Source organism: Sceloporus occidentalis, unplaced genomic scaffold (assembly GCF_023333645.1).
Source record: "Sceloporus occidentalis isolate IW3139 unplaced genomic scaffold, rSceOcc1.0.p SCAF_2, whole genome shotgun sequence".
Taxonomy (NCBI): Eukaryota; Metazoa; Chordata; class Lepidosauria; order Squamata; family Phrynosomatidae; genus Sceloporus; species Sceloporus occidentalis.
Window position 1 is genome coordinate 76,826,517 of NW_028316982.1, and position 72,089 is coordinate 76,898,605.

General features: G+C 38.5%; 1 protein-coding gene across 1 annotated transcript; it reads left to right on the top strand.

The window, feature by feature from the left end:
* The first annotated feature begins 5,114 nt into the window (after window positions 1-5,114).
* Window positions 5,115-58,765, top strand: WDR11 (WD repeat domain 11). The gene is made up of 29 exons (XM_089510055.1): window positions 5,115-5,265; window positions 7,220-7,331; window positions 8,107-8,260; window positions 15,071-15,244; window positions 17,233-17,419; window positions 21,210-21,375; window positions 25,461-25,575; window positions 26,467-26,662; window positions 28,055-28,158; window positions 28,522-28,698; window positions 30,719-30,803; window positions 36,458-36,564; window positions 37,503-37,578; window positions 38,681-38,789; window positions 39,240-39,364; window positions 41,274-41,421; window positions 43,193-43,299; window positions 44,397-44,511; window positions 45,925-46,096; window positions 47,545-47,653; window positions 49,288-49,350; window positions 50,643-50,708; window positions 51,573-51,744; window positions 52,945-53,040; window positions 53,288-53,453; window positions 54,596-54,693; window positions 55,561-55,706; window positions 56,767-56,846; window positions 57,199-58,765. Exons 1-29 carry the CDS (start codon window positions 5,180-5,182, stop codon window positions 57,354-57,356), a joined length of 3,669 nt encoding a protein of 1,222 aa, XP_089366181.1. The 5' UTR covers window positions 5,115-5,179; the 3' UTR covers window positions 57,357-58,765.
* Window positions 58,766-72,089: the final 13,324 nt, after the last annotated feature.

The window sequence follows — 72,089 nt, forward strand, 5'->3', positions numbered from 1 at the left end:
GCCCCGGCCTCGCCCCAGGCCTCAGAAAGGCCTTGGAGCCGCCGCGGCGGCGGAGGTGGCCGCGGTGGGCGGGGCCATCCCGGTTTGGGTGCCAAACCGGACCGGGATGGCACCGCCCAAACCGGGATTGTCCCGCCGGGGGGCGGGATATGGCAACCCTACGCGAGGGGCCTAGCTGGCCAGCTGGACTCTCTAGAGAGGCCGCTGTGCAAGGAGTCCTCCAGCAACCTCCTTCAGCAGCAGCAGATGCAGCTCACAGGTTGGTACAGATGTATTTTTCATTGTATCTGTTGTTGTGTACCTTCTGTCTAGTGTCAAAATCGCCTTGATTTTTTTTGTAAATAATGATTTATATTTTTTAAAAAAATTATTACTGTTTCTGTCTTTTAGTTGGTTGCATCCTCCATTTTTCTTGAATGTCCTACATTTTTGGGCAAAGTTTGTCCTACATTTTTTCTACGTTTTGTCCCGGTTTGGTGGTAGCAAATTATGGCAACCCTACTTAGAACTATCTTTTTAACCCTTGGTCCTCCCACTGATAATAAATGTCTTTATTTTTAAGTGTTTTTGACTATTCTTGGTAGATTGTTTTGATGTTCTGTATAAATCATTTCACGTCACTCCTACTGTGCCACTTCTCAAGGCTTCTTGTTACACGGTATATGTATGTGTGTACACACACACACACACACACACACACACACACACTATATATATATATATATATATATATATATATATATAAATCTTACTGCAGTTGTTACAAACTGACTTTGTTCAAGTTCCTTCACTGACTTATTTCCCACAGAACACACTCTAATATCACTGGACTTCATTTGTCTTTTTCAAACCTTTCCTCCCTGACATAGGAATCTGAATCCTATGAAGGCTTGTCCACTAGGGTTGAGATGGCTTAACAAAAAGGGATTATAATATTTTGTCTTTCTTTCCTGCTTGCTTTTTCTTCCTTTATCAGCCACCTATCTAAAAGAAATATGGGCAGATAGCACTCCAGTTCAGTCAGGGTTAATCAACTGTCTTCTGTTGTAAAATATGAAATAAAGAACTAGCCCAGACAGACACCCCCCCACTCTACTACAACATGTCTCACTCTTATCTTTTTCTCCTTTAGATTAGTTTAGAAAGGATCAGGCTATTTCTATCCAAGAAAGTATCTCTTCAGTACACGTTCCTCATGTTAAACATTATAAACATATTTTTCTGCCTCTAATTTGGCTCTTTCAAACTCACCATCCTAAGGCAAGCACCTCCGTTGTGACTGGAGTAAAGGCTCTAACAGACCTTTCACTCCAATAATAATCTCTACAAATCTTTCCCTCTAACACAATATGTATTTTTCATGAACACTGCCTGCTAACTGAAAAAACATATCTGTTTTGAAACTGTGCTAAAAATTACAGCAAGATGGAAACTTCAATATAAGTAATCTTGGAACCATGACAAATGACAGAACACAAAAAAAATTACATAAAAATGAAATTTCGGTTCCTTTTAAAAAATAGCTTGCCTGAAGCCACAATATGAAACATATAGTTTCAAAATTGCAAGGGAAAAAATCAACTAGATACTAGAATACAAGGGTTCTTAAAATAAATAAATAAATAAATAAATAAATAAATAAATAGGCACAGCATTATCATTTCTACTGTTTTAGCTTTAAAACTCTCCTATTTCAGATTTTTCTTCTTCCATGTTCTCAGTCATCCTTTAGCATTCTCTAGACACAAAATTTCTTCTGCTAAGGGTGGTGGCAGGAGGCAAAGCCCTCATCTCCTCTCTATTATTTCTCACAAGCATGGTCCCAGTATTTAGAGCTGTGTACTGTCAGCACATTCTATGGAATTTGTACAACGTTTTAGTAACTTCTACTTTACAATTAAATCAGTGACTGATTCCACTCTGTTTAAGAGTAGCAAATAGTTGTAGTTCTTTACCATTTAATCCACAGTCTCTCAACTATCTGAAAGATTTCTTTGGCAAAAATCCCTCTGATCCAGTGCTTTAATTGCAGTGGAACTAATGAACAGTAGTATTCCATTATAATTTGTGACAGCTATTTTTTGCTATGAAGAATATGGAATAGGGAGGGGTGGGGTCAGACAAGGCTGCAGTCTATCTTCCTATTTGTTCAACTTGTATGCAGAAAATATAATGTGCAGAGCAGGTTTAGATATGGAGGAAAGAGGAGTGAAGAACAGAGGAGGGCACATCAACAATATCCAGATAACACCATACTCCTACAGAAAACAACAAAGACTTGAAACAATTACTGAAGAAAGTCAAATGGGAAAGTGAAAGTGTTGAACATTAAGAAACAAATAATGACCACAGAAGATTTACATAAATTTAAAATAGATGACCAAGTAATTGAAATAGTTAAAAGACTTCCACTATCTTGGATCAATCATTAATCATAACAGAGATTGCAGTCAAGAAATGTGGCAATGATAAACCTCTTCTGAATACATTTTGCAAAAATAAAATAAAATAAAATCCCATAATAGATGTCACCATAATTCAAAAACCACTTGAAGGCACATGATAACAACAAAACTAACAAATAAATAAAGTATATTAGGTCAGTGCTGTTGACAGGCTCTTGGGTTTTTTTTTTTTTAATGTTTCCACAGTTTAGAACAAAGGTAGGGGGACTTTTGGACCTTCAGATGTTTTTGAGCCAAAGATTCCCCAGTCCTGATATACACTATAATGAGATTTATTATTTTTTTTAAATGTTATTAAGTCACAGCTTGACACCTCTTTGGGCAATCCTTGCCTCCTCACCCTATCACCCTATAGTAGGCTACCCTCTGCTATAAAGAAGCAAATTAATAGATGCAAGTAGGGCTACTCCCACATTGCAGAATTAATACTATTTGATACTGCTTTAATTATCCTGTCTTCATCCTATGGGATCCTGGGATTTGTAGTTTGAGAGAAGGCTAAATATCTCTGAAAACTACAACTCCCAGACTTCCATAGCTCTGAGCCATGACATTTAAAGTGGGATAAACTACATTAATTTCCTTAGGGTGCATCTACACTGTAGAAATAATGCAGTTTGACACTGAAGTGTAGTTGCTCCATCCTATGGAATTCTGGGATTTGTAGGTTTGCAAAGTCTTTTTCCTTCTCTGCCAAAGAGCGCAGGTTCCTTTCAAAACTACAAATATCTGAATTCTGTAGAATGGAGCCATGGCAATTACAGTGGTGTCACATGGCATTATTTTTGCAGTGTTGATGCACCTAAAGACTCCCAGCCTCGATATAAGGAATCATGTGGGTTTTGACACATCTTCATAGCAATTCTCGCCTCCCTACCATATAAAAAAGTTAATAGATGCAAATAAGCATGTCTTTACGGATAAAAGGAGTCACTAAAGCAAGGTACCTTTTGAAGCTTTTGCAGTTTTTTAAAATTATTATTTATTTTATTCATTTATATTCCACTTTTCTCCCACTAACAGAACTCAAGGTGGCTAACAACATTTTAAAAACAATACAGACTAAAAACACTACAAAAGTTAAATGAAAATATGAAAGACACAATTGAACAATCATATATTAAAATAATTGAGAATGTCAACATGCTATAAAAACAATGCAAATTAAAAGATGAGCTACAGATCCTTAAAACATTTCAGCACTACACAGCATGGACAGCCCAGCCTCAACAATGTTAGTTGCTGCTGGTACTAAACATGCTCAGCTGTGTGTCTGTGTGCACATCCTCCTTTTCCAAGACCTGTCATCCATTTTCATCTTCTATCCAGGAGGAATTATAAATGTCCTCCATTTTGGGCATCACTAGGAAGCCATGAATTTATTTTTGTATGAGTGTTTTGACTTTTTCTTTGATCATGTCGTACATTTCTCTTAAATATCCTACATTTTGTGGTTTCTTCATCATGACCAGACATCTATCTTTTCCAGGACCTGTCCTCCCTTTCCATCTTCTGCACAAGAGGAATTCCAAAATATCCTCCATTCTGAGCCTGACTTTAGATGAGTGCTTTTAGCTTTTATTTGGTCAGGTCCTAAACTTTGTTTGAAGGTCCTACATTTTATGGTGTCTTCAAGGTGACCAGACATCCACCTTCTCCAGGACATTTCCAGCTTCTGTCCAGGAGGAATTCCATAATGTCCTCCATTTTCGACATGACTAAGGAGTATGAATTTATATTTAGATGAGTGCTTTTAGCTTTTGCTTTGGTCAGGGCCTCCATTTTTCTTGAATGTCCTGCATTTTGTGGTGGCCTGCACCTCCTTTGAGATGAGGACCAGTGGTCACTCTGTGACTAAGAAGCATGAATTTACACTGATATGAGTGTTTTCAAACTTTTTCTTTGGCCAGGTCCTCCATTTTGTCTCGAAGGCCCTACATTCTTGCTGCCCTTGTCCTCTGTTGAGGTGAGGACATTGGAGGACACGATCACCCTGTGACTACGAAGCATGAATTTATACTTATATGAAGTTATATTAATATTTATAATATTAATAATAATACTTATTTATGTATACCCTGCTCTTCAGCCAAGGCTATCAGAGTGGCTTACAATTTGTTAATTAGACGTTTCCCTGCCCTCAGGCTTACAATCTATCTATCTATCTATCTATCTATAACTTTTTTCTTTAGTCAGGTCCTCCATTTTCCTTGAAATTCGTACGTCTTTAGAAACGTTTCATTTTTATTGATTTTATTGTTTGTATGTAAATCTACAGTGTTATATAAATAAAGTATTATAATAATAATAATAGCAATTTGTAAGCCGCTCTGATAGCCTTTTGGCTGAAGAGCGGGGTAATAATAATAATAATAATAATAATAATAATCTTGTGGGGTCTTGTCCTCCTTTGAGGTGAGGGCATGATCTGGCTACTCTTTGTGTGTAACACTGAAACAGGGGAAAGGCTGAAGCCAACAGCTCAAGGCTTCACCTTCCACAGTTTCCCTCAGGGCTCAGCAGACTAGTCCCTCCTCCCTTTCTTTCTTAATTGTGAGGGAACAATTCTTTCGGGGCCGGAACTAATCTTCGCAGCCTGCGCGGAGAGCCGGACCACTTGGGGGCATGGATTGGGGACGGACCGTAAGCGGAAACCGCTTCCTTCTCTGGTTTTCGGTTCCTAGTCCTCTGCTCTGGGCATTAGCCTAGCAGCCATGCAGCCCTATATGGTCAACATCAAACTCTCGGCCCGGACCCTCACTGGGGCTCTCAACCCCCAGAATAAGGGAGCGGCGGATTGGTAAGGAATTGGGCCGAGGAGGGTGGAGGAGAGAGAGAGAGAGTGAGAGTGCCGCCCGTGGGCGCTGCTGGAGCTCCGTGTTGCTGCTGTTGTTGTTGCTTCTTTGCCTTCATTTCAGACCCTATCATTGGGTTATCTTGGAAAGAATTGTACAAGCGGGGGGTAGTGGTGGTGGGCTTCCATCCTATACCTATAACACACACACACAGACACACACATCATAACCATGTAGTTTCCCCGAAATGCCTGTTAAATAGACTGTTATATGAGGCTGAGAGAGTGTGACTGCTCCAGGTCACCCAGTGGGTTTCCATGCCCAAATGGGGATTCAGACCCATGTGTGTGTCTGTGTACACACACACACACACACACACACACACCATCATGTCACTGTAATATCTCCCTAGAATGTGGGCTACTGTTATGTTCATAAACTTGTGTTATACAGCACTTGGTGGAAGGAAGGAAGGAGCATGTATGTTGTTGTTGTTGTGTGCCTTCAAGTTGTTTCCGATTTACGGTGACCCTAGGCAAACCTATCATTGGGTCTTCTTCACAAGATTTGTTCAGGGGAGGTTTGCATCATGTACCTGTTTATGTATCAGAACCCTGCCGTTTTTTCCAGATGAATCATAGAATCGTAGAGTTGGAAGAGACCCCAAGGGCCATCCAGCCTCTGCTTAAAGACCTCCAAGGAAGGAGACTCCACTACACTCCGAGGAAGGAGTGTGTTCCTGGATAAGATAAAGTTAAGAGGCCTGTTTAAATATTTGAAGGGATGTCATATTGAGGAGGGAGCAAGCTTGTTTTCTGCTGCTCCAGAGAACAGGACCCAGAACAATGGATGCAAGCTCCAGGAAAAGAGATTCCACCTCAACATTAGGAGGAGCTTCCTGACAGTAAGGGCTGTGGTGGAGTCTTCTTCCTTGTAGGTCTTTAAACAGAGGCTGGATGGCCATCTGTCAGGGATTTTTTCTATTATTAATTTATTTCCAAGATGTATATCCTGCCTTTCTCCCGCAGTGGGATTCAAGGCGGGGATGCTTTGATTATGATTTCCTGCATGGTAGCGGGTTGGACTGGATGGCCCTTGTGGATTATTCCCACTCTATGATTCTATGAATGCGCACTGGCTTTCTGTCATGTATGATTTTATATATACTTCATCATAGCGCTGTAATATTTCCCTGGAATGTGGGCTACTGTTATGTTCATGAACATGCATTATACAGTGATTGGTGGAAGGAAGGAAGGAAGGAAGGAAGATGTTTGTTGTTGTTGTTGTTGTTCTGTGCCTTCAAGTCGTTTCCGACTTATAGCGATTCTAATCTGAACCTATCATTGAGTTTTTTTGGCAAGATTTGTTCAGGGGAGGTTTGCATCATGTACCTGTTTATACACACACACACACACCACATCGGAACCCTGTAATTTCTTCCGTATGCCTATTAAAGAACCTAGAACATGAGGCTGATGCAGTGTGACTTGCCCAAGGTCATCCAGTGGGTTTCCATGCCCAATCAGGGATGCAAGCCCTTGTCTTCCAGAGTTCTGGTACAACCTGTAAACTACTAAGCACTGCTGGATCTCTCATGTATGATACCTGCTTTTATATATATATATATATATATATATATATATATATACACACACACACACACACACACACATACTGTATGTGTGTGTGCATGTGTGAGACAGCAGAACCCTGTAGCTTCTCCCAGATGCCTGTTAAATAGACTAGATCATGAGGCCAAGAGAGTGTGACTTGCCCAAAGTTACCCAGTGGGTTTCCATGCCCAAATGGGGGTATAAACCTTGGTCCACCAGAATCCCAGTGCAACACTCAAACCACTACACCAGATATAGCACATGTAGTAAGGCTTGTCAACTTATTTTTCCTTGTTTGAGAACATCATGATGATGATGACTATTATTATTCTCATTTTTTTAGGGGCTGGCAAGGACTGATTGCATATGGATGTCATTCTCTCATTCTGGTGATTGATCCTAAAACTGCTCAGACTTTACAAGTTCTGGAGAGGCACAAGGCTAATGTTGTCAAGGTAATGTTTTAAAAATGAAGTTGAACATTTGGAGGTTTGTGTAATGTTTTATTCGTAATACAGTAATGTTTTATTTCATTTGCTGTGAAACTGAAATAAGTTACAATGACCATACAAGAACAATCCCTGCAGCAAAAAGTAAATGGGAAAAAAAGGGTGGTGGTAGTCGGGGGGAAGACCCAGGTTTATAATGTTGAGATTGTTAATTCATTTTACAGTTTCGACATGAGACTTGGGTGTGGGGGGATACTGCCATGTTTCTGCTCAAGGTTCCAGTTAGCTTCTCCGTCATAGAAGGACATTCTATTCCCAGCCTCCTTTCCTACTAATATTTAGTATTCTGTGCCTTCAGAGCATACTCAGTTCCCATTGGCATTTATTAGGTACTTTGATAAACCACAGTGTTCATGTGAGCATGCTGTTATCCTTGTTTCTCAGTGATTCAGTTTTAGCTCAGTTTCTATCAACACTCATCACTTAAGCTCATTATCTGTCTTACTATTATAAAGGGATAATACAGTGTAGATTTCTGAGTAGTTAATTGCTTATTATCATACAAGAAATTTGGTGTAGTTTTATATGTTTTTCCCATGAAACTTTTTTACTTGTTTTGCTTGTCCCTTCTCATGCTACTTATGAGAAGCTTAGTCTTGTTATCTATCTATCTATCTATCTATCTATCTATCTATCTATCTTATTATCTGTCAGAAAAAAATTAAAAATGATTTGTGTTCATTCTGTTACAAATGACTGTGGTTGTTCCTTCCATGTTTAGGTTAAATGGGCTAAGGAGAACTACCATCACAACATTGGATCGCCTTATTCTTTGCGCCTGGCTTCTGCTGATGTCACTGGAAAGATCATTGTTTGGGATGTAGCCACAGGAGCTGCTCGCTGTGAAATCCAAGAGCACACAAAACCCATCCAAGGTAAGAAAACACTTATTTTCATATCACATCATGTTGCTGTTATAAATGTACTTACTAGTTAAAAGAAACAATTGTAAGTAAAATATCCTTTGAATCCTTTTTATGTTCAAACAATTCCTGTTTGTTTATTTTTCCTCCCAATCAAAACACATTCAGACTAGTATCCTGGGAAGGAATTAATGTCTAAATAATTACATGTTATATAGACATAAATCCTTTTTGGATGAGCCATGGAGGGCTATTCTGTTGCTCTTGTGCTCCATTAAACCCCTACCCTCCACCCCCACTGCCAGGCAACAAGCCTTCTGCCATCTCATGCATCTCATGTTCAGGGGGAGAGAATGAGGAGACTGTTCAGACCATGAAGATCCACCTGCTGTGGGATCCCGGGGAAAGGAACAAATGGGCGCATGCTGTTTGAAAGCCTCCCCTCTCTTTCCCCAAAAGTAAGCAACAGCAGCAGGGCCCCTTCAGGAGTTTGACAGCTGTTGGATGGTAGAAGTCTGAAGAAATGAAGGATGAGAAACCAGGCGCTTCACATCAGCCTAGTATTTCAGAACAACAGGCCACTTCGAAGGTGCCTGGCACTTCAAAGGGGCCCAACAACTCAAAAAATAAGGAGTTTGGTTTACCACACTGCATGCATGTGCAGAGATGGAGTCTCAACCTTAGTGTGTCTTCAATGTTTTTAATGTTTAACTTGCTTTGTCCAGAGACTTTAAAAAGGCTTAAGAATGTAAAAAATATCAATATATAGTAGTCATAGTTGAAATAAATGGGACTTTTAGTCTTGAAATTTTCTGAAATATTTATACGAAAGATAATTAAAATATTTTCTAACCATTTTCTTTACAGCAGATCATACCAATCTTTAAGGTTGCAATCTTACACACACTTAATCTTGGACTTCATTTACATTTCTGTCTGAGTAAATATATATATATATTGGGTTGTGCAATGTGCATATCGCAAATTGTTTCATGTGTTGTGAAACTATTTAGAAATGAAGTCTTGACTTTGGGGAACCCCGACTAATCAGTAAAATTCTTGCCCAAGGAAATTACTGTCTCCTTATACCAGTTTCTGAGTGTAACTGTCTCCAACCCACTTTTCTGTGGTCTCAGACCTTCACACCCCCTTACTGTATTAATGACACTGTGAAAGTATTGTAATAAAACACCCTTCAATGTCTCCTGGGGGCCAGTGTTGCCCCTTAGTCTCTAATAGTTGTCCCCCCTAATCAACACACTTGAATGCGTTTAATTCTTTGTCCTGATTCTCCAGTCTTTTTATATTAATCCTCTAGGGAAATGGCTACAAAACTTGCAGAGCTGGGCATTTAATGAATTTGTGGTACTGTTGCATATAACAAACAGCATCCTATTGTTCAGGGCATTCCTAAGCTTGTTAGCTGTTTAGTCTCTGGAGAATTTCACTTAGTTGCTAGGCAACAGTGAATTATTTCAGTAGCTTTATGTCTCTTGGTGATGAGGTTTGTAAATCAGCAGAAAGGGTGAAAAGTTGGACATCAGTAACCAATCACAATGGCAAGTTTTTCCCCTGGAGGAAAGGGAAATGGCGGCGAGGGGTGGGTGAGTGGGTTCCCCATATGAAAAATTGTTTTGGAGAATCAGCACTTCTCTTGAAGTGTCAACAAAGAGCAATGCTAATCATATATTCTGATGCAAGCGAAATAGAAGATAAAGAATATTGTATGGATTGCCATCCTAAAAACAGCCAGTAATTATTAATAGTATTACATCCTTTCATATAGTAGTGACCTGAATTACAAGTATATGTTACTTTATATAATTATGCAGCCAGCATGTTTGGGATGATCTCATGATATTTATATACTGGCAGGACAAAATAGACTTTTGGGCTCTTTTTGTTTTTAAATATTTAAAACGTACATCTGCAGTGGGGCTCTTGTGGCTCCTTAATGACAGAAATAGTTTAGCCTCTTCAAAACCGAAATGCATTATTACACAGAATTATTCATCACTGTGTATTGTAAGTTATGTTTTGTGGCTATATCATTTTCATTTCATCATAAGAAGCAGTGAAGTCAAATACAGTGGTGCCTCGGGTTACGAAAGTAATTCGTTCCGCGGCCGCTTTCGTAACCTGAAAAGCCTTCGTAAGCCGAATTGCCATAGGCGCTAATGGGGAAAAGCCGCGATTCCGTGCGAAAAAGCCGAAAAAAGCACCAAAAGTTTTTTCGTAACCCGAAAAAACATTCGTAACCCGGAACAATAATTCCCTATGGGATTTTTTCGTATCCCGAAAATTTCGTAACCTGGGTATTTCGTATCCCGAGGTAACACTGTACTACAATGTTTGCACTGAAAGAAGAAAATGTCCAAATCACCTTGGTTCATGTGAAGTTTTATGAGATAACTAGACAAGTTCACATATGCCTGTAAACTTCTTGTGTGTTTTGGAGAAATGAAAAGGGAGAAGGAAACACAGAGAGGTAAGAGTGCAGCGGTTTCTGTAAAGAATGTGGAACTAATTGCTTTGGTGTTCATTCGATTTTTATTGCATCTGAGAGCATCAGTGATACCTATGGTAATATGGAAATTTTATTATAAGATTAAGAGAGCCAGTGTAGTGTCAGGGTTTGGTTGTTGGCTGAAGGCCAGGGTTCTAATCTCCGCTTGGCCATGAAACCCACTTTGTGACCTTGGGCAAGTCCCACTTTCTCCGTTTCAGAGGAAGGCAGTGGCAAATTCCCTCTAAATGAATCATTCCAAGAAAGCCCCATGATAGGTTTGCCTTAGGGTTGCCTTATGTTGGAAATGACTTGAAGGTATGCCACGAGAAGTGCTTTTTCAGTCTGCTGTCCTGAACAATTAAGTTGACACCATCACTCACTAATAGATCACCTGCAAAATGTGTGATTTTCTATCACTCCAAGTGTCTCCCTAGGTCTGATGGTAGCAGTTGCCCAGTTGTTATGTCCATCATTAAAAATCAATAATATATATGTGGATTTTCTTCAAGTGGAGGATGATGGCACCTTGAGCAAAGAAGAAAATACTATTTTCTACATCTGTCTTTTTTTTTTTAAACAGCTTGCATGTTAATGTTCTGTAATGTGTCCCAGCTCTCTATTGCTTTTCTCGTTCTCGCTGTAGCAAGCTGTTCATCCCCTGTTGTTTTTAGTGCTACCCACATCCCTCATTATCATTATGGTTATAGATGTGTTTTATTCCTGAAATAAAATTCATAGTATCGTGGTGAAATGAAATTTCCAGCTTGGGCTTCAATGAATAATTGATAGTTTAGTTGCCAAGTTGTTTCGTAAAACTTTTCATAACCCAGAATGACCCACACATTTTCTCTTTTCACTGCAAAACATTACTGAAGTAACTTTGCACTTGTCTTGATTGCTTCATATGATAAAGTGGAGATGATACACTCACAAACATAACTTCAAATACATAGTGATGAATAATTCTATGTAATAAGGTGTTTCAATCCTGGACATGCTAAACTATTTCTGTCATTTAACACAGATTCTTATTGAGTAGGTTATTTGAACTACCCACGTATTTAAACAAATCTTGTTTGCATTCATGAAAGACTGGAAAGATCAAAAATGGAGATGCTGTACTTCCATTTCAATAATTGAAGTTCTTTTTAGCATTAATTTTTCTCAACCCTGTTAAGCACAAAGGGGGGGATGTAGGCTGTACTTTCTCAGTGGAAAGAGAGAGGCTTCAAGTGGTTAGCCAAAATAACTGTTGGCTGTAACATTTTTTGTTGATTCCTAGACATATCTTTACTCAGATTCCAAGACACTGCCAATAATTATTTTTATTGTTGAATTTGTATCCTGCCTTTCTCCCAAGATTGCTTGATTTGATGTAATTTTAAAATCATTTCTCCTAGTTTCTTGTATAAATAAGGATGATAAAGATTAGACTTGCTGTCTATCTTTAAGTTTGTTTGTTTTTTAAATATTAAGTTGCATAGTATAGAATTTCTTGGCTGTTCAGGATTTAAACAGATCTAGATCTAGATCAGAATACAAAGTACCAAAAGAGAAAGATCTTTGTGTACAGTGGTACTCCTAAGGACTTTTGTTTCAACTGTATGTTCCTTTACTGCCCTACAGACTACTTAAAAACTTCATGGACCTTTGTGCATCATATTTCGCACAATTCAAGGAACTGTTAGAGTATGTTGTCTATCTGTTTTCAGTACTTATTTCCAGATTCCACCCTCCCTTCTTTCTTGACTCTCTTTGTTGTTGTCAACATTGGCCAAATAAAGCGGCGTCAAACCACTTTGAAATCTAACTGTTTAGATTCACTGAGTGGATAGTGAAATGGAGCCACACTCCATGGCTAGCAATTGCAGCAAAAAGACTTAAGTAAAAAAATGTGTACCATCGCACCGGCATATAAACAGCACATCACCAGCATATAAGCAGCACGTGTGAGAGTGTAAAAAACACAGCAGGCACCAATAATGCAGTGGATGTAATTGCAGCATACACAAACTACAGTCCAACAGGGGCTCATGGGGAGAAGAGGGAGAAAGGGGGCATGTATGAGGTGGTGGTGGTGGGGGGCTCCATGATTGTTCTTTGCCAATGTGTCACTGAGCACAATGATATACTGTACCGGTAGTGCATCAGATGCAACTGTGTGTTTGGACACACCACTGGTCATGCGGGGTGTCCAATAGGATAGTAGCTGGACAGGAAAAGGGAGGTAACTGGTGGTGTTCGTGTGATGGTACACATGCATTGTGGGGGAGGAAAAAAAGATAATACTCAAGAACCATGGCTCAGTGCAGCATGGTACAGACTGCATGTGGGTGTTCAGCCCGCCTTGGGAATGGGCAGTGCGGACAGCAGGGTTTTGACCCATTTTCAAAAAACTCAAGATCAGTAGACTTTTTCCAACCTGTCTGTTCTGGCCTTGAGTCTCTCTCCCCCTTGAAAAAGTGTAAATGTAATTTCCACTGACACTTGAACAATTATGTGGACATCTTCAGTAATGGTCCTTGCTGATTTCAAACTCACTTGACATTAAGCTCTGCTCATGCAGAAAATATTGCAGCTCCTTCAGCCAGCTGTGTTGGTAGAGTTTGGCAGCAATGGAAGCAAGACTACATTGTATTTTATAAACTTTCAGGCCTATTTGTTTGCCTCAGGAAAGAGGTATGGACTGAGTCCTGTTTAGGCAACCTTTGGAGTACTGGTTGTTCAGAGGTTTGTTCTTTAAGGACGAAACAAAAAACAGGAAATACTGATTTTATTCTGTATTCAGCTATCCCGTGAAGGAAAGGAATGTCTAAGCCATTCATTTTGAAAAAGTTTTTCAAGCAATGTCAGGATTTTTTAAAAATTAACAAAGTAAGTAAAATTTAATAAGTGAATAGACTGTGTCAAGTGCAAACCATGTACGTTGTACCTAATACATGCAAACTATTTGTAGTTTATTTGGATAATAATTTCACTGGGAAGGACTGATATTTTCCCACTTTTCACCTTTGCTATCCATTTCATTGCTCTGTTATTCAACAAAACTGACATATCCATCCATGCTCTAGTATCTAACATTCTTTGTACAAAAACATTTTATATGTTAGATCTGGTGACACCCAAGGCCTCTATACAAAAATGATAATAACAGTTTGGAAATGTTGACCAGAGATTTTCTGAAAATTTCTGAAAATGTACATTACAAAATACTGTGGATTTTGTTCTTTGTATTTTTCTATATGTATATTTATATATATTTTCCTTGCTTTAGACATTAGGTTTATGTTTTGTACTCTAGCTTATGTTTACTGCATATTATTTTTTGTATCTAATGCTCTTGTTGTAATCCGCTTTGATTCCATGAGGAAAAGGCAGAATAGAAATAAATCATCGGCGGGTTACAGACCGCCCATTTGGGGCGGGCTGCACCCGCCCCTTTCCCAGGTGTATCGGGGCCTCAGTTGCCAGAACGGCAGCCGCCGAGGCCCCGATCCGCCGCTTTTCAGGCTGCGGGGAAGCGGCAAAACACCGCTTCCCCGCAGCCTGAAAAGGGGTGTCCTTGGGGCTTCAAGCCCCAAGGACACTCCGCGGCGGCGGGGAGGAGGAGAAAGGGGCCGCTTGGCCCCTTTCTCCCTTGCTTCGCTGGGCGCAGCCGTCTGAATTAAATAACTTGAGGTAAGTCAGTTCTGAAGCAGCCTTTATTCCAAATTCAGATCTAATTATATAAGCTGAAGAGACTCTTGATATTCCCAGCATCAAATGATAAACAAACCCAGTTCTGAACCCCTTCTTATTTTCTTATTTTACATATGATTGGTGAAATCCTAGGTTTCTGCATTATGTTAATACTGGCAGTATATTTGCTTTATAAAGATTTATAATTTGATGTAATGAAACTAGGGAACTATAATTCAGAAAATACACTTGAAGTTTCAGCACAGACAATTCTTTTTAGCTTGTTTTTATCTAAGGTGTTGGATTTTAAATGTATTTAAACAAGTATTTCTTTGTGCTAACATTTTCCAATGTGCCATTTTCTCCTGCTTTTTGTTCTTAGAAATACAGTCGCCCCTCCGTTTTTGCGAGGGATCTGTTCTGGACCCCCCTGCAAAAATGAAAATTTGCCTATATTCAAGTTCCATCGACTTGAATGGCACCAGGCCCACATTTTGTCCCGCTCTTTTTGCCGTCTGCAAACAGGCGAGGGACACAGACTTCAATTCTGAGAAAACGGTAGGGCAATTGTATATAGCAAATGAAAGGGATTGCTGTTCTTCACTTTGAGACTGTTCTCTCCTTTTCTTTGACAGACATGCAGTGGTTATGGAGTCAGGATGCTTCTCGAGATCTGCTGCTTGCAGTTCACCCACCAAATTACATTGTGTTATGGAATGCAGATACTGGCACCAAACTCTGGAAGAAAAGTTATGCAGAAAACATCCTTTCTTTTTCATTTGATCCTTTCGATCCTTCAAATTTAGCATGTAAGTTCTGCATTAGGAAAGTGCTTGTTACCATTGATTTCCAGAGTAAATGGATTCCAGAGTAAATACTGCTGTGATATGAAAGTTTGCTGTTGGATCATAACTTCCAAAAGCCAGAAAATGCAATAAGAGAAAGAACAGTATAGGTTGATCTAATTAACCTTGGTTTGTGACATTTATAGGAAGCTTGGGATGTGAGCAGGGGGAATTTGAATGTGAAGTGGGCAAATGAGATTGGTTATGGTAGAAGTCATTAATTAAAACAACAGATAACCAAATGTACTGTGAAGCAAGTTCAAAGTTTAAGAGAATGGATGTGCATACATATTACGATATTTAGGCAGCCTCCTTATGCCTCGGGCTGGTTTCCTTTCTAGTCTACTGAACATGGACTATGATAGTAGCATAGTGAAGAAAAGATAGGGTGATGTGCAGGCGGCATTTACATATCATAATAAACCATAGCTTGGTACGAAGGTTGCCAGGTTCTCAAGGTCATTGGGGCTGTGGAAGCCCCCAATCATTTGCCCCCTTTCCACCTCCACCCCCATGAAAAAACTTGCCTTGTTAAACAACTAAAACTTGTTAAACAAACTGGTTGCAACCTCCCCCCCAAAAAAACAACAACAACAACAACCCCTCTCAGGAACCCAGTTGGGGATTTTGAATCTCCCACCAGGTTTTAGACCTAAGAAGACCTTTAACAAAATAAATTTAAAAAAAAAACATGTTGTTTCTGGAGGGCTCAAAATCGGGCTGTTTTAGGTTCTGTGACCTATAGGTCGCATTTTCCCTTTTGCTAGTGTACTGTGACATGAACATATAGAAATGATTCACAGCATGTTTCAAGTTTGTACATTTCCTTTCTGCTTCACCTTCATTGCTGGGAGAAAGAGTTCAGAATCTTTTGCTCAACCACAAATGTTTGTGGAGTTTTGACCCAGAAATGTTGTTATGCCTAACTTAGGGTAGTTTAAACAAGCCAGTTTCATTATGATTTGAAGTTGACTTGTTTTAAACTAGGGCTACTGTTAACTTATTTGCTACCTCAGATAACATGACAAATGGTGAAGTGCTTAAAAATAGTGGAAGCTTTCAGATTCCTTTCAGCTTCATGAAGGGATGTGAATCAAGCTCATTTTAATGAGGGCTCATTTCTGTTATGCTAAGTGTGACATAGAAACACAGCCACAGCCTTATCCAAACCCACAGGCTAACCCTACAATGATCACAGAGCAGTGTGGAAAGATTTCCTAGCAGTGTGTCAGCGTGTTTTCTTGGTTCGAACGTGGGAAATTTTTGTCTAGATTACAAAAATACAAATGATTAATTTAGTTAATTAGAACATTTCTAATCGTCTCAACCTGGCCACTCAAATATAATCTTCTTCCTGATTAACAGGAATGTGGCTCCTGCTCTCATTGATTTAAAAATGAAAATTAAAAATGACTTAAAAATGAGAATATAGTTTACATGTTACAGGTGCAAATGAATAAGGAGTTGTATGCAAACAGCATTTTTATTCAAAAAGAATTCCCACTGGGAACTTGCTTTCAAGTAGGCTGTGTAGGACTGCAGCCTAAAGAAAATAAAGGCATTCAACATTATATTTTCTTCTAAGTTACATAGGTAAGAATTGCTAGAAGTTATACTGCATTTTGAGAGATCTTCTTTTATATTTGACCGTGTGCAGGCAGTGTATTGAGCTAATATTAGAAATATAAACTTTTCTTCCTGCAACCATCTACCATACTTTAAAGTGTGTGTGTACACATATTAAAGCTGGCTTCTGAGGTCTCTATTAAATAAAAATGGCCATATGCTGGTGGCATTTTTGTCTCCCCCAAGAACTTTTAACAGTTTCTCAGTTGTTTCAGCATTCATAAAATTGTTACTACTTCTAACTGCAAGGGTACCTTAGGAATGAATTGATATGACCAAATTACTCTGCATATTCATAACAAAATAATTGTCTTTTCTTCATACAGTGCTTACAAGTGAGGGAATAGTGTTCATTTCAGACTTCTCGCCTTCCAAGGCTCCTGTCAGTTCAGGGAAAAAGGTTTACATTTCCAGTCCCCATTCTAGTCCTGTTCATAACAAAGTGGCAGCTGCAACAGGAGCTAAAAAGGCCTTAGACAAAGTTAAAATTCTCATCACTAATGAAAAACCAAGGTAAGTATAAAGGGCATATTTTCTGTTGTGCTCACAAAACCTGTTCTATAAGGACGAGCCTATAAAAAGTATATTTGTAAGTGGAGTTCTCAGATCTCACAGTCTGATACCTCTTTAGTATTCAGGGTAAAGAGAGAAGCTGTATTTGTTAAACTGTGCTGTTGGCCTCCCACTTTTGCAAGGTACTGCAGGGCAGCTGCTGTAGACTTTCCAGGAGATCTGCCTGTCCACTTCCTCCCGCTTGGGACATTTTGGGAATAAGTGGTCAGAGCAGGGAAAGTTGCCTGAGCATTTGTTGATTCCGGAATTGCTGAATTTAGTACTAAAATATACTTGCTTTGTAACTTTTCTTATCTTATTGTTAACTTTCCAAGTTGAATTCCCTACTTTCTCACACCACCCTAAATGAAGCTGGACTACAATTTCATTTCTTGTTCCAAAGCACATGTGGGCTACAGCAGTGCAAAAAGCATGGTGCAAATAATGTCTTTCTTCTTCACCTCTGCTTAGGCACTTTTTTCTCTCTCTTTCATTTCTTGGTCTTGCTTCTCATTCTTTCCTGTCTTTTTCACTCTACTTGCCCAAGTCTTGGCTGAACAATTTCTACTTCCCTTTTTTCCCCCTGCACACATACTCTTCTTTCTTCTCTCCTTCCACTGACTCTTGCCTACATTCATCATCTCTCTTCTTCCCTAATATCTACTTAGTTCTTAATCTCCTTGTTTCTCTCTTTCCTCCCTCCAGTCTTGTCTCCTTTCAGCAAAACCCCCAGTTCCTCCCCTTGCCCTGAGAACCAAAGAGGTTCTAGGCCCTGTCCCCACATCTTCCCCCCCCCCCCACTTCTTTACCTTCCACAGTTCTGAGTCATTTGGCTTCTTCCCCATCCCTTTGTTTCTCACTCTCATCCTCTGTTCTATTCTTCATAACTAAACTCATTATAATTTTGCTCCTTTTCCCCACCTCTGCCTCCCCACCTCTAAAACCATCTTTGTCTCCACCCCTTAAAACCATGGCTGGGATATGTTAAAGTTGTAAGTCCAATTCAACTCATTTGGGTTTGCTTCTGAATAGACATGCATAGATAGAACTATCTATGCATGTCTGTTCATTGAAGTAGAAATTGTTTTATCATCATTGCAATAATCTCTCCCTCCCCAAAACATTTGATGATTATTAGTAGCATTATTAAGATAATTATTTTGGAAGTAAGAGAGAATTCCACAACCTGACTTTTTTTTTTTTTTTTTTTTTTTAAAGATGTGGACCATGAATTAGAGCAGAATTTTAAAAAATTACTTATGGCTTGGAAAAATGTCTTTTGGTGGACTACCAAATGCATAAAATAAATGTTTGCAAAAGTGTTAAAAAGAGGTCTAGGAAAGATTTACATATTTTCTGTTTAGAGCAGAACATGGAAAGCTTTCATTGATTCTTATAGAGCAGTTCTTGCAAAGTTAGGTGTTTTTCCCTTTAGAGCTTGGAAGATATTATTTCCAACCAAATAAATATTTTCCTAAATTGCATTTTAATGTATCGAATATGCTTTAAGCCACTGTGATTTATACTTAACGCATCAAGCTTAATGGCATCAGTAAGGCTTGTCTCATGACATCATTGGGGCACTTTGTGTGTCATCACTAGGAAGCACGCTGTGTGTTATCATCAGGGGCCATCCCCAGGTATCAGTTTTGAGCCCTGAAATCCTAGCTTTTGTGATACTCCAGACTTGACAATTTAAGGCATGTTGGTCCATTTGACTATTGTTTAGCAAAGGGGCAGCGAAGGTTTGACCCTCCAGATGTTTTGAACTTTAATTCCTACAAAGCCTAACCAGCATGACTAGGGTAAGGGTGTTCTTCAGCCTTGGTGTAACAGTTTATAACAAGTCAAGAATATGGTAAAGTTAGAATGATATGAGACTTTGGATTGCTCTCACTACTGTAGCACCGAAAGTAGGTCATCCAATTACTGTAAAACTGTAAAATGTGAGGCATTCAGAATGAGGCCTTTTGCAAACCCCATCTGAAGAAACTTGCCAAGAAACCCCCATTATAGGTTCGTCTGAGGGTTGCCATACATTGCAAACAGATCCATTTATTAGGGGATGGAGTGCTACTTGGGACTACTTTTCTCCTAGCCAATATAGCTGCTTCTGGAGCAAATAATGGTATTCTGCAAACAAATCAGTTGGGTTTGTGCATAGATTCAAATTATGTAATAAAAAAAGTATGGTTTGGCATGGGTTGGAATAGCTCCCAAAGAATTTGAACAAAGGGCCAAAACAGATTGGCAAAAAACACCGGCTTCGGGGTGGCATGTGGGCATGGCATACACATGGCACACAGTCAGACGTCTCCCCCAAGCCAGTGTCATGCCACTCCACTGACCACACAGCAGGGCGGCATCATGGCATTTCTGCAGTGCTACATTTACACGCCCTGCGCTACAGAAACACTGAAAAGCCACCACCCTAGCAGAAAGGGTGCCTTTTTTCCACCCCAAAAAGGAGCAGCATTTTGCTGCTCCTTTTGGGGTCTTAAAAATGCTGAATTGGGGCCGCAGCATGCAGTTGCTTCAGCCTCAATCTGGCACTCAAAGGGGCGGCATCATGCTGCCCTTTTAAAGCCATCTGTTTCAGCCTAAAGTTAAGCAACTGTCAGTTAAGCACATACTGTATCCTCCACCATGTGAGTAAAACACTAGCCACTCAGACCCCTAGAAACATCTGCTGACACATCAGTTCCATTTAGACTACTTAAGGAATAATCTATTCACTCCATCCCCATGCAAACAAACTATTTCACTGTGGAGGGAAGGTTATAGCCCTGTGGCTATCTTCCTTGGACTATCCTTCCACTGCTTCAAGAAATGATGTACTTGTGATGAATTTGTTTTTCTTTTGCCATTAACAGTAATTTATTCCAGCCTATGGAATTTAGCATTCTATTCTCTACACTGCATTCCCACATTAAAACACATGGAAAAGAGTCCACAATCTTGGGTTGTTTGCAAGTCCAGGTAGTCCACATGCCCACATACAAACTTGACAGAAAAGTGCAAAAATTTTATTGATCTCTGGAGAGAGTATTTCTCTATAATGTACATACTTCCAAAGACATTCTCTGACATAATTCCCACTTTACATGTTTTGCTGTGTTGTAAGTATAAATGCATACAGTCATCCCTTTGTATCTGCAGGGGATCATTCTGGACTCCTCTGCCCTGCCGCGGCGGATAACAAAAAATGCAGGACCTCATGTCCCATTGTTTCCTGTGGCTGTGCGATGTATGTGAGGCCACTGGTATAGCCGTATGCACATGCCCCCATTAAAAACAACAGGGTGAATGGCAAGCCTGCGGATAAGAAGAGCCCCAGTGTACTTTAATAATATAATTATAGTTGTTTTCACTAATCAACCAATTCTTTAAGTGATTAAATAAAAGCCACAATTCCTGTGCTGGGCATGATACAGGCATACACAATTTGGGATCCAAAAGAATTCTAGTTATTTTTTATAGAGCTAAATCTAACGTTTAGTTCCTGTTAGACTTAATTAGATTTAATGCATTATCTAGTATGGTTGGGACTAACAGATGAATTTAGCCCCTAGAAACAAACGTTACAGCTCTGCAGTTGTTCAGGATATGGCAAGATGTTGTTTCAGAAGTATAAGTGATACAGGTTGCCTTGGTAAGTGCTTCTCAAAGATGTTTAATTGTCTGATTTGCAAAAAAGCTGATTCACTTACAGTTAAAGTATTGTAATAAGACTTATTTGTGATGTGTTTAGTGCTGAATCAGTAACGTTGAATGACTGCCTTCAGCTATCCTACCTGCCTTCCAAACGAAACTACATGTTGTTACTCTACCCAAGAGAAATCTTGATTCTTGACCTTGAAGTAAACCAGACAGTAGGCGTCATAGCAATTGAGAGAACAGGAGTGCCATTTCTACAGGTAATAAAAACCCCTTTCAAATGTGCATGCTTTAGTTTTCACTGAGCCCGTACAGACAGGCCAAAATAAAGCTGCTTCGTGTCACTTTGGAGGTATGCTGTTTAAATGATGCATGCGTCCTATGAGGCCAGAAACTGCGCCAAAGCTGATCTCCAGTCCCTAAGACTGGAGAGTGGCTTTGGCGCAGTTTCTGGCCTCATAGGACGCATGCATCATTTAAACAGCATACCTCCAAAGTGACACGAAGCAGCTTTATTTTGGCCTATCTGTACAGGCTCACTGTTATCTTTAAAATTCCTTTTTACTCTATATTTGTCCAACTGAGTTGATGAGATATTTAACATCAAAGAGAAAGCAACTTAATTTGGAGTCTAAATCCTGGAAATTCATGATTACTAAGTTGTTTTTGATTGAATGATAACGTATACTTGCCGATAGAGATGTGAAGACCTGGGGGGGGGGGACTAGAAAAATCTGGGGGGGAAACAGTATTTTTTCCTGTTTTTCTTTTCCTAAAGTTTTTTTTTCTTCCAAAAATTGGAAAAAGTGAAAAAAGGAAGAAATTGATTATGGAATGTTTTATTTTAGCATGATGAATAAAATCTTTAAGACAAGGTGTTCATATATTCTCCAAATCTTTTCTAAAAAATATATATACAGTATTAGATTATTCCAATTTCTCTGCACTGAATGAGGACAAGCAAGTCCTAGGTTACAAACTAAACTCACCAATACGAGAGCAAGATGCATTTCTTTCTTTAGGGGGCACTGAAAGAATCTGGTCTGTGTTTGGAAACACAGTAAATCAAGAAATAAACTGGCATGTGAAAGGAGAAGGTTATTTCATTCTGGTTAAACTTTCAGTTTTTAGAAGTCCATGATAACTGTGATGATGACAAATCATAGAATCATAGAATCGTAGAGTTGGAAGAGACCACTAGGGCCATCCAGTCCAACCCCCTGCCATGCAGGAAATCCAAATCAAAGCATCCCTGACAGATGGCCATCCAGCCTCTGTTTAAAGACCTCCAAGGAAGGAGACTCTATCACCTTCCGAGGAAGTGCATTCCACTGCCGAACAGCCCTTACTGTCAGGAAGTTCCTCCTAATGTTCAGGTGGAATCTCTTTTCCTGGAGCTTGCATCCATTGTTCCGGGTCCTGTTCTCTGGAGCAGCAGAAAACAAGCTTGCTCCCTCCTCAATATGACATCCTTTCAAATATTTAAACAGGGCTATCATATCACCTCTTAACCTTCTTTTCTCCAGGCTAAACATCCCCAGCTCCCTAAGTCGTTCCTCATAGGGCATGGTCTCCAGACCCTTCACCATTTTTGTCGCCCTCCTTTGGACACGCTCCAGTTTCTCAATGTCCTTTTTGAATTGTGGCGCCCAGAACTGGACACAATATTCTAGGTGGGGCCTGACCAAAGCAGAATACAGTGGCACTATTACATAACATAACAAAGAAAGAAGCAGAGACTGAAATTGGTACTGAATACCAGAGCTGCATCCACACTGCACAAATAATCCAGTTTGACACCACTTTAACTGCTATGGCTCAGTATTATTATTATTATTATTATTATTATTTATAGTTTATTTTTATAATGCTGTAAATGTTTATTTTTATAGTGCTGTAAACGTACACAGCGCTGTACATAGAAATGATCAAATCAATAAAAATGAAACCTGCCAATGGTGTACAATCTACAAAATACATATAAAACAATAGGTAATAAAATAAGATAAAATTGGTGCTATGGAATTCTAGCAATTGTAGTTTTATGAAACATTTAGCTTTCTCTGCCAAAGGGTTCTGGTGCCACAACAAGCTACAGTTCCCAGAATTCTGTAGCATTGAGCCATGACAGTTAAACTGGTATCAGATTGGAATATTTCTGCAGTGCAGATGCACCCCAGAGCTCGAAAAACGAGTCTGGTTAACTTTCCCCTCCTCAAATCTGTTTATGGGAATGGGTGCTATATGTCTATTTGATACTGTGGAGAGGAAATATAATTTTCTTCGTTACTAATGTTGATGACTTCTTCTGGTATTTATTTATTTATTGTCTGCTCCACATAAATTATTATTCCATTTGTTACAACTAAAAAAATAAAAGTAAATTCCAATTGTAATAATTGTTTGAATACACTTTATTTTAATATACCAATTGTGATAATTTTATGCCAAATCAAATTATAGTCATATTTTATGTTCCTAAAGTAACAGCGTGACTTTCAATCTGTAAAAAGTGCTAATGTTACATTTTATTCAATTTTTCCAATCATTTCCATTTTTTTCCTGATCCCTGCCTCCTGGAAAAAACAGATCCCCCCTCCCATGGCTTCATCGTTTCCAGAAATTTTACATCTTTACTTGCAGAACTAGCTTTTTTTCATAAAGCATCTTCTAAAGTTTTGTCATGCCTAGGTTTCTTTTGTGTCCAAACAGATGGGACAAAAGAAGCTGCTTTGGGCCACTTTGGAGATGTTCTGTTTAAATGATGCAGGAGTCGTAAGAGGCTGGAAGCCATGCTGAAGCCATGCTCCAGTCCTTAGAACTGGAGTGTGGCTTTGGCGTAGCTTCTGGCCTCCTAGGATACATGCATTGTTTAAACAGCACACCTCCAAAGTGGCCCGAAGCCGCTTCATTTGGCCTGTCTGTTTGGGCCCTAACTCTACTTTCCTTATGGAATACAGATTTTTTTTTGTTGATAGACTGTATGTATTCATTAATAATTCAAATCAACAGTTGTGAGTCACTGGAAAATTGACATCAAATGTTCGGAGTTAAAAATGTGTACTAAAAATAAACTAACCTTGCAAGAATGTTATGACTGCTTGCCCAAGGACGGTTGCCTCCTCAGTGTTTTGCCAGAATAAATTTTGACAACTTTATGTGCTTAAGTTGTTGTGGGCATCTAGGTCTCATCATGTGGAACTGTGTGAAGTTCAAAAAATATATGAAAGAAAGCAAATAATATGAATGCTTGTCGAGTCTTTATTATAGCTTGAGCATGGTGATATTTTTGTGGTTAACATGTTGTGAAAAGCAATAAACAAGATGAAAGAAAATTAGAGCCCAGCTTGGCCAAAACTATTTAATGCATCTCTCTAAAGTCTGCTGGAAATTACATCTTATTTTGTGGCATTATAAAAATTACTGTAGTGGAAACAATCCTGTGGTGAAAGGAAATCCCGTTTTTATGGTTGTTTAGATGTTTCCTTCAGAAGTGACACAAGGTTTTTTTTTGGCATGAGGGTTTATCTGAACTTGTTTGAACTTCTGGAATCATTCATCTGTGTGAACTAGAGAGAGTAATAAAGCCAAGGATCACAGGTTTTTATAAATGTCTGAGTATAAAGTGTGCTCAGTCATGTAGATAGACTGAGAAATGGTGGAATTTTGAAGGCAGTAATCAACATTTTTTTTTAAAAAGCCTACCAAAGTCACCTTCATGGAACGCTTTTAAAACTTTTGAGGTAAGAGTTCCATGAAGATGACTCTGGTAGGATTTTTTAAGACTTATAAAACTTCTAAAAAAATGTTTACCCCTTGACTTACTCTACTGATTGATCTCCAAGATTCTAAATAGTGGTATAGAACTAGCAGTTTATTAAGTGAGGGATGTCCTGGAACAGAGGGAAATTCAGGAAGCAGATCCATGATGTGCAGTTGTTTTGTACACTTTAAACTTATGATATGTTGGAAGCATTTTAAAGCTACTGCTGTCAGAATTGCATACTCTGTCAGATGTATTGCAGTCTCCCACAGTGAGACTAATATGCAGGCCACCCTGTGACACGTAGAAGCATGTGAAAAGCGGGTTTGAAACTCTATGTGTATTTAATTTTTTAAAAAGTTGTACTCTGCAACTTTTACTGAAAATGCCGTATTCTGCTCTATTAATTTAGGTGAGTTTCATCCTGCTCTGTATCAAGTCATGGCTCAATACAAGAACATTTAAAGCCATTTTTGAGACAGCCATAACAGCTTTCTAATGAAATCCATGTTGGTTTGTTAATGCTGACTACTTCAGAACATGAAGAATACTAACTTTCCATTCTTGTCTCTCTTTGTCAAGGTAATTCCTTGTTTTCAGCGTGATGGGTTGTTCTGCCTTCATGAAAATGGCTGCATAACTTTGAGAATTCGTAGACCTGCCAATAGTTTAAGTGTTACACCAAATGAAGATCCAGGTAACCATGCCTATCATATCTAGGAAACTAGATATTTATTTTTGTTCCAACTTGGTTTTTTGATAGACAAATTAAAATAGATATACAGATTTTAATTTGTCTGTTGGTAACCCAAGTTAGAATAAAAATAAACACCTCTGTATTGTTAAAGATTGAATACATTTAGTTTCACAATGCAGAGAATTTCATCTCAGTACAGTGTTCTAAATTCTGAGTAAGTAAAGAGATTGAATAAAATAGACTTGGATTTGGAAGATTTAAGCTGTAGATGTTGTGGTAAATATCACTATACATTTATATTACTCTTTTGTATAATGAGCTAGGGCTGGAACAGACTGGCCACAAAAGCTGACTTCCAGGAGGCTTGGGGACACAGTGTTTTGACACCACATGTCCCCAAGATGCCCCTAAGCCACCCAGCCAACCACATGGGGGCAGCTTCAAGATGCTCCAGGAACATGCCATTTTGACGCCACAGTTTTGACTTCCAGCCAGAGTACCTGGACATTCCGCTGGGACCGCCTAAAGCTGCCCAAATAGGAGTGGATCTTTTCTGCTCCTGTTTAGGCCAGCGTTGGAGGCGGGCACCTTCAGGACCATGGCATGTGTTTGCTGTGGTCCCAAGGCGTCTTTGGTGTGGGCAGTTTCTTGCCAGTTCTGGGCCTTAGTCTTGTTAGGCTCATTTATTAATGGTGTGATATAGCCTAGCTGTTTCTTTTTCAAAAATCTTCCAATGTATCTTATGTGTATTAATATTAAATAAAAATATTATCAGTTCATCTCATATTGAGGATGTAACAGTCAGTGCTAGCAGAACTGATGCAAGAGCATGGCAGCTGCATTGACTTGACAGCTTTTGGTTTCTGAGACCTTGTACTTTGACATTCGCAGACCCTGACCACATTCAGGAGCTGGTTTATGACTTACGAAGTCAATGTGATGCCATCAGGGTTACCAAGACTGTTCGCCCATTCAATATGGTGTGCTGTCCAGTGAATGAAAATTCTGCAGCTCTTATAGTCAGTGATGGCAGAGTAATGATATGGGAACTGAAGTCTACCATTTCAGGCCGAAGTCTTCATGCTAGGTAACTTGACAAATATGTTTGCTGTTGCTTAATGCTCACACACAGGGAACATGTGAAGGTGGTTGTACCGTTGTGTTTTTAATACTGAGACAAAATCATGGCCTGTTTGGCTCATACAGCCAGAGCAACTGAAAATTAGTAAAAAAACAAACAAACAAAACAATTGTCTCAAATATGATGTGAACTTGAAAGTGTAACTAATGGTAGTATATCCCACCTTTACATAGGACATATATTAGAGTGGGAATATGAGCCTATGGGCTACCTGTTTTTCTACGAGGACCAAGACCTGTTTTTCCAACACTGGGACCAACCACTACCACTGACAGAAAAATACTGGCTGAAATCCTACATCACAATATATACTGTATAATTTTATGAATCTATAACTACATTGCAGAAATGCCGCGAAGCCCTGTGAGAGAATTGTGAAGATGCACATCCGGGTACTGGCAAGAATGTTCCAATGCTCATTAGACACTTCTTATAAGCATTGGGCACTTCTGATGCACATCTTGTGCACCTGTTGTGATCCAACACTTCCTAGTTGGTGTCTAGTAGCATGTTAAGAAATATGCATCTAGACACCGGGCCATGACACACCAGCCACTCCTTTACACTGTAACATCACAGCAACCCCTTGGTGAATATGAAAGTTGAGAAACTATTCAATTCCATTTTGTGCACACATAACACCATTTACAAGGACACAAGTTCCAAGCAGAATGCAAGTCACTGCTTTTGGATCTATCCATGAAGAGTCACATCTTAGAATTCCCCAGAAGCAGCAGTTCTCTCTTGAGAGAAGGCATGTAACCTTGGTTTGCTAGCAACATCTTTTTAAAATTGTTTTCTTTTTTCAAAAACCTGGAGGAAAATTTGTCTGTTGAAGTGCTGTGTTAGTGTACTTTTCCCATGAAACACAGTGAACTTCCAAAGGATCATAATCAGTAGGTACAGGAGTAAAATTACCAATCTGTAAGCCACTTTGAAAGCTTTTCTGAAAAGCAGGGTATAAAACACAGTAAATAAATAATAAATGAATAAATTGATTTATCAGGGTGGGGCAAGTTTTATCTTCATCACAGCTGTACCTCTAATGTGCTCTGCTTTATTTCTGCTGTAGAGAGGAATGGCATTCATTGCATTCACTTTTATAAGAGAAGATAAAAGGGTTCATTCAGATATATTGCTAGCATGTGGATGAAGCCCACTCCCTGTCTCTTTTGGCATAAAGTACTGAGACTCAACTTTTCTTCTGCTTTCTTTCTTCTCGTGTTTGCAGGGACACAACCTTTCTTCTACATTACTCATTTTGAATTCTGTTTGTAGCTCATACTAAGTGTAGAGGAATGTTGCATGCTGAAACCTTACTGTTTTTGTTCTGAACAGCAATTCAAGCGCATCACCTTTGTATTCACCCATCTCATTCTGTGGAATTCCTGTTGCAGCATCTCAAAATAAGCTTCCAGAACTGTCATTAGATAATATGATAGGTAAGCATGAGTGTGGATTTTCCAAGTGCTTAAAGAAAGTAATGCAGCTGATGCAGAGTTGGCTCAAAATATGCATATTCCGTATTAAATAAATAGGACATAAAATTCAAACAGTGTTGGTGGATCTTTTTCCTGTTTATTTTTGTTCATTTTGTTGAAGTCTAATTTATGAAAACAGGATACCTCCTATCCAGCTCTCACTGAATTGAATTAGATTTGTTCTTAAATAATCTTGATTAAGAGTAGATCTCTTGCAACAAAAAGAAATCAATTCATTTTCAATGCATTAATAATCTTTATTTGAAATATGCCAATTTAAAATCTTTAATCTGTTATTCTGCTTTTTATTTTTCAATAAAACAGGAGAAGGCACACTTTCTACAGAAGAGCAGTTACGAAGTTTATCTTTGCAGGAAGTACATCTAAAGTTCCTGTTAACAGGACTTCTTTCAGGACTTCCTTTGCCTCCATTTGCTATCCGCATGTGTCCGCCTCTTACTACAAAAAACATAAAGCAGTATGAGCCCCTCCTTGCTGTTGGTAAGTGTATTAAATGGGGTAATTCAGCATATTGACTCTTTGCAATGAGTATATGTGGTGAATTTTATTCAGTTTTGCAATAAATCTTTTTCATTAGGAAAATTATAGGTGCTGTTAGGTAAAACATGCCAATTGCAGTCCCAATGTACCTAAAATGTTCTTAAGGCAGATGACCTTTGAAAAGTCACACTCTCTCAGCCTCAGAGTATGGCAGTGGCAAATCCCCTCTGAAGAAACTTGCCATGAAACCCCATTGTAGGGTCATTATAAGCTGGAAACAACTTGAAGGTACACAACAGCAAATGCATGGAGGGCTTTTGAGAGATTCAGAGCTCTCCGCCTAACAAAGAGGTTTGTGGCTTCACAAAGGATTGAGACTTCCTAGATCTCATAAGAAGTACCTTTTGTGTGTTGCTAATGGAATTTACATTTCCTGGATTTATCAATACTTTGCTCCCCAATACCATATGGCCTGCCTGTATACATCTCTCTTCATATTCAGAACAACACCAAGATCTTGGAAAAATGCAGGCCTGTAATGAACACTGTCATTTTGTTCTCCTATATTATTTTTTACACCTTTGCCTTATGCATTTTGGTTGGTCCCATAAAGGTATCACTGTTTTGTGGATTTGGGATATATATATATATATATATATATATATATATATATATATATTGTATATTGTTTGTACCCCATTCTAAATTAAAGGTTTTGTGTGAGTAACAACACATTTGTCAACATTATCTTTACTATCACAAAATAGTTCTTTTATATTTTATTAAAATACAAAATGCAGTGAATTGTATATCTGACCTACTTCTTATAGGAATCAAAATGCTGTATGCTTAGTTTCTTGTCGCGGCGTTTTACAGTCTGATTATTTATTCATTCTACTGATTAAAAGTAGTATTGGGGGGAAATAAAAATATTTTTAAATCTCAAAAATCCAAGTGAATAAAATTTAATAAAGCAGCAATATCAGGTACTTTCAGATAAGAAGTCTACAAATCATGATAAGCAACAGTGCAAATGCTAAGAAGCTCTGCAGAGTGAAACAACCATATTTGAAGACAACATAATTAGTATCAGTGATGAAGAGGATGGTGTTTAAGAGGACAGTGAGGAAAAAAACAGTGTTTGCCTGGCATGAAAAGGAAAGTGAACGATAGACAGTCGACCTCTGACATTCTGTATCTGAGAGACTGCTGCTGAGAAGTTGTACCTCCTGTACGAATTGGAACCCTGTATTCGTTAATAAAACCAGGTGTAGTTAGCCATAGGGAACCAAAATACACAGATATTGCTTGGATTAGTCGATCAGGATTCTGTCTTAATGGGTAAAGTTGATCTTTATGATTTCTTCTCTTACTGATCCTTGGTGCACTCACAAGAATATCTTCTCTATGCCAGACATTTGACTCATTTAAAATGATTAGACTCACTCCAGCCTAGTAGAGAACCTAACAAAGTACTGCAAGAATTTTTACTAGCCTATGAGAAGTGTAGAAGCCTACCTTCTCATACTTGTTGTGAAGGAGGACAGCATAATCCAAGAGGGAAAAGTCTCCTTCAGAGCTATACATCCTCAAGCACACTTAGAGAAGTGTAACAGCCCATCCCTCCTCTTTTCACTTCTTCCATTTCCCACATGGCTTGGAATAAGGGGATCTTTTTTCTTCATGGCTAATTTACAAATTATGGTAGAAGAGGAGACCAGGTTAGCCTATGTGAGCTGCAGACATCTGATTTAATTCCCTGTTGGCTATAGCTTGCAAGTGAGCCTTTAAATGAAAGTATTGCTTATCTAAAATATATTCCTAATGGACTGCATGTAGAGGAAACTTGCTATATAATATGATTACTGTCCAATTAATTACTTGAGTGTGTATTAACAAAGCAAACTTTTTGAGGGGAAAATAAAAAGAGTGCAGCAAAGCCAATTTTGTTTCCCAAAACTGAATTAAAAATGTTAATATGAGTCTATAAATTTTACCAATATAAAATTGCTCTTTGTAGGAACAAGCAATGGCTCAGTCTTGGTATATAACCTCACAAGTGGACTTCTCCATAAAGAGTTGAGCATTCATTCCTGTGAAGTCAAGTGAGTTACTTTTATGTTTGTTTTTTTCCTTTAGAGGGAAGAAAATTAAGATGTTATGTACACTATAAGAAATGCAAACAAGTGGTTTAATCATTAGTGGTATACTGAAAAATTGTTCAGTACGGTAATCTTGCTTTGCAAATAGAGTGACAGTTCTGTGAAAACACCTGATTCATTTCAAAACTGTTTTGCATTGGTAACTAATGTATGCACTGATGAATGCAGAACATAAGCCTTTGTTTTTTGTAGACTACTGCAGTGTAGGGAATTCTTCCTAATGAGACTTTGATTATATCAATATTTATATGGGGCAGAAAACAAAATAATGACCATGGAAGAGCTATAAGAATTCATTCTAGATAACGAGAAAATTGAAATAGTCAAAGAATTCCTATACCTTGGATCAAATATTGATTAGCACGGTGACTGCAGTCAAGGAATTAGAAAAAGATTAGGATTGAGAAGAGTAGCTATGAAAGAACTGGACAAGATCCTAAAGTGTGCAGATATAACTCTGAACATCAAAGTGAGGATTGTCCAAACCATTGTATTCTCCATCTCCATGTATGGATGTGAGAGTTGGATAGCGAAAAAAGCCGATAGAAAGAAAATAAGTTCATATAAGATGTGGTGCTGGAGAAGAGTGCTAAGGATACTATGGATAGTGAAGAAGATAAATCTAAAACAGATCAAGTCCAAACTCTCCCTGGAAGCCAGGATGACTAAATTAAGGCTGTCATAAGTTGGCCATGTCATAAGAAGGCATGAATCATTGGAAAAGATAATGATGCTAGGAAAGGTAGGGGGAAGTAGAAAGAGAGGAAGACCACATGCCTCAACATTAGGCTCAGTCTGAGCCTGCAGGACCTGACTGGAGCAGTGGCGGACAGCAGGTCTTGGAGATGTCTCAGCCACAGAGTCGCCATGGGCTGTGGTCAACTCGAGGGCAGTCAATGACAACAACAATATGTGAGAGGTAGCTCCATGATTCTTCCTTCTCACAATTCGTGATTTAAATAAAAAAAAAAACCTAGCAAAAAAACAACCCAGAATAATCCTGTGAGTCTAGAATAAGAGAGCAGCCATCAGGCCTGAGAAGGAGACAGACTGCTTAATCTTTCTCTCTGGGGAATATATAGGGTTTGCTATTGTTTTGGGAGGAGTTCAGAAATGCGGAAAGGGTAACAGTCCTTCATATCCTGTTGAAAGTCCTCTGCTCCTGTTTTCAATTACCTGGGCACTTATCTGAAGGAGAGAGTAAACAGCAGTGGGAAGAGAGTATTTTAATTGTTAAATCACCCTTAAAGTTACCTTGGTCAAAATCCTTCATCCATAAAATTGCCGCTTGGTAAAAGGCATTCCATCAGGCTGCCACAGAATAAGAGAAGGGAATGGGGGCTGCATCCGCTACTTTCCTCAGAGCAAGATTTGTCCCTCGTCTTTAATTTGGATTTTATAAGAACTCAAGTTAATTGCTAAAAGAACTAATGTGTCGCTTAGATTATTTTGATTATTTAGATTATTTCGCCCCTTCTCTTTGGGAAATCCTTTTCCTTTGGTGTAACACTTTTAGATAGGAAGCCTGAGGGCATGCACTTGTGTTCTTATTTACCTTTGTATGCTACCCTAGAATCTTTAGAGTCAAGGGTGGGAAAAACAATTTCAGTTGAATTCCATTTCAGTGAAGTTCTAGAAAGGCACACTTGAGTGGTGGACAGAGATAAGGCAAAGAGATGCAATCCAAATACTGGCATATTTTAGCTCAATCTTATTGCCCCAATTAAATTTTAAGAGACATTTGAGCCTTTTAGAATGAAGAACAATATACAGAAGCTGGAAAACCACCAAATGTCATGTGGAAGGGAGTGTGGCCATCTTGAGAATCCCAGAGGGCCTGATTCATCCCCGTTCCTGCCTAAGGTTTTTTTTGGTGCAAGTGAATGATAAAAAGGTATTTCTGATTATATAACCAGGAATTTATAATCAGCCTTCCATATCCATGGATACAAGCATCTACAGATTGAAAATATTTCAAGAATATATAAATTTCAAGAAGCAAACCTTGATTTTGCCTTTTTATGTAAGGGGCACCAGTTTAGTGCCCCATTGTTTTTAATGGCACTTGAACATTCATGGATTTTGGTATCCATGAGAGGTCTTGGAACCAAACTCAAGGGATACCAAGGACCTACTGTAGTTATAGCCTTGCAGAGCTACTCAAAGTGTTGGTCTCTTCTCTTCTCTTGGTTTTACTCTTTACTCCTCTCTTTTTAGAATATATCGTCATCTGTCAGTATTGTGATATGTTTCAAAGGTAGCTGTGACAAATATATTTTCAGTCATCTTTGTACAGAGATATCATAATCAGCTCTAATAATGCCTTATGTCAGAAGCAAGCCTGAAAGTAATTCATGAAGAATACTCACTTTTAATAGTCAATATAATTTTATTTTTTGAAGTCTGATCTTGTAACTGCTAGTGGGACTGCATGTTTGATATTTTGAGTCTTCTGAATGCTGTCAAATTTTATATTAATATTTTAACATGTAAAGCTTAAATGGTGATGCTAATATATCACAAATGTTAATTTTAAAACCATTTAAAATGCCTTATCTCATTAAAGTTCAAACAATGTTTTATGCAATGTTATATGCATAATTTTAGACATAGACTTTCATCTTTTTTCTCTCTTTAATAATTAATACTGTTGCTTGGGCTTTTCAATTGTGCCTGTGATTTCAGAAGTATTTAAAACATTTTGAATATTTTAAATTTCAAATTAATTGAAATGTGTACTGATCTCCCAGCCAGTATGTCCAGTGGCTTGGGTACTTCTGAAGTTGTCATCTGAAAAAGCAATTTTCCAAACTCAAGGAGAGAAAGAAAGAGCAAAAATGAAAGGAGTAAGAGAGTGACGTGAAATGTAAAGATGTGTGTGTGTGTGTGTGTGTGAAGAAAGAGGGGGTATTTTCCCTTTAAACTTCTCCCAACTTTCATAACCCTAACTTTTCATGGGGCCTTCCCCTATAAATCCATTGTTTCTTCCATAGCTATGTTACTGAACCCTTATGCCAATGTGGTTTCCCTAGATGTATTGGTGGATCAAAGGTTCAAAAGTCATTTCTTTGTTCCCCCAAATATATCTCTTAAATCTTATCACTAAAAAGTCAACAACAACAACGTATTTTATTTCCTGTCCACCTCCTCCCAAGGCTCAAAGCAGGGCACAACACAAGCCAAAACACACAAAATCATCCAAACACTGTAAAAACACTGTTAAACACACACAAACACAAAACACATTAAAATAATCCATCATAAATTAACATATCCTAATTTCAAATTCACTGTTTAAAATTAACTGGATAGGCATACTGGAAGAGATTGATATTTAATACAGTGCACCCACGTCATACGCGGGCGCATTATACGCTGCTTCCAGCAGTGCCAGAAGAAGCAGCGCCATGCACCAGTAGAAACAATGATGTGTGCACCCATGGTCCATGCATACCGCTGCACCGCCGCAAGCATGAGCCCATTACTTGTAATGGGGTTCAAGCATACATGCAATTTCATTTACACGGGGGGGGGGGGTCCGGAATGGATTCCCTGCGTAAAAGAAGGGTGCACTGTACTCTTCTAAATTCAGACAAACTATGTAGCTGTCAAATCTCTCCTAGCAGGCCATACCACACTCTAGGAGGAAAAAGTCCTTTGAGTGACAGTCTAGTTGAAGTAGATGTCATCTAGAGAATCTAAGTGTATGGGGTGGATTATAATAATAGATTCCTGTACTCCAAGTTTGTACTTGGTACTATGTAGATAAACAGTTGATCTGGGATCATAACTTTGCCCTCTGTATTTCAAGTTTGCTCATCGAAAAAGGGTATCAATGCCTGCTAGTAGCCAAGCCAAAACAATTGACCTTAATTGGTCATACTGAGTGATACGCTTAAAACAAGTTATTTTTGCCCATTATATTTAACAAGTTTGTGATAAGAGTATGAAAATTCTGTTAAAATTTATCCTACTGTTAACTGCTGTCAAGTCGACTTTGACTTATGATGACCCCTATGAATGTGAGATCTCCAAGTTATCCTGTTATCAACAGCCCTGCTCTGGTCTTGCAGATTCAGGACCATAGCTTCCTTGATTGAATCTATCCATCTGGAATGTGGTCTTTCTCTTTTCCTGCTGCCTTCTACCTTACCAAACATTATTGTCTTTTCTAGTGAGCCATACCTTCTAATAACTTGGCCAAAGTACAACAGTGTCAGTTTAATCATCTTGGCTTCTAGGGAGTGTTCAGGCTTGATTTGACCTAGGGCCCATTTATTTGTCTTTTAGAAATCCATGGTATCCACAGAACTTGTCTCAAGTATCACATCTCAGATTAGTTCATTATCTTCCTGTCCACTTTCTTCACTGTCCAGCTTTCACATCCTTACATAGGATCCATTTATTTGTCTTTTACACAGTATCTGTAGAACTCTCCTCCAGCACCACATTTCAAATGAGTTGATTTTCTGCCTATCAGCAAGCATAAGAACCTGTACCAATAACCTAATAGTAAATAAAGGAGGAAAGATTTATTTCTAAAGTGTTAAAACAAACACTGTACTAAGCTTAATTTCTTAAACTACTCTCTCTTCTTATATCAAAGTATTAAAAAATAGAATAATGGCAAATAAAATAAGAGAGGATTTAAAATGCATTACTAGGCTTTTGTGTTTATTCTCTGCATTCAACATGACGGCTTTAAAAATTGGTCTTTTGTTTTATAATTTTGACTGGGAGTCTACCAGGCTGCAGATCCATATGTTTTATCTTTCCAGTGCTTTTTATTTAGCCTGTCTGGGAAAAGCAATACATTTTCCTGTGATTCTCTCTCTAGGTGATGTTTTGTCTCACTCTCAAGGCCAGTTGGCTTGTTCACTGTGGATTCATTGCAGCTGCAAAATTCCACCATAGGTCCATTAATCAAAGTTTTCTGATTCAGAATCTTTGTTCACTGGAAAAGGCCAGCCTTTAGGCTTCAGACAACTTTTCTTTTGCATCTGGCACTCCAAAACATGCAGTGAACAGAGTCACATTTATGTTGTTCAAAGTCTTCACATAGGCAACAGTGCAAACTAAAAATAGAATTTAAAAAGCTTTTAGTGTGATCCAGCAATGTTCTTCATAGGTGGTGATGGTGTTGTTTAAAATGGCTTTCCATTCATGCGCACACACTGCACACATGATCGTATCAAAACTGTAATATTTTCTTAAGTGTTAGTGTAATATTACTTCTTATCCCACCAAAGTTAATCTTTTCCCACAATTTGTGTTGTATTTTGTGTCCATCTTCCCATATCTGTTGCATTCTAGAGCAGAGCCAGCAGGAGATTCTGGAAGGTGTATCCAATGCTTCTGGAGGGCATTTGGTTGGGGAAGACCAATCTACATTTTTGGCATTTGAGATGTCTTGAATAAAATTGATGAGGAGGAAAATATGTATGTTGAAATATACAGCATAATGTTAGTAATCCATACCTCAGTGCTTCACAGTATGTTCTGTCTGTCTCCATTCACTGCAAATTGAGTCATTTTATCCACTTCTTTAACTTGAAGTATCTCTAACAAACTGAAATAATTTGTGTGTTCTCTGACAGGGGCATTGAGTGGACCAGTTTGAGTGGTTTCCTTTCCTTTGCTACATCCACACCTAATAATCTGGGGCTAGTGAGAAATGAGCTGCAGCTGATTGATCTGCCCACAGGTAAATATATTCGTAATTCTTGATGGCAAGGTAGGTAAGAGGTAACACCTTTGTAACATTGGTTTAGAGAATCTAATCCATTGGTTTTGAGTACATTGGAATGACAGATGTGGAATAACTGAGCAGACTAACTATTATAAGTTGTTTTTTAAAAAAGAAAACTGGAATTGAAAACATTTTAGATGGTCATAGCCTGGAAAGTCAGAACAAATTTGAAGAATTTGCTCTTGTCATCAAAAGAATGAACCCCATTAAAAGTGTGTGCAGAGAACAAAGATAAATTCAGCATTAGCCTGAAAATCCAGCTTACACCGCAGTTCTTTTGGATTCTTACAGCCTTGGTTAGCTATTGTATATTGGAACAAGTTGTGTTAGCATAACACAACAAGATTATTTGTTTTAAATAAAAGGCTTTTGGGGAAAAAAGTTTAAAATCTTTTGTGGAAAAAGGAGAAAAGGAATGTGCTTAATTGGATAGTTTGGAGGCCTAGTTCTAGTATTTGGGGCATGTCCAAACTATCATAATATATTTTTGTAGACACTGAAAAGTGATCATTCAGCTTAGTGATTAGAAGATAAAATGTAATATATATAATTAAAGAAACTGGACTGTATCGAACATCAAGAGGGTGGAAGAAGTACCAAAAAATAAGTACAAGAGGTTGTGCAAATGCTTGAACTGGTTGTACCAGTTATCCTAGCAACATTTAGCCTAATGAAATTATAATGAGGTCTGGAGCAGCTTTTTCAGTGGGTTGCATAAGTAGAACCAAAATAATTGGGTTTAACACTTGTGAAAAGTTAAAAATAGCTTTTCTTCAAAGAGCAGACACTTTTCACTGGTAAAATAACAATACTGGATCAACTGCTTAGCATTTGACATGTTAAGTACCATAGCTTGGCTTTACATTTTTGTGTGTGTGTCTTTTTGATTTTAGGCAGAAGCATTGCATTTCGTGGAGAACGAGGTAGCGATGAACCAGCCATTGAAATGATCAAGGTGTCTCACTTGAAGTAAGAAAATCCAAATGGATTCTAGTAGGAGAACAGATTACTGGGTTGGATCGTATTTTTACTGTAATAGGGATGCATAGCATATAGCTCCAAGTGTCATAGAAAATGTAAAGAATTAATGTTCATAGCCCATCGGTATCTAGGAGTAAGCTATTACAGATCCAAATTCACTTACAAGTCAGTTAAGGCACACACACCCCTGCACCCAGGAGCTTCCATGATATACTGTATAAATTGCATATTTCTCATTAATTTAGTTTCATACTTTCATACACATCTTATCTTTAACTAATGTCTTCTGTAAAATAAATAAATAAACTACACTCATCCCTCCATATTTGCGGCTTTGATATTTGCGGATTTGATTAATATGTTCTCTCTAGGAATCTCTAGGTCTTCCAATGCAACTCTCTGGTCAGCTTTAACTAAAAGTTTCACTGAAAGACCTAGAGATTCCTAGAGAGAATGCTCTGCTAGGCATTTGTAGCTCCTTCAGTGCAGTTTTATGGTCAGTTTCTGTTGGATGTTGATCACAGAGTTGCACTGGAGGACCTAGAGATTCCTAGAGAGATGTCCTCTTAGATAAAAACATGGTGTTTTTGTTATTTGCAGTTTTTCCATATTCATGGGGGTCTTGTGCTCCTAACCCTAGCAAATATGGAGGGACAAGTGTATAGCTTTTCAAAAAATACACTGATTCAGATTTTTTGGGTCAATTTTTAAACCTAAATTTCTAGATTTATAAATGAATATATACAATAATTCATTGGTTCTTCCTGGGCCACACAAAGGTGTGAACCTTTCTGCATGTCTCCATATCTCTAAGCAGCATATAAGACATAATATCGCAAGCAACGCCTGTTGAAGTATAATAGGAAATGGGGTGAAATGTAAAACCATACAATACAGCATCACATTTTGTGCATTAAAGATTAAGAGAAGAGTCGTGGGAATCATCATTGTGATGTCAATGGTTGTATTAATAGCAATTCTTTGTGCAGCTTTTATTCAGGTCCATAGAAGTCACAAGACTTTAGAAAATTCTCTTGAGTGTTTCTAATGTGGGAAATGCATGGTTTTATTTTATTTCTTTTTAATTAAGACAGTATTTGGCAGTTGTATTTAAAGACAAGCCTTTGGAACTATGGGACATCAGAACTTGTACTCTTCTGAGAGAAATGTCAAAAAACTTTCCTACAATTACTGCTTTGGTGAGGAAATCTTTCAGTTTCTCTTCAGATAATAAAAATGTGTTATTGGGTGGATTTAAATATGACTGTCGTCTTGTGGAATTATTTATGCAACATAAATTCACTAGTATAGAAACCCTTCCCTTACTTTTTGTCATTTAATGTAATTGAAATAGATGAGTAGAAAACAGAATCTTATTTGTATATTATTTCATTTAAAAAATCATGCAGCTGAATCAAAATGAATTTACATTTGGCTAATGGGAGCCAGTGTGATGTAGACTGTGCCTCTGGAGATCAGGGTTCATGGAAACCCACTGGGTGACCTTGGGCAAGTTACATTCTCTCAGCTATGAAAAACCTAGTGATAGGATCACCTTAGGGTCGCTACAAGTCAGAAAAGACTTGGAAAGTACACAATAACAACAATCCTTAGACATGAATGCAACGTTATGACTTCTTTTCTTTCAGGAATGGTCACCTTCTCATAACCTTAAGAGCTTAAGAAAGAAACAGCTTGCTGCCCGTGAAGCTATGGCACGGCAAACAGTGGTGTCAGATACAGAACAGAGCAGTTTGGAATCTTCAGTGATCAGGTATCAGCACCAGTCAAAATGAGAACTCACATTAGATTCCCCCCCCCCCCCCATACACACACATACTTTCAGTGTTTTCTTGCTAGAAATTACTCTCCATTCACATTCACATTGTTAATTCATTCATATTGTGATTTAAATCAGTTGCCTTTGGGAAGGCCTTTCTACCATGAGAGCAGTGGAAAGAAGGAAACACTGTTCAGAATTGCCCAGCATTACTTTAATATGTAAGAAGTTCGGGAAAAGAGGACAGAACACAACATGCTGCATCAATAAATCTGCTGTTTAAGATAAAGGTCATTAAGGGATTTTTTTTTAAAAAATGCAACCAGTTTCTCTGAATCATGTTGATATGTGCATATTATACACTATCTGGCATATAAAGCAGTCACTGGCACCAAGGAAATCTAAATTCTCTGTCAAGAAAACACAAAATCTATGTTTGCAACAAAATGAATTTACATAATTCTATGATTCTATGAATTAATAACATGATGGGATTTGCATAAGTCAGAATAAAAGAGACAGACTTCAGATAAGACCTGTGCAACAGGGGCCCGTTACAGACCGCCTAAAAGCGGCGGTCTGCCGGCGCTGCTGGTTGCTCCACGAGGGAGCCGCAGCAGCCAAACCACGCGGCTCCCGCGTGGAGCAAAAAAGAAGCCCCAAAATGGCACTTCTTCCCATGGCGCGGTTATGACGCCGTGAGGCGCCAATCGCGCACTTGCAGCGTCATAAGCACTGCGCGACGTGCAGACACTATGCATCTGACACGTAATAATGGCGGCGCCTGTGTATATAGGGCGCCGCCATTATTACGCCCTGGTCACGTGATAGGGGTGAGGCCGGTGTGGACGCTAGGTCCCCGGCCAACCCCTATCACGTGATGGGGGCGCCTCAAGAGCCTGTGTGTAACGGGCCAGGGACATCATATTTTGCTACCTGTAATGCTGAGCTCTGACTTCAGATCACTGAAATTTCTGTCTGATGTTCTCTTTCTCTGCTTTAGCAGATGCTCATTTAGTTCTAATAGCTCTTTATCATTCTTTTAAATGCTGAGGGTAATTCTGCCTATGCCTCTGTCACAGCATTTAGGCAAACTTATACAAAAACTCCTATGCACATTTTGAATCTGCAGAACTTTGAATCAGACTCAGTAACTTTGTACTTTGCAGTAACTATGTACTTAGAGATATAATAGCTTTTAGAGGTTATTTTATTATTTCTTAGATTTTAAGCTAGAATCCATACAGTAAGTTGTGGTGAGGATGTAGCATAACTTCCACATTTATAGAAAGGCCTCTCTGCCTCTTTTCTTGACCAAAGCTAAGCACACATCTGACCAAAAAAAAGAAAAGAAAAAAAGATAAGGACTTGCAGGCAGGCAACAGCGATGTTTCAGTGTATGCATAGTATTTGTCTATTACATTTCTATCCCATCTTTCTTCCATGCACTGCAAGCCAATTTACAAAGAATTCTCAGGAAATCTGTCATTCATGCCCTTATGAGTCCCAATTGTTGTATCATCATATGTTTTCACACTGTACCCTCAGATGATGAATGAAAAACAATTGCTTTCTTCCTAAGAAACCTCCTTGGTGTATAGTCCATGTCTATGATAATTTGTTTGCTTGTCTGTGGTGCTTAAGAGAATTCATCTTTCCTATAAGATTTATATCCAAGCTATTTGACTAATATGTATTTTAAATGTTTATGTTTTTTATTCATTTCATGATATAAAGTGTATTTATATTATTTTATTGTAAGCTGCCTAGAGTCCTGTTCACAAGAGAAAGATATAAATCATATAAATAAATTAATGGTTGTATGTTGGATATATTATAAATCTATACTTAGTACCTCTTTTCATTTTGAAAAGGAAACCATTTGTTTCTTTTTCTTTCAAAGTTTGTTGCAGGAAGCTGAGAGTAAATCTGAACTAAGTCAGAATATTTCTGCTCGGGAGCACTTTGTGTTTACAGATACTGATGGGCAAGTTTATCACTTGACAGTGGAAGGAAATTCTGTCAAAGACAGTGCAAGAATTCCTCCTGATGTAAGTTCATGCTGAGTTTTGATTTTCTTTTTTAATTCACCATTAAAATGTCACCATTTTTCCCCTCTGAAAAAACTTGTGTAACAGTATAAGTAGCTGTTTCTTTTTCTTCCCCTTCACACCATTTTTCTTCTAAGGCTCTTGTGATATTGAGAGAGATGAAAAAAGCCAAGAAAATATAGGAGCATCTGATTTCTCAGTCAATATGCAATTTGAGATAGATCCTCATATATCTGGCACTTTGACTTCATTCTTTCTTTTATTCCTTTTGCCTAGTCCTGCAAAGCAGAGATCTAGCCTTTTACATGGCAGTAGATATTAGTTCAAGATAAACACAGGTATATTTTAGTTGAGGAAGCAAGTGTATTCCTGAGCTTTACATCTTCAACAGAAAATTTGACACCAGGGGCAGAAATAACATGAAAGGATAGGGGTAGTTTCCTCTGCCACAAAAAAGAAGAGCAGTTCTACATGTTTTCAGCAATTTTTTAATTCAAACTAAAAAATAACAAAGTATATTAAGACTTTTTAAAATAAACAAAAACATTTTAACCTTCTAGAGATTACTTGAAGGTTTCCTCCAGAATGCATCCAGCAATAATTTTTTTCAGTCACTAGCCTCCATTTTTATTATGATTTCCATTATGTGTTGCTGTTCACATATGCTAGGTAAGGATTTCTGGATATTTATTGTATCTATTGTAAGCAGGATTGGATAGAGTACAGTAGTAACCTGGTTTTTCCCAACTTAAGCTTTATTGCATTGTTTACTGCAGACATGCTGCAGTCATCAAAAGTCTGTTTCTCAAATCTTTGTTTACCATCCTCTCAGTGTCAAAAGTACAAACTTCCAGTTAGATAGAGGACAAGGAAGAAAAGTGTGGCTGTGTAGGCATAAAAAGACTTTATAAAAGGATTTTTATGAAGGTTTTATTTTTTCAACTGAGCCATATCTGTACTCTCTTTTGGAGCTGAACTCCCTAAATGGGATCTTGGACCCATTGTTGTGTATTTTGGAGATGGCTCTGACTTCTCATTTTTAAAAAACAGAACACTTTGTAACAACCAGTGTTTCTCCTAGAAAATCACTCTTTATGAAATAAGAGTCAAGTCTCTCACCTTTTCTAGTCATCACATGAAGAGCCAAGTGTCACAAAACAAATTGTTGGCATGATTTCATACATAGTAAATTCCATTCAGAAAGGTGGTACCAGTGGGAAATCCTGTATAACGGATCCTGTTGCATCTCTAGCATCTGTTGTCTGTGTCAATTCAAAGTTTTAGAATCTTGCCAGGGGCCAGATTCTGTATGTCTATAGGGCAGTTTTGTATTGTATCTTGAAGTCCATAGATCAGTACTAAACGTGAACTACTGTTTCCTCCTGATGGGTTTGCATTCCCAGTAGATTTACTCCAGGCATCTTTAATTTTAATTTAACATTCAATTCAATTAATTTAATTTAATTGAGACATTCTGAGTAAAGAGCATGCTGTTTTGTTCCTTGCTATAGCTATGTCTTTGAATAATCTGAAAAGGCTTTTCTTACAGTTCCTAAGAAGATACAATCCTCAGGGTCCCAAATTTAAGAGTGTGTAGCCCTTCTGCATAATGTGGGATGAAAAATTGTTGAGTGCTATGTGAAGGGGAATTGTCTGAAATTAAAAAATAAAAGGTGGTTACTTCTGAATACCAGCCTCTGTCTTTTTTTAAGGACTACCTATTTATTTTGTTTTTCTGTTGTTTTAATCTCTGGTTTTGAAATCTTTGTAGGGAAGTATGGGAAGTATTACATGCATCGCTTGGAAAGGAGATATTTTGGTCCTAGGAGATGTTGATGGAAATTTGAATTTCTGGGATTTGAAAGCCCGAGTTTCCAGGTAGTGATATGCTTAAAATTCCACTATGGCCCAGTTCAGCTGTGACTCAGGTGGTATGACTGCCAACAAGAGATCGACAAGTCACCTATATGGACTTCAGTTTGTATGGTAGATCGATTGGCATGAATCCATATTAAGATGAGAGGTGGGAAGAGAGTAAAGGAGATCTGTTTCTTTGTTTCTTGTCTACAAAATGTTACAAAAGGGAATGTTTAACAAACAAAATGAGCCACATAGTTTATGTATTAGTGCAGTGCTACTCAAATTGGTGATCTGTAGATCAGAATCATTGGCTGCAAGTCTGTCGTCAGTTGCTAGGTAATGACATGATGCATATTGGGATGAAATGCCAGTCCAACATAACAGATGGTTTGACAAGCATTCTATCAGTGTACTCTAAATTTATAAAAATCAAACTTCATGGGCAACATTTAACAAAAGGCTTACCATACACAGATGAGAGTCAGTGAGGTTTCTACTTCTTGGTGATAACCATTTCCCCTATATAATGAGAGTTGGGTATAATTAATATCATGTGCTTGAAATGATTTGGCTCCAAAAGCAGATTAATCTGGAATCATCCCTAGAGAGTGCTAGTCCTACAATCATTTTTAAAAAAAGTATTCAGAAAATACATGTTTTGGTTCTTTGTATGGTAAAGTGACACAGCAAATGCTGCACCAATTTGTTATCTAGTGGTACTTCATGAGCCAGTGTGATCTAGTGGTTTGAATGTTGGGCTAGGACTCTGGGAGACCAAGGTTTGAATCCTCGCTCAGCAGTGGAAACCCACTTGGTGACCTTGGGCACGTCACACTAGACAGAGAAAAAGGCAAACCCCCTTTGAATAAATGTTGCCAAGAAAACCCTGTGATAAGTTTGCTTTAGGGTTGCCATAATCAAATAACTTTGAGACACACAGCAAAATGATAATTCACTATATTGTGTTTAATCAGACAGAGCAAAGGTGATATTGACCAAAAACATTTCCTTCCCCCAAAGGTTTTTCCTTATCATTTTAGAGATGGTCTAAAATGTCTGTGATACCAAAACATCCAAGTCTTTAAGGAAAATGTGTACTGTTCATGGCATTTCAGGGGAATCCCAACACACCGAGGCTGGGTGAGGAAGATACGCTTTGCCCCTGGGAAAGGAAACCAAAAACTCATAGCAATGTACAATGATGGGGCTGAAGTTTGGGATACTAAGGAGGTAGATACCAATTTTATTTAACTTCTCTGAATTTGTCCTAGATAGGTTGAAATCCTACTTAATTGTGTTTATGGGTAGATTACATTGATGTTTCTCAGGAGTTCTACTTTTATACTCTTTAATATCGTTGTTGGTTGGTGCAGATATTTCCACCATTAAAGTTGTTCCCAACTAATTGTTTTTAATTATAGAGAGAGCAGGCATAAAACCTGTCTTGGAAGCTAAACATATAATCTCGTTGAAATATATAATAAGTATTAGAAGTATCTGTATTTATTAAATTGTATAGTGTTCTTGTTTTGTCTAATATTTGATCTTTGTTTAATAGATGGGCCCTGCTGAAATGCCTATGTCCTTTCTTTCTCCATAAGGAATGCCTCAATGGCTCATACATTGTAAAGTGACTAGGTTGTATGAAGTAGGGAATGTATGGCAGATGAATTCACTCTTTCAGTGTGGATTGATTTTAAATAAGTGGAATATATCAGGATTTAAATTGGCAAGATTTTTTTCCAAATAATTGCTTTAAATTAAATTTTTATTTAATCATATATTAAATTAATAATGCATTCCTATTTTTCTACTAAAAGATTCTAATTTCCAATTTTCCACTAAAAATTTCCCATTTCTTAAAGTATTTTATAAACAATTTATAAATTAGTTCAATAACTTACTATTCACTGCTTACTTCTTACCACTAGGCCTTGCATCCCTTTGGTCCACTGTATTCATGTGATACTCTCTTTTTTAACATAGTGCAAAATACTCTGATTTAGAGCTTTTCCTACAATATATAGTCATAACAGTTAGTTCTTGGACTTCAGTTTGTTTTGATGTAGCCCATACTCTCAAAAAAGTAGCAAACAGAATGTCCATGAATGCTAGGACAAAGGTCTGATAGTTACTGGGCAGATTGCATTCATTTATTTTCTTTAGCTGAAAATTACTTGAGAAGTAATTAAATTGATTCTTCATTAACACAGAGAACACTATTTTAAACTATATTTGATAGAATCATTCTATTTACAGAGAAACTGTATAGATATAATTACATGTGTATTATACAATAACAAAATTAATCTTTAAGGGAAACATAGTATTAGCAATTACAAAAACAAAAAGTCTGATTTAGGTCTTTGTATAAAATCATCAATTTTATCTGCTTTGCATTCTTTCTAAGTGAAAGACCATCAAGTAGTAATGTTTAGAGTGAATATGTATGCATGGTCCTTAAAGTAAAATAATCTCAATAGTATTTGTGATCAAGATTGATAATAGAAAACAATTACAGAATGTATGTGTTGTGAAAGTGTCTTACATGTATAATCAAGAGTAATAAATCTACACACAATGGAAGAGAAATGTTTTTTTCTCAGTTGTTATTGTCTTTCTAAAGCTGGGGTTTGCTTTAAGGTACAGATGGTAAGCAGTTTAAGAAGTGGAAGAAACGTCAACTTCCGAGTACTTGACGTTGATTGGTGTACCTCAGATAAAGTAATCTTAGCATCAGATGATGGATGTATCAGAGTGCTAGAGATGACAATGAAATCTGCATGTTTTAGAATGGATGAGCAAGAGCTGTCAGGTATGGAAAAGCAGTCTGTCTTATTCAATTGAATCATGTAGCTCTTGAAATGATAGGATGTTTCCATGTTGAAACAAGCAGAAAATGATAAATACCTAGATTTTACCCATCAGAAAAATATACATTCCACAAGGTAGGCACAAGAGTTGGAATAGATTCAAATTCTTTCTTACCGTAAAAAGCCAATGTTATGTGATGGCAATGGCAAACCCCCTCTGAAAAAAATCTTGCCATGAAAATCTTGTGAGAGGTGTGCCTCAGGGTTGCTATAAATCAGAAATGACTTAAAGGCACACAACAACAACTAATGTGCCAATAAAGTCATATTCTGCACAGAGTTTGAGCCATGAGGTTTAAGAAATGCAAGTGGCTAAAGCAAAGCCATCCTGTGAACCACTAACACCAACATTGAGGCAGAAATGGAAAGTTGTTCATAATAGTCCCAATTCCAATCATAACTAAAGTGCACAAATAAATAAATAAATCATGTCTAACAACATCATATCTTGTCAGCTATTTCTTCCAAAATATGAATGGGAGGCATTTAAACAGAATTACATATGCAAATGTTGGCTTAAATTCTAAAAAATTTCCTATTTGCAAGTGGGAAACATAAACTTTTCTTCTGGCTACATCCCTCTGTATCACATGGCATACTGCTCCAATGAATCCTTGGGATCATTCAAGGAATTGCTGTACAAAGAGAAGGTCAGAAAAATCCTGGAAGATTATGTGAGAGTAAGAGATAGAATATTTGCATTTGTTTTGACATTTTCCATGTGATTTTTCAAAACTCATTATCTCACCTTTTAGTATTTCTACTCTGCATCAGGCCTAAGTACTTTTCTTTTTAAAATGTTGTGTGAACTGTTTTTGGTAGGGTTTTTTTTTTATTTCCTGTTTTCTATTTAACTCTTCATGTAAACTACATTGTGGGGACTTGCCCCAAAACAAGTTGAGGAATGTAATAAAATCAGTACTGCAGAATGAAATGAAGAACATTATTTAGACACTCAGGTGCTGAGCAGATGAGGCAGGTTAACATAGGCTGAACTCACGCTTTTCTGACCTGGGCTCACCTAGGTTGATTCTTGGGTTGTGTGGGATGGGCAGATGTTTACCCGCCCATCCCCATGCCACCACAGGACCTGCTACTGGTGCTTGCTCCTTATGCGTCATCGCTCTTACTGAGAAGCTCCCCATTGCCACTTCCTATGTGGAAACTGGGCACCTGGCTGCATCCTTCTGGCCAGGCACCCCTTTCTGCATCAGAGATTGTAAACCAACAGTATCAGACTTTTCTTGAAGATACTGAGTGAATCATATGTCCCAGAAAGACTTAATCTTGTTTTCACTATATTTGTGGTTTTTTTTCAGAAGCCTTGACAAATCTACGGAATGTTTTTCTTTTCTTTTTCCTCTTCCTCTTCTCTCCTTTTGTTTTCCAGAACCTGTGTGGTGTCCATATCTCCTCATTCCAAGAGCCTCTTTAATTTTAAAAGCATTTTTGCTACACCAACCTTGGAATAATAAATATTCTCTGGATATTTCAGACATGTAAGACTCCTTTTTAACAGTCAATGTTCTGGTTTTATAAAATGGCAACATTTTATAAAATGTAATATTTTAAATGTAAGATTTTTATAGGGACGCTGACTCAAGAGGCCCAGGTGCTGCATGATGGGCTGAGCTCCCATCACTAGTCCCAGGCTAGCAGTTTGAAAACATACAAATGCAAGTAGATAAATAGATACCACTTCAGGGAAAGGCAAACAGCATTCTGTGCAATCATGGTGGCCACATGATCAGAGTAGTCTCTGACAACGCTGGCTCTTTGGCTTTGTAATGAGATGAGCACTGTCCCCTATGGTCAGACACGACTTGATAAGCTTAACAACAGGGAGTACACTTACCTCATTAAGGCAGTAATGAGACAGGATTTTACTGTTGGAAGGGGTGTGCTGGAGGTGGATGGGGCTCAAACCAGTGGTGGGTAGGGCCAGAGCTTTTCTGAGTGCCATTTTTTTTCTCAACTCTCATCCTTCCCACCTATGTTGGGCAAGTGCAAAAGCTTGAACTCACAGGATACAAGGCAGAGGTTGGGCATCTCTAGCTTAGCAATGGATCACAACTACTTTCAGTTTAGGTGTGAATTTCACAAATTTGGAAATGGACATTTGTTAGTAATTTTCCTAGGCACACTGTATTTCTTTTAAGTTGCTCAATTCAACAGGGACAGTAGTTGCACAATAGACTTGAATGGTCCACTGTTTGCTTGCATGAAAACACATCAAGCTACTTCCCTGTTCATAGCAGTGGAATAAACTGCATGCACAGCTGGTTCTTGCATGGGCTGAGAAAAGAGGGACACTGCTTGCATAATATATGTATGTGCATGTATTGAGCTGTATATTGATTGGTTATAGTATATACAAAGTTTTGAATTTCCAGTGATCAACTGCAACCTAAAAATGTACTTCTGCCAGTAGCACACACATTACAGGATAGGTCCTATACCCGTGTGCCCTCCATGTTTGGGAAGTAAACATCCTTCAGAGCAGATGGAGAGAGTGGCAGGGAAGAAGTAGAAGGGAAACCTGTTATGTGGGTAGAAGTCTGGTCATTTAATGTTAAATTTAGCACACAGTTTACAAAACAAAAATACAAATGCAAGAGACATTATTTTTATTTAGAGCAGCCTATTGCTGAAATGTTTCATTGCATTATGAATTCACACCACTTAAGACTGAAAAATCAGTAAGTGGGAAAACAAGTTAGTGCAGTTTTGTTTCACTTTTGAGTTGGGCTTTAAGATGCACACTGATATTCCCAAATCTGCAGTGCTGAGGATTTATCAGAGTTCTTCCTTACATGAGTGAACATGTTCCTAACATTGCATTTAACAGAAAACCTCCTTCATACATTAGATTTTGTCTCTGCAATGTTTCCCTGCCTAATTAATTATAGGATTGTGAGTCCCCCTCAGCCCAAAATCTAGAAGAAATTCCCCATAGTGATGTTGCATCCTCTGCTTAAAATTAGAGAAATGATTTGTAACTGAGAGGAGCCAAGTTTTCTCCAACACCAGTTGTTCCTCTGAATTTGCAGAATATGGTATACTCTGGATGAGAGTTAGGATGCTGATTTTAAGCCTAATATCTGCCTTGTAAATGTTTTTGTTTGCTTTGCAGAAATTATCCAGAGAATGAAAATGTTAAAAATTTGCTACAAGACCAATTGCACTCATTATCCAAGTAAGCATGTTTGAATTAATGCATTAAAGTTTCAGTTTTATAGTTGTTTTTTTGTTTTGTTTTTGTTTCTAATGCAAGTCACTCATTGATATTCTTCATGCATTAGGATACAATTTTAATCAGTCTCTCAAAAGACATGTTTATTTTTTCTTCTAAAAGCTGCCATGTGATACAGGGTGATTCAAAAAGAATGGTGTAAAAGGAAAGCTGTTCTTTTTGAATTGCCCTGTATATATTTGGTGAAAATACAGTGTTGCATTCTCAATATTAATTAAAAAAACTTTATGGTGGTTGGGTCTAGATTTAGTCATGCTCAATTAGGCTGTGCAAGCACAATTCCTAGTCCTCCAAAACTACTGCACAGATACTTTGGGGACTCAACTAAATGGGATAGACTGAGGTGTAGTCATAACCTATGGCCAATTTGGAGATTAATCCTACCTTCCTCTTGTGTCACAGTCTACTTTGTTCACTAGGGTTCCTGAATCTTCTGTGAAGGATTTTCAAGAAGTTGGAGAGACTGCCATGGGGAAGTCTGTTTCTGCCAAATAGTTATTTCCTAAATTTAAATTAAACACATGCACAGTAATTTTGTACTTACAGCTAAGTTGGTGATATTAAATTGTTTTGGATCAGATCTTCACGACATTGCCTCTAAAACATTACCAGTTTTTGTCTTTTTTGCTATTTTTAATAGAACTAGCAAGACACATGTGCTATTTCTAGCAGTTAGATCAGAAATGACATGCCAGTAGATATCACAACCCCCTTTTTCCCATGTTATAGACCAGGAGAGAGGAAGCTGTGAACTTTCAGATGTTCTTAGACAGCAAATCCTATCAGTCTAATCTGTGGGGAGGGATTATGGGAGTAGCACTTCTTTTGTGGGGAGATGCTTTTCCCATCCCTGGTATAGAAAGAAATAGTAATTGGCTTTTAATGGAGAAAGTAACAAAAGCAATTTCTATTCATAACTGAGATTATTTAGACTATTTTAATAGATTATTGGTATCAGTCCATCTTATTATGTAAATCAACCATTGGTTTTGGGCTTCCAAAGAGATGTATGCCATTCTTAGTTAGATATACTTAAGATGTAAATAATTCAAATATGATACAGTAACTGAAATCTTATCTACCATTTTTCTGTTATATCTTTGTATGTTACATTTTTTATTTTCTATAAAATATGGTGAAAATTATTTCCTTTTTAATCTCCACAGCATAATAAATGCTAGCGCATGATATATATAACACTGGTTTTACTTTACTTTTTATTCTTCTTTTTGTAGTGACATCAAGAAGCTTTTACTTGATCCAGAGTTCACCCTTTTGCAGCGATGCCTATTGGTTTCAAGGTAAGAAAAAACATTAAAGACATTCCATTCCAGTTTTATATGTAGAATTCTCATGTAGTTTTAAACCTGAGTATTTTAAAACATCAAAACAAAAATGACTTTTAATTTAGCCTTTAGAAGATGCTTGTTCAATTGCATATAATACTTTTCTCTGAACTTAAGCATATTATATTGGGTTTCTCCTGCTATCTGAAGATCTAGAGGTAACATTGAAGGAGCCCTGGTGGTGTAGTGGTTAAATGTTCATACTGCAGCCACTCACACCCACAAGCTTGTGAGTTCAATTCAAGGTCCCCATCTTTTCATAGGTTGCTAAAATGAGTACCCAGCTTGTTGAGGACAATTAACTTACATATGGTAAACCACTTAGGGAGTGTTAGTTAACTGATAAAGAAATGTACTTGCTATTGCTATTGCATCTGCATTCTGAAGTAAGGTCCAAAACACACTGCAGAAATAATGCAGCTTGATATTGCTTTAACTGCCCTGACTCAGTGCTAGGGAATTCTGGGAACTGTAGTTTATTGTGGCACCTGAGCTGTCTGATAGAGAAGGCTAAATGCCTCACAAAACGATAGTTCCCAGAATTCCCTAGCATTGAGCCAGGGCACTTAAAGTAGTTTCAAACTACTTTAAGTGCCCTGCATTGTGTTTTGGGCCTTAGAGAGTCTCAGCAGAGCAATATCACCTGCTCTTTGTCTCCCCATAAAAATTATGCATTGCAGAACAGTTCAGTGTCTTTTTCATATCCTTCCTATTTTCAGCATTACCTGGGGGCACGAGGTGGAGATGGTGATAATGGCAGTCAGGCATCTAAAATCATAAGAGCTATAAATGTTCAATTCAGACTTTTATTTTTCCCAGGCTATATGGTGATGAATCTGAGCTGCATTTCTGGACTGCTGCTGCCCATTATTTGCATACCTTTTCCCAGGGGAAGACATTAACTGAAAAAACAGAAAACATTTCTCAAGAAAAATGGATCAGTCCACTAGATATATGTTATGATACACTGTGTGAAAACTCGTATTTCCAGGTATTGAAAGATTTTTAGCTAAAAGTCCAATCATTAAAGATAGCATTTTTGCTTTCACATAAAGCTGATCCCCTTTCATTTGAGGCTTTCATATTTGTAGGGATGTCATTTTAGTTATTCATGTACCTAAATATATGCTTGTGTATTGTTTCTGGTTTCTACATTTTTCACAGTGCAGTGCAGGGTCAGTTGAACACATCAAAGTTCTGTCACAAAGTGAAATGGGAGATGGGTATTTATTTTATTTTATATGTATAGCCATACTGTTCCATAGATCAGGCATAATTACAGCAATTATGCTCAAATAATAGCTGGATCATTGACCCCAAAAGGTTCACCAGTAATGAATTTGATGAATTTGCATAAACAAAGAAGGTACACCAACATTTTTTATTCTGAATATAGAAAAATATCATTTGTAAACTTTTGGAGCTAAGAAAGTCTACAGTAGTTCCCTTGTCTAAAAGGCTAAAGTGAGACAGCAGAAATAACTGCACTTCTCAGGAGTGTAATACTTTCATCAGAACATTGATCATAACAGATAGTTCTTTCTATATTCACAATCTCCTTGTACCAGCAATCTTACAGTTGATTCCCTGTATCTAATGCAGTGTTCCTATTTTCCTTCCCAATTCATATTGTAATTCCTTGCTACATATCTTATTCTGCTACTTGTGCTACCTAGTTCACCACTTCACAGTTTCTTTAATTGACTTTCCATTCCTTTTCAAGTTTATCAAAAGCATGTCACTTTTTGTGAATGTTTTTCCTTCTCCATTTACTTGAAAACTTGGGTCTATAACCTTTGATCTATAAATCTGAAACATTCAAAATTCAAAATTCTGTACATAACTTGTGTAACTGCCATCTTGGCTGCACCTTTGAGGTTTCTGTCCTTTTTGGTCCTCTTTGTTTTTCTGTTTGTTTGCTTTTTTTATTTTTAAGGCCAGTTCCCTCATTTATGATCAGTATGAAAAATATACTGTACTTGGATGAACTTTTTTATGTACCTTCCCATGAGAAAATTGGTTAACTCTTGAGCAATTTACTGTATATTATTTGAACACAGCAATGGGACCCTAGATTATGAATCCTTTGAAGTTCACATTGTTACCATATATATAGCAGAAACACTCATATTTCTTGTTTAATTAATGATCACTCACAATTTCTCATTCATTTGCATATAAATCTCTATAGAAATTCCAGCTTGAAAGGGTCAATCTTCAGGAAGTTAAAAGATCAAATTATGATCACACCAGGAAATGCACAGACCAGCTGCTGCTTCTGGGCCAGGTTTGTGTTGTTAATTTATGTTGCTTTACTCTTGCATTCATTCCATTTTGGCTAACACAAAATTTAATTAGCAAACTAGGGAGAAAATTAAGTTACACTGGCAATAGATATTATTATTGTGTGACTCTATTTTTATTTTTTAAAAAGAAAGTGGATTTTCTGAGTTAAACAGATACATTGGAATCTGGTTTTTATTATTATTATTATTATTATTATTATTATTATTATTATTATTATTCCTTCCCAGACTGATAGAGCTGTGCAGTTGCTCTTGGAGACAAGTGCTGAAAATCCTTATTACTACTGTGATTCACTCAAAGCATGCCTGGTTACTACAGTGACTTCCTCAGGCCCTTCCCAAAGCACCATCAAATTGGTAGCAACCAACATGATTGCAAATGGAAAGCTGGCAGGTGAAAAGTTTTTTCTTTCTTGAACACAAAATGATGGTTTCAGCATTGACTTAAGGCCCCATTGAACTAAGTGAAGCTCAGTAGGTGGGAAAGTACTGCTGAGACCAGTTTCTAGGGGCAAAAAAATATAAATCTGTAGTGACTATCAAAAACTGGATTGTGAGTCATGGGCTTTGGGGAGATACAGCTTTTGTTCTTAATTATAACTTCAGTTCTAAAAATGCTTATTTTTTTAAATATGCAGGACAACACATGTAGGCCTTGGATGTATATTGTTCAGTTAGAGAAAAAACCTTGAGTCCTCATAGTCTTCTGTGTTTGTGGTGTGATCTATCTAGTTCCTACATGTATAACATCTCATCTGTGCAATGTATTTACCTCTTCTTGACATCTTTACTTTGCAACAGAATGTGAACTTCAAAGTGCTCAGGAACTAGATATACTTGTAAATTGTCTTCCCATGGTTAGGCAGGGTAGATTTGGGCTAATTATATGCTGTTTGGGGCTACCTTTTGTCCTGCAGGTAAAAAAAATGCATTCCTTAACTATTTATTCTAATGAATATTACATGTATTAAGGTTTGTTTTATGTATTTATACATTTCCTCTATATGCTTAACAAGAGTGTAAGGAGAAGTGGGGATGGTAAATACAGTTACAGTTGGCCCTCCATTTTCATGGGGGATCTGTTCCAGACCACCCCCCCCCCCCCCGTGAAAACAGAGGCTCATGCATATTCAAGCCCCATAGGCTTGAATGGGGCATGCCCCTGTACACACAGTCTGGGCACACACACAAAATTGAAAATAGAGGTCGCCCCTCTGCGGATATTCAAGGTTGCGGATCTGAGTTAGGAGGGGCGACTATATTTGCAAAACCCAAGTCTTCAGCTAAATGGATCCTATTTAGAATGTTTCTGTGAGCCTCTGTATTTTTGGGGGGAAAATGTGCATTGTAACATAAAAAAAATGTAATACTTGGGCACACATATGGGTCAGAGAAAGTTGGGCTGGCAGACTTTTCACTCTGCAAGTAGCAGTAGGGAGGGCATCATGTTGTTAGCTGCCACATGGGCTTTGTGATTTTTCAAAGTTTTAAACAGTGATGAATAAAGCTTAGTTAATATTGATTCTTCTTTTACAGAAGGTGTCCAGTTGCTGTGTTTAATAGATAAAGCTGCTGATGCGTGTCGTTATCTGCAAACCTATGGTGAATGGAATCGAGCAGCATGGCTTGCAAAAGTACACAATTTTCTCAATCTGATTTCCTGTTCTCTATGGTCTGATTCTTGCTAATAAATAGCCAAAACATACATTATAACCAGATAAGCTAGCAAAATAAAAGCTGGCATCATTTCTTTATAGAAAGGGGGATGGGGAGGAATTACTCAACTCATGTATGGTGTATATCACCTACTCTTCTTGAAATATTGATGACAACTACTGCTCAAAATTTTGCACTGAAAAGTTTTCAGTTTTGATACTAACTTCTGGAAGAATATTCTAGATTAACAACTGGAACAGAGTGGGAGCAGAGAAGATATGCATGTCTGTCCTAAATGAATTATGAAACAGAATCACTGCCTTGGGAAACTAGCTGCATATTTGACGGAGTTCCAGCAGTTGCAAGTCTAAGGGGTGAAACAGACGGACTGAATAAAGCAGTTTCCACCCACTTTGAAGTCGGGGTGTTTAGATGACAGTACTTTCACTTCTTTTCCCACAAGAACCAGGTGCCACATGACAGTGTGCTCCCATCACTAGTCTCAGCTTCTGACAACCTAGCAGTTCAAAAGCATGTAAAAGTGCAAGTGTATAAATAGGTACCACTTTGGTGGGAAAGTAACAGTGTTCTGCGCAGTCATACCGGCCACATGATCACAAAGTTGCTTTTGACAACACTGACTCTTCAGCCTAGTAACGGAGATGAGCACTGTCCCCTACTGTCGATCATGACTAGATCGTGACTAGACAATCTTGTCAAGGGAAAACCTTTACCTTTACCTTTTAACACTGAATACAAACCTGTAAGAATTTTTCATTCCACCCCCCACCCACCCCGCATGGGAAAATTCTAAAATTAGATGTAATATTTCCACACTTTCCTAGGTTCGTCTGAATGCAGAGGAATGTGCTGATGTTATGAAGCGTTGGGTTGATCACCTCTGTTCTCCACAAATTAACCAGAAATCCAAGGCCATCCTCGTCCTCCTCTCCTTAGGATGTTTCTTGAGAGTTGCAGAGATGTTACACAGGTCAAATGAGGCATTTTTATTTTCTCTGTTCACTTGAAAAATGTTAAGCCATTTCTCTATATAGATATACACAAACAACATAGCTGTAAACACATTGAAAAGAACTGTCAGGGCTGATATCTGCAATTGATAATTAAAATAGCAGTACTAAGAGCTTTTCCAGCTACACTTATTGTTATATTTACACAAGAGTAAACTTCATGGAAATCAGTAATTCTTACAAGCAGGCATGTTTTTTCTTGTGTAATTGACACTTACGTAATGAGTCTAGTCTGATGTATGTATGTATGTATGTATAATCTACTTGGCATAAAATGCCAAGTAGCTATACCACTTCCAGTGTTAAATCTCAGCTCAAAGATATTATAGATATACACATGCATAGTCGTGGAACCAACTTGTAAACTATGGGGCCAAAATGCCATGAAATGCAAGATTTTTGTTGTTGTTTAGAAGCCAATTCATCAGATACCTGGAGTACTCTGCCATTTGGGAGATCATAATAACAGACACGCCTGCAAACGATGGAGAGAGAGTGAGGAAGGGGTGATTATAAATAGTGGACCAGAAAGGCTATGAAAAGCAAGTGTACAGTGGGACCATGGTATTCACGGGAGATCTTTCTGGAGGCGTACTCCACCCCCCCCCTCCCCAGTTACAAGTATCCATGGATGCGCAAGTCACACCGTCCCCAATGGTGGAGCATGCATGCAGCTGCACCGCCATTAGGGGCAGCCCTGTAGTCTCCAATGGTGGAGCGTGCATACAGCCGAACCATCATTACGGACAGTGGGCTTCAGGTGAAGTCCCTTTGCCCCTAATGGTGCCACGGCCGCCACTGGGGACAACAGGGACTGTCTCTAATGGCAGCGTGGCTGGTATGCACACTGTCATTGGAGACACTGGGGTCTATCCCTAATGGCAGTGCGGCCACTGGAAACAACCCGGTGCTTCATCACTGAGTCTTGTTGCAAACTACTTGGTTTATCTTCTGACATAGTGACGGAAAACACTTCAAGCTGCCTTTTATATCATTATGGTTTGTTCTTCTTTTTAACAGCATGAGGTATTTTGATCGGGCTGCCTTGTTTGTTGAAGCTTGCCTCAAGTATGACACAATTGAAGTTAATGAAGATGCAAATATCCTTTTTGAAATTGTTGCCAGAGTTGTGAAATCATAAGCCTGCTGGAGTTATTTGGGAATTGTTGTAAAACAGTCCAAGCTGAATGGGGTGGCAAGCTATGGTTTTCTAAGAAAGGAAATAGAAACAGTTTATTCAGGGAGTAACAAGTAATGTGCTGCACAGGAACGAGCATAGATAGTATCAGGCCTTTTGATACCCAAGGCCAAAGTATAGGCAGCACTAGCTGTAACCCTCATTATCCATAGCCATCACACTCTAAGATTAATCTTATTTGGGGGAAAGATTATAAAGGTCTGGTTCTGGTGATCTCTGTTAGTTCACGTTTGTTTCCTTAACATAAAATTTACGAAAATTGATCCATGCAGTATATTCAGATTATGCCAGAAGCCTGAAGACTCTAGGGTTTAAGCAGGCTGCTGCTTTGTTTGCATCTAAAGCAGGATCAGCTGGTAAAGATTTACTAGATGAACTTGACCAATTGAAAGAAGAAGTACTTAAAGAGTGATTAACTCTAAGTGAACCTCTACAGAAATGAAGCTTCACATCTGATGGAGTTATTGGGGCAGTAATTCTTTGTAGACAATTTCTATAAATGGACCAGTTCTTTTGACAAAATAATACATCTTTGGTTACAGTAGAAATTATAAATGAAGACTGTCATGTATCAACAGTTTTCTTTCAAAATTAATAGAGATAAATTATACTTCTCATTAATCAAAAGTTCAGAAACTGTGCCTATTAATGTTTCTAGCTACTGAAGCTCTCTTTCAATAAATGGTGAAAGTCCCAAAGCTAGGGACAGACTGTACATCAGTGTTGGGGCAGTGCAGTCATTGCACCACATTTCCCCCACCAAACCTTTTTTCTAGTTCCCAAAGTATTCCCCTTTAAAAACTGTCACACCAAAATTCCTCCTCAAATAACCAACACTGCCAGAAATCACAGAATGGTTTGGTTGAATTTTGTCCCCTGTAGTTTCCTTCCAAATCCAAAAGAAATCAAAGAAACAAAAAATAATGAGGTCACAGTGTCCCTTTTGCCTATGGAAGCATCCTTTGGAGAGCTTTGCATGCATCCTGAGGTGGGGTTAGCATCAAGGATCCTGGACAAAAAGCTCAAAAATTAACCAGTTTCCTGGTGCCTTAAAAACTAGCTTTTGAAGAGTTTTTGCCACTTCGTTTTTATGTCCAGGAGTTAGGCAAGAGATATAGGTGAAATGCCAGAGGGACAGGTGAATGTGCTTTTCAGTAACAAGGCCATTATAAGATCACTGGTGGATCAGGCCAAAGGCCTCTCTAGCTAAGCATCCTGTTTCTGACAGTATTGAACAAGATATCTGATAAATGACCAAAAAGAGGTTACAAGGGCAGTAACCCTCCCCTGCTGTTACCCAGCAACAGATCTTAAGAAGCATGATGCTTCTAATTCTTGAGGTACTATATATCATGACCAGAAGCCATTGCTAGTGCTTCCTGTCATAAATTTGTCATGTCACCTTTTCCAGGTCACCAAAATTGGTAAACATAATGAACATGCAACAAAATTATACAATTGGTATAGCTTGGCTCTTCTTTTTACTCTGGAGTATGCTGCTCTCTTGATTATTTTAAATGAAACAGGTCAAGTTTTCAATAGTTGTGTAATAGATATATACTGCTACAAGCTCTAGCACAAGAATTAATTATTTGCTCTTTTCTCTGTATACTGTATATTATGTGTGTTTTAACAGTGCACTTAGGAAGTACACTGTAATCAGAACCAGGCTGGTTTTCTTGTGAGATTTACCTCTGTCTAATTCTACCATGTCCGGTTGCAATCCAAATGAGTACATGTTTATTGTTAATAAAGTTTTAATGTGTATTTGTACATGTTACACACATTTACTGCAGAAATATCAGATCAGATTAAAGTACTTTGTGAGTTATAATATAACAGTGGATGGGTTCTTGAATTTGGGAACAAATACAGTATCTGTGGGCTCTATTTTTAAGTATGCATCCTCACTGATACATACATACATCTTTATTTAATAAGTCTCCAGACCATTTCAAAGAATAGAAGATAATACAAAAGGAAAAATATATACATAGTTAAAACTTATATAAAAATAAATCTCTATTTTTAAAAAAAACATACAGAGTTAAAACTTACATAAAAAGAAATCTCTATAAAATTAGAATATCAGCCAATTGGGAGAATTATGCATCCTCACTGGAAGGGAATGAATAGTTCTCCCATTTGGCTGATATTCTAATACTTGGTAATGCATATTACCAAGAGAGGGTATTTCTGCAATATGATACGAAGTGGCAGAACTCCCTCATTAATTCTCAGAGCAGAAAGATTGATACAGTTTTATTCATTCATGACCGTGTGGCAGGGTAAGCCATTCCAGGAAAGCACGTGTATTTTACACAAACAAGCAGCTTGGGGGAGACAGTCAGAAATGAGCAAGCATACAAAGACTTTCTCAAGTGAAATGCACCTTTAAATTCTGACAAGAAGAATCCTCATCTATATACTCAAATGCTAATATTGAATACAAAATATTATACAAATTCAGATTTAGTCTGGATATTTAAATTTGCCTAGCATGTTCTCATTCGGCCTCCTTTTTAAGTCTGTGTTATCAAGACTCACTAGCATTCCATGTTTTTATAATTTTCAATATAATTTGCATGGAGGGATTGCAGCTCTGTATCTTCAAACACTTTAAAAAGAGGCAGCTTTCTTTGCTGGATTACCTCAATCAATTAACAGTTTGGTATTGATGCCTTGCCATGAAACAAATACTTCTATTTGGATCACAGCAATTGCACAGTGAAAAAAAGGCTGCATTGCTTGTAATGAGAAGGAAGTAATAAGGATTTTTCCCAAAGGAAAAAGAACAAAGTGATTGGAAAAAAAATTCATTGGGGAAATAATAACTAGTTTTCAAATTCTCCAAGACTTAGATAATGGGTTCCTGGTGAAATATAGTGAGCATTAGACTGCAAATTCATGTAACTGTCTTCTGGAAATTTCATTGGAGTCTGTATTGTACAGAATGATTCATGGGTTCAGTATAGTAGAAGATGTTTTGATGCTTTTCTTCATCATTTAATCAGATTATCATTTTAAGAGTGTTGGGACTTAAGGTGAAAATAGTGTTATCCTAGTTTTTTGTGGGTTTTTGGGGCTATGTGGCCATCTGTGGCTGGCATCTTCAGAGAAATCTTCAGAGTCTTATCCTAATTTTTAGGCTTTTCAAAACACAGGGACCTTTTCATTGATTCAGATGAAGAATACTACTACAAAGAATACTATAAACACCGACATTGTTATCTGGGAGGAAAACCTACTGATCACAGTGGGGCGTACTCTGAGTAAACATAATCTGATCATGCTATGAAGCAACACAGATAATAATAATAATAAGAAGAAGAAGAAATTTTATTTATAAACCGCTTTTCCGCAGTGATCAAAGCGGTGTACAGATAGAAATTGCAATAACAAAATACAGACTAAAAATTGCAATACATAAATAAAACTTCAATAAAAACATTAAAATTATACAAATTAAAACCATTACATCAAATCCAAGCTAGCTGAGTGCAGTCGATAATACAGTACATATAGGGAGGAGTCACATGATATCAAAGAGCATCTGGGAAGGCTTGCCGAAACAAGGTCTTAAGTCTCTTTTTAAAGAGATCCAGGGAGGTGGTGGAGCGGAGCTCATCGGGAAGGGTATTCCAGATCCTAGGGGCCGAGATGGAAAAGGCCATTTGCGAGGTTGACACATATCTCGCTATCGGGATCCTCAACAAATTCTTCCCGGCTGACCTAAGTGTGCGGGGCGGATTATATGGGGAGAGGCGGTCCTCCAAGTAACCTGGGCCCAAGCCATTTAGGGCTTTATAGGTTATAACCAACACCTTGTATTGTGCCCAGAAGCGAATAGGCAGCCAATGGAGATCTTGCAAAACCAGTGTTATTTGGTCAGCCCTGAGACATCCAGTGGCCAACCTTGCTGCCATATTCTGCACTAGCTGAAGCTTTCGGATTTGGTACAAGGGTTGCCCCATGTAGAGCGCATTACAGAAATCCAACTGAGAGGTTACCAGAGTATGTACCACTGTTTCAAGGGCCCCCTGGCCTAGGTAGGGACGCAGCTGGCATATCAGCCGAAGCTGGTAGCAGGTGCTTTTGACCGTCGCATCCACCTGAGAAGTCAACTGGAGCGACGAGTCCAAAAGCACCCCCAAACTGCGAACTGAGTCCTTCAGGGGGAGCATGACCCCATTCAGGACAGGTGGACAAATTTCACTACCTGGACCGGGAGTGCCTATCACTAGTACTTCCGTTTTCTCTGGATTGAAACTGAGTTTGTTTTTCCTCATCCAGCCCATTACCGACTCCAAGCAGGCATTTAGAGGAGATGCCATCCCTAGTCACTGCATGAGTCGGAGACACAGAGAAACATATTTGGGTATCATCAGCATACTGATAACACCGCACCCCATGTCTCCAGATGATCTCTCCCAGCGGTTTCATGTAAATGTTGAATAGCATGGGGGACAGAATAGCTCCTTGAGGGACACCAGATGTTAGTTCCCTCTTATCGGAGCAAATGTCCCCCAGCTGCACCATCTGGAATCTACCCGAGAGGTAGGAACGGAACCACTGGAGTGCAGTGCCTCCAATACCTAACTCCCTCAGGCGTTCCAGAAGGATACCATGGTCAATGGTATCGAAAGCTGCTGAGATGTTCAAAAGCACTAACAGGGACACGCTTCCCCTGTCCATGCCCAGACGGAGATCATTGACTAAGGCGACCATGGCAGTCTCAACTCCATAGCCCGCCCGGAAGCCGGTTTGAAATGGGTCTAGAAAATCTGTTTCTTCCAAGATCCCTTGAAGCTGGAAGGCAACTGCTCTCTCGATCACCTTCCCCAGAAAAGGCAGCAGTGACACAGGCCGATAGTTATTCCGAATCAGGGGGTCTAGGGAGGGCTTTTTTAGCAGAGGTTTTACTACTGCTGATTTTAAGCTAGATGGAAAACGCCCCTCCCTGAAGGATGAATTAATTATACAGCGCAACATAGAAGTTACTGCTGTCCCCTCCTGGGCCACCAGTCATGAAGGAGAGGGATCGAGAGAGCATGTTGTCTTCCTAACACTTCGAAGAATCTTGTCCACTTCCTCGGTACTCACAAACTCAAAGTGATCCAGTTTAATGGAGTCCACGGAAGCTCTGGAAGCCTCTCTTATAGGATCTGAAGAAATGCTGGTGTCGAGATCAGCCCTTAGCTGAGAGATTTTATCTGCGAAGAAGTTGTTGAATTTGTCGCAGCAGGCTTTAGACGGTTCTAAAATAGGGTTCAGGGAGGGGGGCAGTTGTGTCAGCTCCCTCACTACCCTGAACAGCTCTGCCGGAGGCGACTCCACGGATGCAATACGTGCAGATAAAATACATTCAATACAAGTAAGGTTTCTCTCAAACATGGTAGACATTGAAACCATGTGTAACAATCACTGTAAGAACTAACAGTTGGACAATGGTGCAGCTTTGCTTGAACAGACTGCTACTGCTACATACAGTTTAACCCTAGTGCTGCTGAAACCTACTTGCTTATTCTGGCGGGCTTATCCACTGAATTCCATATAAAAAGGTTATGACGCCTGCTCTTCCTTGACTCCGATTGTTGGCTAATGGACGAATTGTAATTTTTAGAGAACTAATAGGAATTCTTGGTAAATTCAGTGTATTTTATTGTTGTATTGATTGTAAATTGTACTAAGTGTCTTTTAAGGTTGTAATCCCGCCTCGATCCGTGGGAGCAGCGGGAGGTATAAATAAACTATATTATTATTAATATTATTATTATCATCATCTACTACTTGGAACTGAAGGCAGTATGCTCAAAATGCTCTTATCTACATTCTATTAAGTGGTCCCTTCCCACAAGTAGATAATTTAAAAGCCATGACATAGAAGAAAAAGGGATTGGTAGGGAGGAAGAGCAAACTTGATTCATGTTTACAAAATTCAGCAGATGTTAGATCAGTTCATCAGGTAACAGAGCTAGATTTAAGCACAAGGGAAGGGCAGGTACTTCTCCATCTGGTAGCCACAGAAATGAAAATTGGTAGCTGAAAGGAGACTTTTTACTCCCATCAAGTTTCAAAAGGAAAAAAAAATCCTTTATTCTTGAAGAAGAAAATGGGCTGGATCCAGTGTTAGTCATATGTTGAAATCAGTTTACCAAAGGACTAATTTCAGACCCATTTATTTCAGAAGGCCTATTATATGCATGGCCATATCTAGAAAAGGGCCTAAACACTCTAAAGGCACCAGATCACATCTGATCTTGGAAGCTAAGCAGGATCAGCCCAGGTTAATACTTGAATGGGAGCCTGCCAGTGAATACCAGGTTCTGTAGACATTAGCCAAATACAGAAGGGCAAAAAGGGCCATCCTGGGGTCGATTTAAGGGCTAGCTATCATAGCCAATAATGAGGAATGGTAGCAGCTGCAGACCAAGAATATCTGCAGAACCACACGATTCTAGAGCAGATCATTAAACAGAGAATCTGAACATTTGGAAGGGAATGCCATAATCACAAAAAGTCAAAATGAGAAACAAGTCATGCCAGGCTAATCTGATCTCTTTTTTGAATAAAATTACCAGCTTGGTAGATGAAGGGAATGCTGTGGATATAGCATATCTTGATTATCTTTATCCTGGAGTAGAGAAGGTTAAGAGATGGTATGATATCCCTGTTTAAACATTTGAAGGGGTGTCATATTGATGATGGAGCAAGCTTGTTTTCTGCTGCCCCAGAGAATAGGACGCTTAGCAATGGATTCAAACTAGAGGATAAGAGATCCTGGGACTCCCCCAGGAATGGTTTGTTGCTGGAGTGTGATGTGTCTGAAAATCTTCATGATCACACATCTTTGCCGGGAGTATGCCTTTACTCCCAGCTTTTTTTCCAGGTCTGATAATCTCCTAGGTTAGAGTAACAAAACTGTCTGTGCCTTTCTGTTATCAGCACTCAGATCTTGATTTCATTGAATTATTTAAGTATTTATACATTGTTTTCCTGAAGCAAATCAATACAGTCAAAGGTTATTTTCAAACACATACCCAGTAGGCTTCACTAATAATGAAGGCAAAGGTTAGATAAGTCTTCTAAAGATGCTCAGACTGGTTTTTGCAGCAACTTTATGCTGAAAATTTTATGTTTTTGCAGAAGTAAGTTCCACTGAATTCAATAAAATATACTCCCAGAGTCCCAGGTAAGTGTGTATAGGTTTTCAGTCCTATTGACACATGAAAGAATGATGGTGCTAAATAAATTCATGGAAGATATTTGGGAGATATCGTCCCAGAAATTTCCTCCCAACATTCCTCAGGAGGAAAAGAACTGAAGACAATTAGGTAAGAACCATAGCATACAAAAGAGGTAATCACAACAGAAGTAGAAGGCAGCATGACATAGTGGTTTGAGTATTGCATTATAACTCTGGACACCAGGGTTCGATTCCCCAATTCTCTGCTCGGCCATAAAGCCCACTGGGTGTCCTTGGGCAAGTTACATACTCAGCTTCAGAGGAAGGCAATGGCAAACCACCTCTGAACAAATCTTGCCAAGAAAACCCCATGATAGAGTTGTCTTAGGGTTAGCAAAGTCGGAAACAACTTGGAACACAGCAGCAGCAGCAGGAGAAGTGGAAAACAGAGACCATGCTTTTGAGGATCATATTTTAAAATGTAAAGTGATTTTGAAAATATTAGGAGACTTGATGCAGTTTATAAAGTCACTATATTTTTAGGGGGCTGATAAGGAATTAATAAGGTAAAAACATTTTTTAAAAAGCTGACAGTCATCATTTTGACTAAGTCAATGATTCTTAACCTGTGGGTTCAGGGGATAACACTTGCTGAGAAGAGTGTTGCACAGATTAGTATGGGATAGGGATTTGGGTGGCTGAGATTCTAGTCTTCGCTGGGGCATGAAACACATGACGACTTTGGGTCTCATTCTCAGCCTGAACAATCTCAGAGCTGTTACAAGGACAGTGGGAAGGGAAAGAGCCAGCTACACCACACCCACAAACATTTCACAGATGGCAACTGGAACACACATGGCCAAACAACATCACAGTGTGGAGAAGTTGAGGAAGAGAGTGAAATTGGGACATTTAAAGAGCACATGGAAATGTGAGAGGACAGGATTAAGTGGTACTTCTTGTTATATGCCTTCAAGTCATTTCTGACTTATGGCAATTCTAAGGCGAACCTATCATAGGGTTTTCTTGGCAAGTTTCCTCAGAGGGGGTTTGCCATTGTCATCCTCTGCGTCTAAGAAGGAGTGGCTGAGCAAGGATTTGACCTCTGGTCTCCATAGTTCAATGCTCACTCCACTACACGCCACTAGGATCCCTTCCAAGTTGGGGCAGTCAGATATAAATAATGAATACATTCATTCTCATCATCTTTTTGACATGTGAGAGTGCATATGAGAGCATGTGAGTGCAGCTGATTTGCTCAAACTACACTTTTGATCTATTGGCATTTGAGTGAAAGGGCCTACTTTGAATTCTTTGACAGAAGAAAGGCAGGATCCAAATATACAAAATGCAAACTAGAAAAGACAGAACAGTTAAATATTATTCTTTTTTTGCACAGAACCCTAAGAATTGTTCTGAATGTCAGTTTTTAGCGCCTTCATACATCTATCATTTTCACAAGTTATAAGACATTGCAAACACATTATTCAAAAACTGGATTTACATTTGTAATGAATGCTTGCCTTCCTTGTGGGATTATGCTGCAGACCTTCATCTATTGCTGCTCCTGCCTGTGTTCAAATGGTATGGCATATTGGATAATCCTATTAAGAATTCAATTGCCTAACTTCTGTTAATATGCAGGCAGCATGACCAGATGAACCTTTGTATACTGAATCCTTAACACATTTTGTTGTGCTTCTAGCTGTGTTGCTAACAGATATAAATACATTTCCTATTCCATAAAAAAGATGTAGGCTTACACCTCAATTGAATAGAATCTGTTCCTATAAAATGTAAATAGACATTCCTCTGCAAGAGCAGTGAGTGAAGATTAAATTATTCTTTTACTGATATTCCATCAAGCCAGAATGAAATTACTCTTTTCTTTACTGCAAAATCTTAGTAAGACCAAAAGTATGGGAAGGAACATTCACAAGCAATTGAGGCTGGAATCTGATAAGAATCCACTATCAAAATGTGAATGCTGTATATAATGGAGATCACTGACCTTTTTTCAGGGCTCCATTTTTTAAAGATCCCTGAACAATCAAAGCTTTTGTGTAAGGCTGCAATCTGGTTGGACAAAAGGCAATGGTCAGAAATTAAATGGCAAAATGCTAGGAACAGTAAGGCCTAGCATGGGACTGATGTGACTATGTTAGGTGGCACCATTCTCTGAAATCTATCAATGAAACCCCAACCTCACACTGCTGTGAGAACACTTGCATTCAATAGATATAAAAATGAAATCTTTCCACTGATAGGCCCTGAAGCGTGTCATTAATGAAGTTTAACGAAGCTTTACAAAACTTGGATTAAGTCTATCAATACCTAGTCTAGAAATAGAAAACAATTTTACCTCTTTTATGTCTTCTTGAGTTCAAGACTCTTGAAAGTGATAGTAGACTGGAGGACAATTGGTTCCTTTATACTGTGGAAGGGGCAAACCCTGAAGAACTCTTCTCATAGTTCTCTCTAAGAGCCTTATCACACTAGACAAATCCCTCTCAGAAATGAGATTTTAAAAGTAGAAAAAAACTACAAATGTGGGATGTTTTTCAGATGCGTTTGCACCAAACAGCAATAATGCAAAAATAAAGCAAACTGAAAGTCGACAAAAATGGCGCCTTTTTACTTTCAGGAAGTTCTAGAAAGTAAAAAGGTATCCTTTTTGTCAACTTTCCATTCACTTTATTTTCACGTTATTGCTGTTTGGAAGAAATGTCATCTGAAAAACATCCTGCATTTGCGGGGGTTTTCTACTTTTAAATCCTGTTTCTGAGCAGGATTCGTCTAGTGTGATAAGGTCCAAAATAGTGATAGTCTCAGAGACAGTGTTGATGTTACCTGGTGATAGTGATGCCCATATCTCTCAGCATTCTCTCTTCTGTGGGGTAATTTAAGTTTCCTAAGGCTTTGCCAAGGAAACAAAAATACTGAATTTCAAAAATGTCAAAGCCAAGCCTGTTAGGGTCTAGCTTTAAATTAGCAGAGTAGCAGAAATGTGCTCTTGCCTATTTATTCTTTCCTAAGAACTGAGACTGACTCCAAAAAATAACAAACATGTAGTTTGTAGTTTAAAACAAAAGTTTACTAATAGCTTTAATCTATATTCACATAGAAGCTATGTCCTAATCTAGTTAGTTAATAGTTCAGGTAAAAGAAATATTCATCTCACTATCTTTTCAAAGAAAGTTGAGAGAGCAGGAAGATGGAAACACAACAACTCAGAGTTGAAAATCTTTGAGAAATGTCAGTCAGTCCCAAAGGGGTATGACCTAAGTCACATGGTTAGTTTGAATGAGACAGAGAGAGAGGAGAGTTTGCATGCAGGATTTCCCTATCTAGCTAAGGAGGGAGATAGAGAATGCAAAGTCTTCCAACAATCACATTCTCGTTTTCTTGGACTGACATCAAGGATTTTCAGGTCTACATAGGGACCACTAAATGCAGCATTCAAACACAAATCAAAGAACACAAGAGACATGGCAGACTGAGCCAGCCTGAACACGTTACAAACCAACCTGAGCATAGAATGCTATTTGAAAACACAAATTCTGGACCGTGCCAGCAATTACCAGGTCAGAATGCATAGGGAGGGCATTGAAATCCACAAATACCTGGACAACTTCAACAGGAAAGAAGAAACACTGAAAGTAAACTAAGGTGTGAAACAGACCACCTCTAAGGGGAGTCATGATGCTGCCCCTGAAAAAGCCGGGTGGATGCTGCAGCAACTAGATTCTGTGGCCCACTCTGGCATTTAGCTGATGCAAAAAAGAAGCAGCAAATTGCCACTCCTTTTTGCAGTGGCTTTTCCTGCCCCACTGCACGATGCAGCGGCAAGTTGTGTGGTGGTGTGGCGGCACGCAGCGTCTAAATGCTACAACGCTGTGAAGCTGGCACATGTGTGGTCAGCTGTGTGGCCTCCTAGTGGCATAGGGGTGTGCACTGTCTGAGTGTCATGCTGCCGTGAAGCTGCCATATTCTGTACTAGTCCAAGCTTTGGCTACCAGTCCTGAACACCAAAATTAAGACTCAACACATACAAGTGAACATCACCCAAGGTCATCCAACATCACCCAAGACTTTCCCAGAAGACAACTGATTGCTAATTAAATAGACACACATATCCTCCCATCCTGTGGCATTACAATTCAACAACAGACCAACACACAAATTAACATGTAAATCACTTCCTCCCAACTAAGGGTCACACAAGTATATATACCCCATATACTTCCATGCCACCACCCTCTGAAGAAGCCAGCCACATAGGTAAAACATCAGAAATAAATTCTTCCAGAACATGGCCATATAAACCCACATAAAACTATGGACACTGGCTGTGAAAGCCTTTGATGTCACACCTGAGAGGGTTCTTTTTTCAAATGAGCTTTATCTCTTACTTCCTTAAGAGAAGGTGTAAGGCAGGAGTGACAACTATTTATCAGTGGAGCGCAAAGCATGGAAAAATCCTTTCTCCACATCAGGATTCCCAGAATCCCCCATCTAGGGAGAATTATAGTCCTGAAAAAAAAGCTTTTTCAAACTCTGATGGAAAGATGACAGATTGGAAATTGCACAGGGAACCAATCAGAACAAAAAGAGACACCAAGCAATTATAGAGAGCAAATATTAGGACAATTTTGTGAAGTAGGGAATGCACACCAGCAGCAATGGGAAGCAATGTTTTACCAGTGATTTACAGTGTCAAGTTGGTTTTGTTTAACTTTATAAAATATAGGTATATGTAACCTACTCTTACAATACAGTATGTGACCTACTGTCATGTAACTAATGAGAGCCAGTGTGGTGTAGTGGTTTGAACGTTGGGCCAAGACTCTGGCGATCAGGCTTCAGTTCCTTGCTTGGCCCTGGAAACCCACTCAATGACCTTGGATGAGTCACACACTCTCATCCCCAGAAAACCCCATGTTAGGTTCACCTTATGATCACCAAAAGCTGGCAATGACTTGAAGGCACACAACAGCATGGGCCTTATATACCAATTGCACCACTATTGTTTCAAACAAGTCAGAGATAGGTTGTTTTGTTTTGTTTTGTTTTGTTTTGTTTTGTTTTGTTTTGTTTTGTTACTATGGAACTAAAAAAGACAAGCTGCTTTATTTGCAGGGCTCTGCAGAGTTTTGTAGGCTTTAGCTGGTAAAATCCTATAAAGCTTCACAGGTAAGGGAAACAGTATATTTAAAACAATAAAAACTGGTATTTAAGTTATATCTGTTTGTTTGTTTAAAAAGGGACAAGCTAGAGCCACACACCTGTGGTAGGATAAATCATAGCAATCATGAAGCAGAGCTTCGAAATGTTACAATAACTGCAAATTTGGATAGCAATTTACAGAATTCCTCCAGCCATCATATCTCCCAATCTCTGGTAAAGAGAAAAACCAGCCCAAGAGAGTTTTGCTCTTCCTCCTCCTCTTCCCACAATCTGAATTATTTTCCGACATCAATTTGTTTTCCCATCACACCTTCGTTATCTTGTTACATTAAAATTCATTACATTTGGTGTTTTTTTAAATGTTCTTGTGTCTACTTCCTAAAACCTAAAGCATTCTTTTGTTTAAAGAGCAATATAAAGCCATTCATCAAAAAGTCAAAATGCATCTGAGCAGCAGCATTCATTTATTCCTTCTGGTAGGTTGCTTTATTTTTATTTATTTATTTAAAAGAGCCTTCCAGAGATGGAGAGAATCATTTGCCAAAACAATGCTCTTCAGCCTTGTTTTCATGCATCCCTTCCTTCCCCCTCCCCCTCATTTTCATTCTAGCATTTCTTGTGCAGAGGCACAAAGTATGTTTTTCTTCAGCTCAATTGTTCTTGAACGGAAAGCTACCAATCCTGATTGCATAATGTAAAGATATATGAACCCACAAGGCATGGAAAGTAGAAAGTTAATTATAAATCCTTCCCAAAGTATATTTTACTAATTTAGATTGCCTTCTGTGTTTCCTTTTTCTCTCCTCGTTTGTTCTTTATGCAGTCAATTTGTGCCTGGAATCCTGTGCATGCTAAGATCCAGACTCAAATTTTCTTTGGTGAGAAGGCAGGCATGTGCAGATCAGGAGTGAGAATCAAGCACCTCTCCAGATGTTCTTAGATTACAGTTTCCAGCATTCCTCATCACTGGCTGTGCTAGTAGGGCTGCTTGGACATGTACTGTAGTCCAGCAATATATGAAGGACCACATCATTCCCAACCCTAATGCAGATACAGCTCTCCTCTACCTATGTAAATAGGAAAGACTTTATACAGTAGATGGGGCAGCTCAGGCAATGTGGATTATTGGAGTCTCCAAACCCACCAGGAATCATTAGATAGTGATGTGTGCATGGAAAGATACTGATGCCACTTTCCATCTTCCAGAATTAGATTGAAGAAGATAGATGCACTTGGGTTTCTTTTAAAATAATATACATAAATGTATGAAAGGAATAGAATTCAGCCAAATGTCTCAGGCCATGTGTGAGTGTCAATACATGTGTGCATGTGATGGAATTAAGGAGCTGTACAGACAGCCCTGAAGGGACGTTATGTACTGCCCCTGTTTCAGCCAGATTAGGGCCATGGCAATCACATGCTGTGGCCCTGATCTGACCTTTGCAGGGCACAAAAAGGAGCTTCAAAAAGTGGCTCCTTTTTGTGCCTTGCAATGGATGCAAAAGTCACATTGTTGAGGCTTGGGGGTATTCCTTTGGGGCTGTGTCATATGTACGCAGCACCAGAGGAGAGCTGTGACTCTGTGTGCCATGCAGTGCAATGTGGTGCATGGTGTCACACACCCCTGAGGGTGGAGCCAGGATCTATGCTGCAACTCCACCCCCAGCCAACCCAAACTGCTGGTCTACAGCCCCTAAGTCACCAAAGGATTTCTGAAAGAAAGAAGCTGGTAGTATGAGCTTCCATAGACCCGAGTAGTGATGTGACTATTATTTGTCATGCTTTGCAAATAAAGTAACAGGATTGGAAATTCCTTTTGGAGCTTGTTCTTCCAAACATCAGTGCTTTACGGCATCATAGCAATAAAAGTACAGGGGTACAAGAGGGTGTGAATTTTCACACACTAGTGAAGGTAAAGCTGTCTTGCCAATGAGGTGTTGAGATTGTGTGTTGTTGTTCTTTTTGCAATGACTGAATTTCAATTTTCCAAGAAAAGAGAAACTGTCACACAAGGGATGGGGAGGGGAAGGTAGCTTGGTGTAGTTTATGAAAAGTGAAAAAGATAGATTGAAGAAGACAAGATGAGTTCAGTTTTGTCTACAGGTCCTATAGCTAGAAGGGGAATTATGGGAGCTGTAGTCCAAAATTTTTCCAAGCTCTAATTTTCTTTCTCTACCCTGCTCATACTTTAATGCACGGAACTCAGTGGAGTTAATGTAGCCCAGCTATTGTTGGACTGCAAGTTCCAGTAGCCCCTAGCTGGTGTAGCCAATGCTGAGAAATGATAGGAGCCCAGTACAACAACATCTGGAGCTTGGAAGCCATGCAGGGTCAGTCAGCCCTGGTTAGTACTTGGATGGGAGACCACCAGGGAATACTAGGTGTTGTAGGCTAGCTTTCAGAGGAAGGAACTGGGAAAATCACCTTTCAGGATTCCTCACCTAAGAAAACCCTAGGAAATTCACACACACACACACACACCCAATAAGTTGATGGGCTTCTTGAAAAAATACCAATGCTCTAGCCTATAATTCAGAAATAGGAACTCTGTGGGCTGCATAGAGGAGGGAGGGCCATTCTTCCACTGCTGACACATCTCTAGCACACCAAAATATTTTGGTTTCTCTCCTTTCTCTTCCAAAATCACAACGAGAAGGGATGACATTTTAATTCCTGTTGCCATTTTAGACAGAAACTGCAGAAAAATGAAGGCATGGGGGTGTGGTGTGGTTGGTAGAGCTCCCCCCCCCCCGTTTTTATGTGCTTCAACTC

Coding starts and splice junctions, on each gene's coding strand:
- WDR11 (XM_089510055.1), top strand. CDS start 5,180: ATGCAGCCCTATATGGTCAACATCAAACTCTCGGCCCGGACCCTCACT. Junction 5,266..7,219: donor AATAAGGGAGCGGCGGATTG/GTAAGGAATTGG, acceptor TCATTTTTTTAG/GGGCTGGCAAGGACTGATTG. Junction 46,097..47,544: donor GGATGAGCAAGAGCTGTCAG/GTATGGAAAAGC, acceptor TTTGTTTTCCAG/AACCTGTGTGGTGTCCATAT.